Consider the following 71,893-nt stretch of genomic DNA (forward strand, 5'->3'; position numbering starts at 1 on the left):
CCCTCTCGTAAACAACCATCGAGGCCAAATACGAGGACAAACGGGAAGACGGAGGTAACTTGCCTGTTGAGTAGAAGTGGAGACACGTGGCTATTACAGCAAAGCTGATTTGCTCGAGGTTTGCCATGTGTCGTAGACAAAAAATTATCATCATCATGAACCGGGAGCCGCATCTTCGTCCTCTTCTACTTCTTCTGGTTCGCTCCCAGAACACGTGCGCCGATTTGTCCGGTGTGGGATGCAATAATTCTGATGGGCGAGAGAACGAATGCAGAAAGAGAAAGAAAGAGAGAGAGAAAGAGGAAGAGAGAAGTTCTTGACAAATAAATTTCTTTGCGAGGCGAGTAGCAAAGCCGCAATCCGAAGCCGAGTGACGTAATCACTCGGCTATCCAGGCACGCTAGCACAGCATAGCATAGCCTTGTATAATATAGTATAGCAAGGAATGGGAAAACGAAGTGAGTGTTAGGAGATATGTGAGGGTGAGGAGAAGGGGGAGGGGAGAACGAGTATATATATATAGAGAGAGAAATATAAAGAAAGGGAAGAAAGGGAGAAAAAGACAGAAAGACAAAGAAATAGAGAGAGACAGAGATGGAAATAGAAACATACACAAAATAAAAGATAGAAAAAAAGAGAGCAAACGTATCCATGTATAGTATGGTATAGCAAGGGGTGGGAAAGAGAGGATAGAAGCCGAGCCAAGCCAAGATCAGCTAGGTGCCCACCAACTTTGCTGTGACCCAGCCTGTCGCGACTTAGTGCAAGCTGCGCTATTTTTTTTTTTAACACGAAAGTGTTTTATGCCGGGATCCACCAAGTACATCCGTCACGGATATGACGTTGATAAAATGGACGCCAACGGGTGAGAAAGAAAAAAACCAAGAAAAAGATACCCCGTTGGGAGTCGAACCCACGACGTTGCGGCCGCGACGGCAAGCTCGGGAGATGCTAGACACGGCGCGAACGCGCCTTATATCTTTCACACATTCTCTTTCGCGGCGGGCGGAGCGGGGCGGTGCCGCCGTCTGTGAGATGTGAAAAGAAGTAATGCTTCACGATCGACACTTACTAGCGCCTACTCCGAGATTGCATGCGATATCGGAGGTCATGGTTAAAGCGTCTCGATACCAGCGAGGTAGACTGGCCGCGCTGGCGTCGCCGAGGCACCCATGACGCAGTTACGTTCTTTGCCTTTGACTTCGTGTTAGCGTGCATCGGCTCATCGGAGTAGTGCAGCTTCCACGTGCACCAACGGGATTTCTCCGCCGCCGACTGCTACAATTGCGAGAGCACCGACTAACAAAACTGGTGCAATATGCGTTGCAGAAAGGACGCGATTTCGACGGGCGAATGTCGTGCCTTGGTGGAGCGAGAGCAGCGCCTGCGAGACAGAGGCCAGCGGGACGCACGCGTTTGCGGCTCAGGCTACGAACCTCTACCTCCCGTGTTGCTGAAGCGCAGTGTGTGTTATGTATGCATGAGCACAGGCGTCGGCTACCCATTACTAGAAAGCGCACACCATGCCGTTTCTCTCCTTAATTGACGACGTTTTAAAGAAGTGCATACCGGGTACCAGTGCTGATTATGAACTTGTTGATATCATCCTTACGCGGGATTCACGATTCGCTGTGTCTAAATATATGTTCACACCGTCAGCTGCCACAACGGTTTAATCATGATCATGGGCGTTAGTCGTCGCGATAGAGACATGCTGTCAACATGGGTGCATCCACGTCAAACGGTGCTATAGCTGCCAAACAGGAATATACATTGTACAAGCTCTCAGTATCACTACACAATAAGCACTACTTCTGTGAAGACACGTTTCACTTTCGTGTTATACCGATTCCTATGACGGAGGGATCAGCCATGTTTTTTTTTTTTCACCAGCGGGTTGCATAAAATTGTGCCACTTTTTGCGAGAACCATGCTTTTACCGAACCTTATTCAGTCTTGTGAACTTTAAATTTCTACTTCCAAGAGAATCGAACATTCTCTCGCTATATTATTAGCTACATTTTCCAAATAAAGATAGCGACCATGATGCTTCCCAGTGGCAGGCGTTTCATGAAACATCTCTCTTGACTGGTCTTTTTTTTTTTTTTCACTGCGTCTTTCACATTTTACACTAGATATTCAGACAGATCTCTAAAGGCAATAGCTCTCGCTTTGCAAAAGTTACCCCTGAATGCTACAAGAGTGGTTATGGTCACACATTAACTGTCCATATGCAGCATATATACTGAACGTGTCTACAAATTCGCCCGCTTTAAACGCATTTTATTCATTAGCTGGTCCTCCATTACGTTTCGTTCATTTAGTGCGGGTAACAAAAGATGGAGAGTTATAAGCATTGTAAAACATTGCACGCCATATGGGAGACATTTCAACAAGCCTTGGAGACATAGGAGGGATTTGAGGGGAAAAATAACAAGGACATACGATTAGGGTACGTCTGTAGGTACGTTTATAGATGTATCTACAAACGTTGCTTTATAGCAGTGACCTGCTCATTCAGGTAATCTGAGATCGTGTTAAAACGTAATGGTTATTCCTCTTTTTCTCACACGTCCACGTTTGTTCGCAAGCCCAGCGTGTTCCGCGCGCGACTCGAACCCGAGCTGCTGTTTATGTTCATGTCGATTCCTTCAAACGCGACTGCGCATGAACTGCTTGCATGGCGTGTACCTTCATCTTTATTCACCTGATTTGAACCTGCTATCAGCATCACGTCTGAATGCACGTGTGTTTCACTGTGCCGTAGCAGGTCGTTCGTCAGTGGTGTTTTACCGTCATGGCCACGGCACCAGCCACGTCCCCGTCGCGCGCCTCGTTAGCACCGACTGGGGATCCCTCGGGGCTCGCACCACCAAAGGCGGTAAGGAATACACAGGGGCCGGACATTGCGATTCGGCACCCGGTTAGAGTCGAGACTCGTAATCGCACGCACTGCTAGACCTTAATGCACGGGGGCCCCAATCTATTTATTTAAATTTATAAGTGTCCCGTTGTTTGGCGTTTATATGCGCATGCCGTTGCCTATGTGCTCTCAATGCATGGTTTAAGGTATCAGAACAACGTATACAGCGAATGTTTTCGAGATACGTCTACAGGTTTGGGCGGGTTTTGGTGGCGAACAAGCCGCAGCCCGAAGATGTAGGCAGCCTGACGGCGCTGCGTCATACCGAATTTTTGTTTCCCTACAAGCCTAGAAGTATCCATAGCTCCTGCTATCAAGCCGCTTCGATAAAATAGTAATAAGCTTATTGAGTCGCACTGTCCGTCGTGTACTACGTTTATCTATATTGTTGACGCTCAAAATAGTGCTACATTTATGTCATAAGTTGAAAATGGTTCTACATTTATGTCATAAGTTGAAAATAGTGCTACATTTATGTCATAAGCAGTTGAAAGATGCAATTGATGCGACACCATGCAATACTGGCTTTACGCTCGATTAGTCGGGGCCGGTAGCATCACCGGAGAAGTTTCGTCACGTTGAATAGGTGTGGTTATACGCTATTTACGGCGCATTTTGACGCCGCACACGCGCACATACATATACAGAGGCAAAAATACGATGCGTTCTTTACGTTCTTTACACCGCGACCATGCATGTGGCTCCTCTTAGACCTATACATATATCGACCACAACACGTGATGAGGCTACGACAAGACGCGTATAATTATTTTTCTCACTCCGTGCCTTTGTTTGCTTGATCGTCTCGCTTGTCTTATACTTCTTCAGGCAGACACCGCGGGAACAGATGCCCAGGAAGGCGGCGCGACCGACGTCAACGAGGTCCCGCAGCACATTGAAGTCAGTATACGCTACATCATGACAGCCCAAGGCATGCTTACGTGCTTCGAGACAGTAAGTGCAGTTTCGTGGCAGTGGACTGCTCGATGAGTGCGGTGCTATCTGAGTCGCCGGCGAACAAGGATTTTCGAAAGAAATGCGGCTCATAAGTACCAGCGGCACTCAATCGTTATTACTAATGAGGGGCCGAATAAAAAAAAACTTGGAGGACGCTTGAGCTTTGTCTTCAAGAGGCGAGCCCCCGTCGCATCGCCTTCTCAGGGCTAGTTCACACAGCCGTCAAACGCTCCGTCACGTCAACGTCACGGCGCCGATTTCCGTCAGGGGAGAGGGTTGCCGAGACGTTTTCTCCGGAAAAACGGTTGACGGCGTCCCACTACGCGTCCGTGAGGCAATACGCGCACCTACGGAGCTGCACACTCGGTTGATGCTGCTGCTGCTGCTGATGATTAATTATCTGCGTGCTTTGCAATTGGTGGGCCCTTAAACCACCCACTCGCTGCGCAACTCGAATGGTGTGACGCTTGGTGCGATTCTACGCTTCTGTCATCTAATATTACAGACGACTCCTCGCACTAAATGACGCCCGTATAGCTTTTCTTTTTTTTTTTTATTTTCGACGCTGTTTAAAGCACTGGTGTGGGTTTGTGGTAGAAAACCTGTTTGCCCCGCAGAAGGCCCAGGTTAGATTCCGGCTCGGACCCATATGGTTTGTATTAATTGCATCCATCGCGATTTTTCCCTTTCATAAACCAGTAAATGGGCCCGTAAGGCACGGAACTAGCCGTTCATGTTGACCAATGCGAGATTGGCTTCAGCAGCGAGGGCAGTAACGAACAGTATTGGGGAATAGCGAACTAAACGCTCCATATACTGCGTGAGGTTCGGTTGATGCCCTGTTTGTATGGAGGGGAGCGTTTCCTAAACGCGATCTCTGCTTTATCGGCTTCTGCAGTGCGTGTAAACCTGTGTGTCGTCGTTGTTATATTATTATTATTATTATTATTATTATTATTATTATTATTATTATTATTATTATTATTATTATTATTATTATTAGAGAACAACACGACAAATCCTGCCTCAACCAGTGCGTCCACTGAATCAACATGAACTGTTGGCCGAACGAAGACGTTAAACGTTTCTTTTATTTTTTTTCGTGTAAGCTTCCCTTATAACCATCTCTGCACAAATCACGTAACACCAAAAAAAAAAAGGCGGTACTCGGAATTACAACAGCTCGTCCGCTATATGGGTTCGTAAAAGCAAGTACCGATCAGTAATTACAACACATATACGTGGTTAGCGATCGAAGGCAACTGGCCATTGTGCTTTCACGTACGAAGAGCTTTCTGAATTCGCGACCGCCAAGGCCTCACATTCACAAGTATTCTACACAGTGCGTCGTTTCATCAGAGCAGGTACTCACCAATTGTGATAGAGATCGTCGATACCTGAGGCACCCAGCCAATGAAGAATATTTACCCCCCCCCCCCCCCAAAAAAAAAAAAAAAAAACCTCTTTGAATTGGGCTCGAGACAGTCACCAAGTGGTTTATTACACAAACTTAAAATTTGAAAAGCTTACGACCTGTTCGTCGTTGATCGGCTGCCGACGTTAATCATGACTGAGCGAGGCTTGTCGAATCGCTTTTCTGTAATTGTTTTGTGAGTACGCACGGCGTCGCACGCATAGCCCAAATTTGCGCAGCTTCTCCAGAAAGATTGATTTCCGTTAACCCGCTGCATTTCTTACTAATTCGTTTTATTTTGGTAATCTCGACTTAACCAGTACATCGGTGTACGGTAAATCGAGGAAGTCCAGAAAAAAAAAAACGCAGTCGCTCACAGACGAGATCCCCGCCTTCCCTTTAAAAAATATAAATAAGTATGACAATACCACTTGTGAAATTCGCAGGAAACAGTGACTCTCCAAAAAAATAGCTGCACAATGCATGACACCAAAACAGTAAAATAATACACGAAAAGCCTTGATGAACTCGCCATGGTGTGGCCCATATAAGAGAACTCATGTAAATAGAGGTCGCTAAAGTAGTGAAAGCTGGGTGAGTTGGTATCATTGCATTTATCTGTTTACCGCTAGAATATCTCAATATGATAACATATCATAAGTGACACGACATATATTTCATAACGTTTGTACCGCATTTACTCGTATAAAGCCAACACTGGTTTGCAGACTGTCGGCTAGTTATGTGTAGCAGTTTCTATTGTTGGTGAACTGTTCACTAGGATTGGCTAATGTTGGCTAAGTGCTGGCTATTCGCAAGTATGGAAAGCTCTGCACATGATATTGTATGAGTAGAAATGAGACGTCTAGCGTCCCATTCAAGTCCCACATGCGGTGATCCTGGTTCCTGGGACATCCTACGGATGAAGTATTTCGTCTCACTTGGGAGGTTCTTTTTTTTTTTGCATTAGTCACTGAGATCCTTAGGACATCCACGGAATCCCATAGAAAACACCCTTAGAACATCCCTTGCCACGGATGCATGTGTGGTGTTGGGGTGACACACTGATTTATCACTGTATATCTATAAGCACGCAATTTTAAAGACGTACATTATAACCGGAACAGACTGTTCATGTACTGAATATTGTCACATATGCATACATACAAGAGTGTGAGGCCAATCATTGTTAGTAGGAAGCTGCTGGAAACTCCAGAGGTTCCTTACATAACGTGATGAAAAGTTTACATCACCATAAGTTTAGAAGAAAATGTGGACGAATTACGGTACTATGCTCTGTACTATAGGTGAGCAGTAAGCCGTCACTTAGCTCTTGAGGCTTCATAGAACCCGTTAGTGCTGAGCACGTTGTACAGATATATGTGTGCACCTAGTTAAAAGCGAGCTTCCGAGTTAAACTTTTCTCAAGCAACAGTGTCGATGGTGTGCGAGTCATTTCCAGCGAACCGCCAGTGAGGTCATGCGCCTGCACGTGACAGGGCCACCTGTTCCATCATAGCGCAGCAAGTTGCACCCCATCAAAACTGTTGTTTGAGGAAATGCTGAAATGCCAGAGCAGGCCGCGCAGGCGGACACGATTTGTAAGAACCCATTGGGACAGCCTTCGGGTAGCGTTCGCCTACTCACGTCATGAAAATTACGGGGGATGCTTCTAACTTTTTAAGAATATCAAGGCGAAAGCATAGTTGGACCTTCTGTGGATCTCCTGTTGAACTTTCTGCTGATCTGCACGCCTGCGTCGCATTAGGGCCGAACGTTGCTCTCGTCGGGCCGCTGCCACAGCTTCATCCATGTCCGCTTCATCCTAACAGCGGTTACGACGAGCCGCATTTCGAGCAGCTATGGCCTTTTCCGCCGTGGCGTAATCACTCGGAGTTCTCCAAACACGTCTAAAGCCTATATTTGTGCTTCTTTAAGCCGGCACGGAAGAGAAACTGTTGTTACTGAAGTAGACGCTCTGCCCACGTTGCAGCTTGTCTCGCACATCTTCTCCGTCCGCGTCGAGGCCTGGTCACGTGATGTTTACGCTTTTTAAGCGAACCTTTTATATCTCGCAGATTTCGGCGTCGTACAGAAATGCGGCCCTCGAAGGTGCACCGGATGCGTATTCGTGTGCGCCGTTTCCCAATAACTGACGCTCGTGGGCGATCAGCCGTTTCTGATATGGCAATCTGATCTCTTATCGATGTGACTTGTCGTTTCACGTTGCCACATGAAGGCATGACCGTCGTTCTTGTCTGTAGCAACTGAAGTTTACACAAAGACGTCGATCCACCTAGCGTAACGCTCGTCTCAAAGCTAACAATTTGCGATGTATACGTGAAGCACAAGACGTCGATCCACCTCTCAACGCATGGGCTCAAAGCAAAAACACAAAAAAATGTGGTATAAGCCGCTACCTGCTTCCTGCTTCGCATGACATCGACTCCCACAATGCGTAAGATCTGCTTTTTTTTTTATCGAACTTCTTGCCTTTCTTCTTTTTTTTTTCACAGTGTAAATGACAGCCTATCAGTTCAGCGCTTATGTAGTGTCTTCTGTGTCGTTATTGATGTGTGCTGCCATATATTCTGTCACTTACGAATTAGCTTTGTGAATTTGACGTGCCTGACACCCATCGCTATAGCTGTTTATATAGACTATTCCATTCAGATATTGTTCGGGGAATAGCTGAACCACAAGTAATAAAGTTTACAAAAGTGTTGGGCGAATTGATATGAATTGATATTGTACACTGAGTTGCGAGTCAGCGCTTGTCTGTTTCCTTTGCCTTTTGTGCTCGCTTCCTTTTCTTTTCTTTTTTTTCTCTTTCTTTTTAGACAGCCGTAAGCAATAGTATCCGTTCGTAGCCACACACAGTGCCCGGCGGCAGTATACATAGGAGTGGGCGCGTTGCTAGGGCGCAAATCATGTCTTGGCTATATTATTTCTCCGTTGTGTTACTTATATATACCTCTGTACGCACGATTCACTTGTCACGCATATCTGAGCTCAACAAATTCGCTATGTAACGATTCTCTAAAACGATTCGCAGTTAGGTGCAGCAACCATCATGGTGATGTACCTGATAATGGCGCCCACCATCACGTATCAGTGGTACGCGCGCGTGGCGTTCCTGCTCGCCTTCACCTACAGCCTCAACAATGTACTCATCATCATCTCTGGTGTGGCATCGCCCTTCACACAGCTATATCTTCCGGAAACGCTTTTCGTGAGTGTTGTCTGCAGTCGCACGCTATCATAGCAAATCCATGCTATTCCGGCACGCGGACTCCCGTAAAGCCTAGATTTCTTTTCTCTCTTTTTTTTTCTTTTTTAAGTTGACAGTGTTTATCAAATGTCAAAGCTTTCAAATTAATCTTCGCATTTTATAATCTCTAACACGGCTTAACAAATAGGTGATGTCTAGATACGTCCTCGAACGACCTCTTCCAGTATCCACAGAACGCCGTAAGCTATAGAGTTGTTGTGATCAACCCTGATGCTGCGTGCATTATTATTAGCGGGGCGACTGGCCAATGGCAAAGAGCACTTACAAAGAGCTTTATAAATTCGGGCCCAGACATTGGAGGCTATGCTTTTGCGAACTGTGCGCGTCAGAGGCGATGGGGGTGCCAAGTCTGCCCCACAACTTTGCTCAGTTTGACCTGTTCCGTCATTGTTTAATGTTTAGCATTATGACCATGCAGGTTTTTGACTATAATGGCGGCCGAGCATAGGCGTGCGCACGAGGGGGGAGGGGGGGTCGCAAAGTGTGCCCCCATACTCGTTTATGGCCACGCAGATTTTTGACGATAATGGCAGCCGAAGGCCCCTGATGCTGCATTCCATGAACAGTTTACTTCCCACATTTACTTCAGGAAAGCCGGGGTCCAAAGGCAGGCCATCGTGAGAAGCACGTCATCGCCTCATTTTCATTTTTTTTTTTATCCACGGTGAAGCATGTTGTCCCTTGGATAGGGAGGGGGCGCAGCGATGAAACTTTGCCTCTGTATCTCACAGTCTCATGTGGTCATAATGTCTATCTTATGAGATTGTACGTGTTGTTTATGGAATTACTGGCATGAAGGTCGTTACATGTAGGTTTTCTACAAAACACTACGAGCGCTGAACTTTCGAGGCCGTGATCGGGTGACCATAATTTACTTTTGTCATACAAGTAAGCACTCTATAGGTAATCTGCAAATCGTGGAGCAGAACAAAAAGCACCGGAATACGAGCAAGCTTTAAGGTCACAAATTGTGAAAACTCATTTATGTTTCGGCGATTGTGATGAGTGCACCTCCGGCTATAGGAGCGCGAAGATCGACAGGCGAAATAAGAGAAGTTACATTTCTAATTTTTTATGTCGATCATTGCTCTGCTAACCAAAAATGCAGCGTTCTCAGCATACCCGTTTATTCACTTGCATATAATGAGTGAACTTTATGCGTTATGTGATGACTATGTAGAGCACGCGTGACCTATTTCCTATATAGCTATAGTATACTGCCACTGATTCAAGCTGCGGCAAGCCTAGCCATATAATTTCGCTAAGGGTGTACGAATAGTGAAATTTCATCTCGAATCGAATAGCGCCGAATAGTGGCCAAATATATCGAATATCGAATACAAAAGAATTTATTGAAAATTGAAAGAAAGAACAAGAAGATGAAATCTGTTTATGTCCTCGAGCACATAACGTGGTGAGCGACTGCTACCGAAAGAGTACAAATTGTCATGCAGAAACACAAGCTGTTCCACATGACCTGGCTTCACTACGATGGAGGCGAAAATGCTTGAGGCCCGTGTACTTAGATTAGGTGCACGTTAAAGAACCCCAGGTGGTCGAAATTTCCGGAGCCCTCCACTACAGCGTCCCTCATAATCATATCATGCTTTTGGGACGTGAAACCTCAACAATTATTATTATTATTACCTGGCTTTAGGCTTTCTCAGTGTGATGTACGATGTTTGCGGCATACGCGACCGAAATACACAAGTCCGTTCATTTATTTCGGAAACAAAGTTGTGAAGGGCTAGACAGTTTTCTCATGTAATTTTTTCACGTGCGGAAATGACATAATCTGCACTAAAAGAAACATGCGCTCGCTCTTGAACCAGGATATCGGTGAAAGTTTTAACTTTTACCGAAAGGCCTACTGCAACGATGTTAGCGTTAGTTTTAGCCATCCCACCCTATATAACCAAGTTGCAGCATTGGTCTTTGTCGCGTTTTAGATAGTCGTCCTGTCGAATTATTCGAAACTTCGAATACTAGCTACTCGAAGTCGAATCGAATTATTTGATTAGGTAATATGTGATTCGAATTAGCAACTCGAATATTCGCACACCCCTAAATTTCGCTGTTTCCTCTCTTCTATCCACGTGACTTTAATATATATACGTTTGTGCTAGCGCAAACACCTTTGGCAAAGTTAACGTCGTGTCCCTGCATTCAAGTAGGCCTCACAATGTGACCGTGCTGATCCACTATCTGCAGATGAGACAGGACAAGATGCTGAGAAATCAAGAGCGAACCACCTTGCCCCACCAGCACACCCATTACGATATATGCTTTGCTTCGCAGTACTCGCTGTACCACTGCATGGCCGGCCTTCTGTACGTGGTCGGAGGCGCCATACTCCATAATGTGCACAAGCACGACGGCCTAGCTCTCAGGTTCCCTGCCGGGGTAAGCGATCGAGCTCACAGCTGTACGAGATTTCGATGTCAGCGAGCAGGAAAAGCTCTCGCACACGGTCTACGTCACTCAGGGCCGGTATAATGTAAGGATTCCTTTATCTTGATCCTTTATCGTATAGGGCCTCAGTGGAAATGGGCGGGTCGGGAAGAGGGGGGATGGTGGGCACTGCGTTGAGCCCCCCCCCCCCCCCTTAATAACTCTGCGCACGCCTATGATGGGAACAGGATTGTTACATTATGCCGACTCATATGCACACAATCAAGGCCGTCTTAGATAAAAGGAGGCCTGTGTATGCACGCCTTCTGTGACGTCATCTATAAATACCAAGGCTGTCATTGCACAGTAATCATTGGAATAAGACTGATTGCGTTATATATGCAATGCCTTACGTGCGTTTTATTGAAATGGGTGGTCCTGAATTACCGCATAACGTGGCTGAAAATGTGCTTGTCTTTTGCTATATAGGAGATATAGTCGCGTGGCCGGCCGTCCTATCTATTACATTATATTCAATGCTTTATTAAATTTATGTGAAAGAAAGGAGCAGTCACAATAGCTACCACATCGTTCGAGCGACTTGACTAGGTGGCCTGCTCCACCAAATGACAGCAACGGACAGTTCGCATAACAAAAACAGAGCACATAACGACCGTTGAAGTTTGTTGAACACAGGACTGGAAAGTAACCTTTAGGTTTAGCAAAATTTTTAGACGAGATGAAGCAAATTCTATCGAACTAACGCAACGATACGTGGTAATATATGAAGCAGAGTTCGACATTTAGGTGGATGAGTGAAAGATAAATCGAAAGTTCGGTAAAATCAAAGAAAATTAAAGATTTGTTGCAAGAACATGTCATGAACTTCTTGCGATGATATGTTTGTAAGTTCGTAATTTTTTATGCAAGTGAATGAACGTGCAAGTGACTGCAAGTGATTGAATAATTTGTTTTGCATAGTTTTTAAGACAACGTATTACTGAATTACTATTATCAGAAGCGGTTAAGGTTCCTTTAAGATTGGCAAGGTTTCGCGGAGCAGTGTCTTTCTTTCTTTTTTTATACATTACTCATACTAGTGAAAAAGCTTAAGTTCATAAAGTGAAGGAAGTTTAGGTACGTGTAATTTCATGAATAATCCAGCTGTGTGAGACCAATAGGGCACCTTGCACACTAGTGGAATCATTCGCTTTTGTAATATTGCTCGGCGCTGGCGCAGCCAGGGAGGGGGGGGGGGGGTGATTGAGCCCCTTCCCGAAAATTTTCACAAGCGTACATGTGCATATATACACGCACACATACAAATGCAAGCACGTACATGAAGTATGGTTGACCCCCCACACACACACACCGAACAAAAACGGTACAACATGCGAATCACTTTATGCACGACTAAAGTCGTGTGAACAAATACAACCATGTTTCCAACAGCTTTCAACAGTCGGAGATTCGCCAGGACCGATATAACCTACGAATTCCTTTCGCTCGATTCAGTGGCCGGTGTCACAAAATTTTTGGTTCGTAAGACCGATACTAGCCATTGATTAGCCGGATTAATGATATACGCGACATTATTATTGGATAAGCAAGTCTTACGAATAGTTAAAGTGAAATTTTTTTGTGTGATCACGGGGGGTATATTTCATATCAGCCGCTAATGGACAGCCGTGATTCCGGCGATGACGTAGGCTGAGTGTCGTTCGAACCACTTGCTAAGTGCGAAAAGAATTGGGGTTATTATCTTATTATCCACGACAGGTTATTATATCGTTACGTAAACACGACCAATTCCTTGGCTCTACCGCGTGGAAAGGAGAAGGTCTTTGCTGACAGAGGTTCTCGCATCCTGGCAGCATGACATTAGGACAGTTCAATTTCTTCAAAAGTCTCCAGTAACGAGCCGATATCAAAACATATTTCGGCAAGACTCTTCACAAAATACTTTGTGAATTCGAGCTCTAAAGTCCTGAAAGTGCTTTCTCTGTACACTGTAAAATTAAATGTTGGCCTTTCTCTTTTGTTCTTTTTTTTTTCAGGTTGTTCTGACTGGCGTTGGAGTGATTCATTGCTTCCACAGTCTTGTCAACTTCATCAAATGAACGCGATATCATGAATTTAAGTTTATTAGCGCATCGCTTGCTTTTATGAAACGCAGTCAGCTACTGCGGACTCTTCTAATATATAGCACATAGACGCCCTCTCTTTCGTGAAAATAATATCCGACAAAATGAATAAAATGTGCATCTTCAACGAATTTTTTTTTTACTTGTCTTCGAATCTTCTACTTGTCTTTTGACTGGTTTTGCGATGGCGCACGAAAACGTAAATATACAGTGGTGACACTTAACGAGTAAAAAAAAAAAAAACATATGTCGACATATGCTACGCGTCATTCACACCGCCGGGCACGTGCCTCTCCGAAACACGGGCGCGAGCAATTCAATGCGACCGATTCCGGCGCTCAAGAAATGCAAAAAAAAAATTAAAATGATAGGAATACACTTGTTACATTATCTCATCTCAATCGTAGTCTTGTTTTGGTCCTGATTTAGTTATCCCAGAGGCGTAACCATTGGGGAGGGAAGGATTCAGGGGGTTGGGTGTGGGTCTTGGTCACGTGGTCGCCGGACGGACCCATAGGCGGAGAGTACAGGGGGGCTGGGGGGCCTGCCCCCCCCCCCCCCCCCCCGAACTGCCTCATGGGGGGGCAGAGCCCCCCCTGGCGCCGGCCCAGGGTATTTTTTAAGAGCTTGGCTTAGGTCCCCGGGTCCTCCTGTCTGGCAGCTATTTCACAGGAGGCTGTTTATGCCCGCTTCTTTTTCATTTCAGCCATTTAAAGTGAGGCACATGGGCCGGTGACAAGTCAAACATTCAACGGAAAAATGCCCCTCAAACGGATTTTTGCGTGCAGAATATGTTGTGCTGATGAACAACGGAAGCGACGACTTAAGCATGAGAAATTTAAAAAATTCACAGGCGATTACGATACTGCCTAATTCGCTGAGCGCAGCCTCGTGTTCGGGCAACACCAGCTGTGTTTTGACTATCCGCAGTTGTAGCAATGTAACATTCGTTACATATTGCCACAGAAACTGCCAGCGCTCGAGTGCTACGCACACTATATACTCTGTGCATTGCAGCTGTCGCGAACCAAGAGAAACGCCCACAGCCCCGTTACGACAAGCGAAGCCAGCCGCAGTGCACGTGCCAGCCCTGCATGCGCACGAGCGACAGAGGAAGAAAGCGAGGTTAGAGGCCAGTATCTCGTGATATCGACAGGCTCCGCGTTCGCTCTCTTTCGTCCTCGTTCGCGCTATCGGTTACGCCGCCGACGCCAACGGCGATGCCGCTCAACGCAGGAACGAACGCCTAAGAGCTGCGCTCTAATTGTCTTGAACCCCGTAGTGAATGGTTTTTGAGAACACAAAAATGATACTGAGAATACAAAGCAATCCCGACACAGTCAGTCAGTCAACGCTTTCGCACAAACTTACTCGCCAATAAAAAAACGGGTAATTTCTTGGTTGCCTACATATTGGTACCCTTCGACATGCCTGCTTATAAAAGTGCCGAGAAAAAGCTTGTACGCAGATTTGATTTATCAGTAAAGGGTTTTACTAAAAGTTCGGCCACCAATGAGCAACTCGATTACTCGTCCAGATTCATAACCGCAGCTTCGCACATGGTGTAGTGGTAGCAAATGGTATTTGCTACCATCTCAGAATTACTTTCGGCCACCTTGAATTGAACTCACTGGCATATAATTAAAGCTTCCCTTGATAGCGTTAGCCTACTCTCTCCTGTGTGGCGCATGTTCTAACAAAGTAAAGCCTAAGCCCACGCATTGCGTGAATCGATCTACGCGACGCAGTCAACAAGTCAACGAAAAAGGTCGCCTACGCGACCTTTTTCGCTTCGAGCCAAGAGTTACGAGGTGGATCGATGTCTTTGTGTAAACTGAAAAATAAATCTAGGGTCTTCCACTTACATCTTCATTATGATATCGCAGGCACCTAAGAGACTAAAGTTACATTAAATTCTTTAATTTGGAAGTTGGACTCCTCTCTCACTCTCTCTCTCTGTCTGTCTCTCTCTCTCTCTCTATATATATATATATATATATATATATATATATATATATATATATATATATATATAATGAGAGTGAGAGAGAAATGTGGAAGAGTAAGTCGGGCCCCCGCCCCCTCCGGTAAAATGAAAACTCTCCGGCTATGGACGGACCAGCACCAGATCGACGAACTTTCCGCTTCATGGGGCATACAACGGTGGTGGTGGTAACAACTTTATTAAAATTCCGCTCAGGTAATGCCTGGCAGGCCCGAGAATGGCCGCTCACGAGGAGCGACCCTTTCGACCCAGGTGACGAGCGCTTGCTGTATTCTCCCATCGCGGCCGCTCTGAGGAGCCTTTCCCACGTCTGTTTTGCGGGAGCTGGCAGGAGGGGCAAACCCTAGCCAATGTTTGATTTGTGCAGTTTTGACATACTGAGCTCTACTGCCCGTTGGTAATTATGGCCAGCCTATGTGGGCGAGGGAACGAATCAGTTTGGATTTGACGAAAGATCGACGCTTGCGCTCTCGTGAGGCTTGCGTGCGCAGGCGGATAAATTCGCCTTTTGTACCTGTAGTAGTGTGCGACTTCGTGGTATATCGTCGGTGCCTCATCCACGGGACCCGAGTCTGAGGGGCAACCTACCGGTTGATCAGACCTCGGGCTACCCAGTGCGCCTCGTCCCTTAATTCCCAGAATGGCCGGGGACCCATACCCTAGGTCAACACTTGTGAAGTCACGCGTAAGACTCGCGGGGCACAATGACGCTTATGCTACCTCGAGAAAAGTTAGCGATGACACTTTTGGAGTCCCACATAGGGCGACTTGTACGGGGGGATCGTGATGGCCAGTGCAATAATTGCAGAATATAATGCTTTATTCGCATAAATAACACAGGGTGAGGCGCTAGCCTTTTTGTCTCGTGCAGTTTTTTTAGATGCGAAGCAGCTCTTTGACTCACGTGTGTAACGCCGTACGTTATGTGCGTCCGTACGAATGCGCCGCAACGCGTTCCCCTCGCCGTAGGTGTTGGAGCGTTGCCAAGTAGGTCACGCCACAGCTGGGCGTTGACGACACGCTCCCCTCGCACGCTTCCCTCGCAGGTGCGCGCTGACGTCACTCTCTCTCTCACCCGCAACATGCTCGCCGCAGCGCCCGCAGCTTCCGGCTGCTCCGCCCGCTCGCAACACCCCTGAACGTGTCACTTCTCTCTCGCTTCGCCCTCTCCACCGCCCGCAACGCTCGACCGCACGTCGAGTGGAAACACTCTTTCGGCTCGTTTATTTGCGATGGAGAGGACGCCGGAAGACGCGGTAGCGTCACCCTCGACCGACACTACACCGAGTTTCGCTTCAAACCGTTCTTCCAGCACCCGCGTCGACGCCCGTTTCAACCGGGTCAACGCCGTGCGCACCGCTGCTGCTTCGCGTCCCATCAGGGTTCCCTTGGGAGATGGTCCAAGTTTATTTTTTCAGCTTTTCTTTTTTTTTTCGTGGTTTTGTGAAGAAAGGCGATTGCGCATGCGCGGCTCTGGTGTCTTTGTCTAACATCACATATCTATCTCGATCGCGTGCATTTCCTTACGATATAGCCGCGCGCTCGGCACTTCCGAGTCACACACAACGTGCGTGCTGGTGCGAGGACATACCGTGGCGCGGCCATGCGGAGGCGTCCGTGTGACGTGCAAGGTTGGATTGCTGCGTCAGCCCTCTCCCGCTCAGCCCGCAACCGCTTTCGCGTCTTCTTTTTTATTATTATTGCTGTACTTCACTTTGAGGAAGTTAGTAAAATACTGCTGTGGCTTCGTCAGTGACATTACGAAATGCGAAAGAACTGCTCCGAAAAAAAAAAAAGATATTACGTTCCTCAAACTGACTGACGTCATGCACCTTGACTGCCGGCGTCGTCTGCTACGGCCGTCGATATGGAAGCCGCGGGGGCCGAGCGCGCTGCTTTTGTAAAAGGTGAAGAAGCATTTTGTGTCTAAACTAAGCATCTAATGGGTTTTAGCGTGTGCTTGTGGCAAAGAAACATATTTTCGCTGCAAGAAATGCCTGAAACGTGAACACCGTGTAACTTCATTAATTGTGGGTTCGCATCTAAAACCGGGTCGCGGTTGACAGGAGAAAGAAATGGCATGGGCAAATTTGCATTCCTGTTTAGTACACATAGTCCCATAGTATAAAGAACAACGCAAGCGGTTTGTCCGCTTTGTGGGAAACAACCCAACATGCTTACTGCTGCATGCAGCCGCAACCTTTCTCAAATTATTGGAGGCAAACGCACAAGAGCTATATGCACGCGCGTGCCTCATACAGGGTTGTAGCTAGATAACATTTTACATAAGCACATGTTTGTCTGCGGCACGATTTTATATTTATCTGTTGCTCGTGATTGCGCGAATTTTCTGCGGTTTTCACACGGTGCATTTTTTATCGCTATCGAGCCACATCGGGACACAACCTTTCTACGATTTACTCTGTTCTGCAGTTGGCACAGAGGGGCCAATCGCGATCGAAAAATACGGTCCCGATAGGGCTCAACTGCGAAGGTAAATGCACCGTGTACCACCGGGCCGCATTACTTTGCGCATTTGAATGCACTAGCATGCTGCAAGGGGTGGCTTACTAAGGTCTACATGTCAACTTTATGCTTATGAAGCGCGAAAAACACGGGATGAAGCAGATACACACAGGACAAGCATTTGTCCTGTGTGTGTCTCTGCTTCGTCCCCGCTTTCTTTTTTTTTTTTGCGCTTCATAAGCATGAACCGATTCCAACTAAATAAGTTAGCTGTGTTCGCAACTTTATGTTTCAGTAAAAGTACCAGTGTCCAGCATTCACAACTTCATTGATAAGCAGTATGACACTACGCGGCTGCTGTTACAAGCTGAATCACTGCTTGGGGCCCGAGTACTTGAATTTAAGCTTGAGGGCCGTACGGGCCTCAAGCTTAATTTCGACCCCATGGAGGTGTTCGAAATTTCTGGAGCTCTCCACTACGGCGCCCCTCATAATCATATCGCGGTTTTGGGACGTGCAACCCCAACAATTATAAAACGTGAAACAATTATAAACGTGGCCATGAATTGTCGCCTGTAGCGCAACATAAAAAAGAAGTCACACTGGATGGTCTCATTCTACAGACATCCTCACGGAACTCCACGAGCTGGAAATAATAATAAAGGAATGCCAGGTGACGGTGGTATCTCGTTCTTACAAAGTAGGGTAGCAGTGAGACTCGCACTGTGGCATGGAGCAGTGTAAAGTACCATGCCGCCGATAACTTTGACTGCACTTTCTCACATTGTGTAGTCTCTATAGGTGTCCGCAAACATGAAGCGGGAGCAAAACAACGCTGTACAAAGCGGAAAACGCCAGAAATCGCGGTTAAAAGCAACGCCTTCAGCCGTCCGCTTCCCTTCGCCGGAGCAACGTGAGATCACGTGATCCAACCATGCACGTCACAGCGATCGCAGCGCCCGCGTCTCCAGTGGTGGGCCTCGCGCCCATATTCGACATAGGAAAGTTGCAGCCAAGTTTTCAAGGAAACGCAAGCAAGCCAGATGACCATTAACGCAGCCGCAGGAAGGGTCGGGCTCCAAACCCGCGACCCCTCCTCTGGCGCCCGAAATATTTGTTTATATATATATATATATATATATATATATATATATATATATATATATATATATATATATATATATATATATATATATATATTGTGAGGCAACATTCAGAACCCGCAAGGCACTTCTTTATTGTTTCGAGTATGAGCCTCCCAGCCCAATAACCCAAGCGGTGATGAAGAGTATGTACATATGAGAAGCTCACACTAGACAGTGCCGGGGCCCCAAAGCGGCTTGCGTACGTAAGCCCTTGCGTTCTTTTGTATTCTCCGTGCATGCGGCTGCGAGTACAAAGGAACGCAAGAGCGTGCGTACGCAGGCGGCTTGGGGTCCCCGCCCCAGCCGCGATTTAGGCGGGAAATGTACGCCGAACGAATGGCTTGAGACGCGAAACGTGAGCTATCTCAGAAGCACGGTAACGACGGTCCCAAGAAACCTCGACGGGGGTGACAAGATAGTTCATTGGGAGTGTTTGTTCACGAACAATGTAAGGTCCAAGGAAGTGCGATTGAAACTTCTCACACAATCCGGGAGTACGAACAGACGTCCAAATACGTATAGTCCTTATATAATAATATCTGGGGTTTAACGTCCCTAAACCACGATTTGATTATGAGAGACGCCGTAGTGGAGGTTCGACCACCTGGGGTTTTTTAACGTGCAGTCGTATAGTCCTATCATCTCCAGGATGCAAGGTGACGTCGCGACGAAAGTTGTCATAACGCATGCTTGCCGTCTTGTAGACTGGCCTCTGTGTTGAGGTGAGTACGTTGTCGACATTCATCAAGCCTAGAGGCGAAATGCTCTGGTGTTGTTGTAGAGGTCTTCGTTGAAAAAAGAGGCGTCCATGGCGAATGTCGGCACACGACCGTAGACGAGGTAGAAACGTGAATATCCGGTAGTTCGTTGGACAGCGATGTTGTGCGCAAACGTCACGAACGGTAAGATTGTGTCATAGTCATCGTGGTTTGGTCCGATGTACACCGATATCATGTCGGTTAGTTCATATATGTCAAGTTCTGAATTTTGGGGGCAGCGTGTACGGGAAAGGTGTCTGTGATTGAGGTCAGTAAAAGGCACTTGGGAGATAGATGGCGAAAAAGCAGGGGCAGGGCCTTCTTGATTTTTCCACTCTCGGGGCCGCGATAATGCGAGACGTCCTTCAGAGGTGTGCAGGGGCGCTTTCTGGCGCACAGGCGGGGCAGGTTATTTGAGCGGAGCAGCTGGCCGGGGCGATGTTATCGATTTGCACCTTTCACGGAACACGACGGCGACGGCAAAAATGCGCCTCGAGTGCCCATATAATTGCTACCGCAATAAAAGCTTCAACAATTAAGCGGACTACATGACCAGCCGCGCGCGAGCTGCGAGTTCACTTCGTCGTTGCCGTGTTCGCGTGATTGAAAAATAATAAAGCGGCGTTCGCGTGATAAAAAGGGCACGGCAAAATAGACAGACCCGATGGCTTTCAGTAGCTTTCACCTTCGAGTCGTCTTAAGCGAATTCGAACTGTGATTTTTTGCTCAAGTCAGACGAGACGACGGCATGCGCAGCCATTGACATCTACGCGTTGAAAAGCAGAACCAGGCAGAACTACGGCGCCAAATAGAGCAGAAATTTAATAATACTGCAATGTCTCGAAGTGGAAAAGTGAATCGAACCAAGGAACTCGTCGCATGAGCGCAATGCGAAACGAATAACGACGAACGGAGCCGAAACTTTTCTCTATCGTACCCATATTTCCTCGCGCATACGTGGACAAAGTACGCTTGAGCCATCACTATTTGACATTTTGGTCATATTTACAGTGAAAACTACAACTTCCCCAAGCAGCCAGAGGCGTTTGGCGTTCCCAGGATTCCATTTGGGGAAAGGGGGGGGGGGTGCACGTCTTTCTACACTACACCTCCGCGCGTGCGTGTGGGTGTGTGTGCGTGTCTGTGCACGGTTTTTTTGAGACCTGGTGTTTCTGCAGTTTATTACCTATGTTTTGGCTGGGCAGCGGCCTTCATCCTGGCGCACAGAGCGTACAGGGTGTTTCAAGAAATGTGTCTGAAAATCCTCAAGTAGAAAAGTGCCCCGCAGCCAATATTTGACCGCTACCGCAGCCATTACTTTATATGTGGCGCTGGGCATCTTCAGATGAATAGAGACGTTAATTACAGCAGTAATAATAGAAATGAAAATAATTAAGATTTTATCAAATGGAGATAAGCGGTTGGGTCAAATGGGAGAATTGAAGTGCTTACTGCGAATACCCAATTGTGGCTTTCAGATTTCCGAAAAGTGGCCGCTGGTAATTATTGCGTAGTGATGAAATCGGAGACGTTTTCACCGGCGACACCGAAACCGAAGCGCCAAAGAGCGCAAGTGCCACGCCCTTCCGTGACACCCAGAATGACATTATGCCCCTCACGTTGCGCTGCCACGAAGCGAAGCAAATCGGTGGTTGATAACAGCGCTCGCTCATCCCCTGCAAGGGAAACAGTGTCGTCATTCTGGGGCGCCACGAAAGGAGGTAGCACTTGCGCACTTTGGTGCTCCGGTTTCAGTGTCGCCGGTGAAATGTCTCCGATTTCATCACTACGTAATAATTACAGCGGCCACTTTTCAGAAATCTGAAAGCGGCAATTGGTTATTCGCAGTAAGCACTTCATTCTTCCATTTGACCCGACCGTGTATCTCCACTTGGTAAAAAGTTATTTTAATTTCTACAATTAATGCCGTAATTAATGTCTCCAGTCATCTGAAGGTGTCTGCCACCACATATAAAGTAATGCCTAAGGTAGCGAACAAATATCGCGCTTCTCTAATGTTTAGGGATTTTCGGACACATTTTTTGAAATGTGTACGAAAATCCTCTAAAATAAGGAAAATATATTGGCTCGCTGTCTTCATAATTACATTTTATGCGTAAATTAATTGACTTTTTAATGAGTGGACTGGATACAGATGGTCGGGTCAAATGGGAGTATTGGAGCCCGTCCTGCGAAAAGCCCATTGCCGCTTTGAGGTTTCCTAAAAGCGGCCGCTGGTAATTTTAGCAGCGTGATGAAATCTGACCGATTTCGCCCGCCAAACCGAGACCGAAACGTGGAAGAGCGCAAATGCCGTACTCCTCCGAGACTTCCAGAATGAGCGAGCATCGTTAAATCAACCATCGATCAACTTCGCTTCGTCGGTGTGCGGGCTATGCTTGCGATTATAGCACTTATGGCGCACGTACGTTAAGGAATTTGGAATAAACCAACACCACGGCAATCGTTCTTGAGAACAGTGACGTCATTCTGGTAATCTGCGTTCTTCGGCGCTTCGTTTTCTACAGCGAATTTGGCCGAACTTGATTACTCCGCAATTATTACCAGATGCAAGCCTCTTTTTCGAAATCTCAAAGTGCCAATGGCCTCTTCGCAGAAAGGACTTCAATTGACCCATTTGATCCGGTTGCCTGTCTCCACTAATTAAAAAGTTAATTTTCTTTAATTACTGTCGTAACTGATGCCTTTAGTCATGTTAAGTTTAGTCATGTGGTGTCTGCCACTAGAGAAAAAGTAATTATAAAGGCAGCGAATGAAATACTTAGATTCCATTATTTTTGAGGATCCTCGGAAACATTTCGTGAAGTACCCTGTATACAGCACACTTATACACAAACACACACGCACAGAATGAATAAAATATTCGGAGGGGGTAAGGCGTGGGTTGAATATCTTAATGCAAGCAACCTTGCATGCTGTGCAACCTCCAAGCCTACGCTCGAAGGCAGCTTCACCACAACCTCAATGCACTGACAAATGTACTTTGTTACATGATGCTAACAATTCATGGAGGTCGATGGCCATCAGCTTACGAAAAGCAAGACAATTATTTAAATTGAGAATATTATTACATTGAAGTTCGCTACATCAATGTTTATCAGGCGTATCCGATGTCAGTGCTCCAATAATTTCACAGCACAATGCACATTACTTGATAGTTATTGCTATTAACTGTACAGCATAACAATGTGCATAATATTTCTTGTTATAAACAAGTAAATCCACTTCAGTATAATATACATATCACTGCACGATTCATTCTATCACCAAGTACTGCAATTCGAATGATAGAATCTGCATTGCAAGTGCAGCCTCTCAGAACGGTATTTGTATTCCAACACTATCATTAATCATGGTGAATACCAATACGAAATACGGCTGCACACAAAAAAACAAGCAATGCTAGCATGTATGTACATATATATATATATATATATATATATATATATATATATATATATATATATATATATATATATATATATATATATATATATATATATATCGTCGCGACTTCAAGACAGAGGTCGTAATGCACAGGTCGAGAGAACAGCAGCAGGTCGGTCTTTTTAATACCACGCACCAGCGAGTTATTCTTTCTCCTTTCTACCTTTTGTACACAGCATATGCACATTTATGTTGTCATCTTTCTTGCAGCACGCACGTGGCAATATTATATATATATATATATATATTACACTTTTATACACTATATGTCAATACAACACACACGTATTACCAGTGGTATTACTATAAAGGAGTGCCAAGAATGAGCATACACACAGTAAAACAAAAACAATGTCACCAAGATATTTAAAGGTGCCCTGCAACACTTTTCCAAGTAATTTTCTAATGACTTCACTAAAAGAGCTTATTGCCTCACGAATTGACTGCCGAAAAAATTTTTAGAATCCGTCAAGTACGGGCGGAGTAACAGGGATTTGCCGCATGCTTTAAGCACTTTCTCTTTTCGTACCAGCGAGATGCGTCCCTTCGTGAGCGCGCATCATGACCTTGAACACTTTTAATGTTTTCTTCGCACATGCGGCTTGCTTTCAGTGTGATCGCCGTGCAGCCACGTGGCGGCATTCCTCGGCGGCCACGGTAACTATGCACCTCGCCATGCCAAAATCAGCCAATGGCCGTGGACTTGGGTATATGGCGCAGTGATTTGGGTATATGGCATCATTTGTAGAGAGAAGAGGGAACGATTTCTAGCTGACTTTGAGAATTATTTGTATATTCCAGGCCGCGTGCTGCGCTGTAATGTTTGGCTCGCGTGTTCTCAGCAGCCTCAACTATCGATCGGCAGTGTTTTCTGACCATGCTGAACAAGTGTTGCAGGCTCCCTTTAAGAAAATCAATAAAGCTGTTAAATACATAAACTATTCCTTTAAGAAATCTGTGTGCTCTAGCAGCATGAGCAGACATTATATGAGACATTAATACTGAGTTGCGCTCACAGGCACTAATTTGCAAGCCAAAATTAAACCATACGAACTGCTAGGCCTACAAACGAATCCGGGCGTCGATCCCAATAATGCTTCACGTTAAGTATTTCAGTGGTGCAGTGTCGCCATGTTAATCATTATCCTTTGCTGCAGCAGAAGAGCAAATCACTTGCACACTGTCTGACATTATGTGTTACACAGACAGCCTCAGTCGACGACCATTAAAGGAACGAACATTGTCACGAGGCTAGTCAGTCATGCTCTCGTGTAGGTTCACATAGAAGGCAATGATGCAACAGTTATTAAGAAAGGAGACACCATATGTGCACCACACAACCAAACACTCAACATATTTAAACAACAGAAAGAAACATAGCAAGTGACAGAAAAAGGAACAGAGCACGCAAACGAAAAACAAGTTAGCGATGGCTGAAGATATGGTAGGGATGCTCACGTGGTAGACTCTAAGCAAGGCGCTGTTCGAAAGGAAGAGCGTCGTGCTAATTCCCGTTTTTAGCAAGTTCTATATATGCAGGTTCAACTGTATTTGACCTTGGCTTCAAGAAAGCTTAATGAAAGATAAAAACAGTGGCTTGCACTAAGCATACCAATCAATATACCAGCTATAGAATGGATTCCCTGCGAACAGCACACAATACAGTGCAACACCACTTGTAAGCATTTAAACATGTGGCTATTACTCGTGCACACTGTACACTGAAGCTGTATCTTAATGTAGTATTTTCAGTCTCTTCAATACAGCCCCCTCCCCCCCCAACATCACCTATTTACACAGTCCACTCAGTGAAGGTGCAAATTCAAACAAGTCACTGGGGACGCTTGGCTAAATGTGGGTTGTACTGGGAGTTGTAGCCACGTCGCCTATCATCCAAGATGACATCGTGCGACTTGTCCTGAACTGGCAGCTCTCCCCGAGCTCTTCGAAGGACTTCCTCTGCTCTTGCCCGCTCTGCCTTTTCACGAGCCAACCTCTCAGCGCGCAGCTGTTCCAGTGGCTTATCCAGGCGCTTCACTTTCTTCGAATGTAATTCTGTTTGCTGTGCAATTTGCTAAAATGATTGAGAGAGAAAAACTGTTAGTTTAATTCTACTTTCAAACAAAGTGCACTTCTCATGCACTGTGCACAACAACCTCTTATCTCTGCAGCCAATATCAGCAAAAACATACGTCTTTCCATACACTTTGCAAGGCACATGAACCTCTTTTTGATGTTCATGTGGCTGCATTATACTTCACTATGAATACCAACACTATGAACATAAAAGATGTTCACAGACCGAGATAGATTCAACTGAATAAAGATAAAAAACAGCCCAATCCACAAGAAGTTACCAAACAAGAAACATTGCTAGAGTCAGCGTTATGACAGTGGGACTTGTATTCAACAGTTCATGTCCCAACAATACAGCAATATTGCCTATACACCAGCCCAGTAAGTCCCCTTGTCCAAAAGTTGGCTTCAGTGGCATTCCTTGTTTGACTATTTCCCATCACTTCAAGCCTCCATGTTCCCTTGAATGCCAGTATTGTTTGAATACATAGTATTTCATCTTTTGTGACACTGTGAATATAGCACTACAAACATCAAAGATCCTGCACCAGTATGCCCACATTTACACCATTCTGAAGCACGTAAGAAAATCTCTTTCACTCCTTACACCTCAGAACAAAGGTAAACACACGACTGAAACCGCAATACAGCAGATATTACTAGTTAGCTGCTAACACTGAAGGTGGCCTTTGTTAAGTGTGGCAAAAGTTGATATACGTACTGCCCTTTATATGAACAGCCACAGATGTCAAGCTGCTTTCAGGCTATAAACCAGTACTATTGCATGAGTATGTTTTAAATGATGCTCTTGGTGTTAGAATGGTATGACTTATGAATGACATGTAGCACCTTTCATTGACCAACTCCTGTGATGCAATCCAAATTTTTTGTTATGCTATTTGAAACTCCCAGGTGCTTATTACAACTCGTGATAATATAACCTTACTCAAGAACAGATATGATAACAAATAGAAAAAAAATGTTGATGCTATTTTTACAGCTGTTTCTATTAGGTCTGTCATGTAGCTAAATAGGTATGAGTAAAGGAAGCGACAATCACATTTAGTTTCTTGATCTTCTGACCGTTTTCCTTCAAGCCATACTTCAAGGAGACGTAGCGCTTCATGAGATGCAGTGGGTCCATGTGGTCTTTGATTTTGACATCCTTTGTTTCTCTGACAAGGAAAGCAACAACATTATAAAAAAAAAAGAACATCAATCTGACAAGCACAACTTAATAAAAAGTAAACAAGCATGGGATGCTTTATATGCGAAACTTTTCTGCCTGGTTCTCTCCTCGAGTGTCCATGTATGCACACTTTACTTTCATGATGAATCCCCAAGAGCTAGCTCAACTTTCTTTCATTCTCAGTAACTCTGTTTTTGTTTCTTTCTTATTTATTAGTATTTTTGTTTGTTCATGCCTAAGTTTGTTCAAATGCATACTAATGCGGAGTATGGCCACTCTGAATATAAAAGAGCTTTGTCCACGAGGACTTATACATCAGGTGGGTATTCACTAGTTTACTGTTGAATGCTACAGTAATTGTATCCAAGTTCAAGCAGTGAAGCACCTAAAAATTAATTTTACAGCAGTTAGCCAGGAACATTCTGCCACATCCATAATTTGCATCCAGGATATTCTGCTGTATCCTATACTTTTTTACACGAAACTTATTATTTCAAGCAGTGTACCTATTGAACAGCTTTACCTCTGCATCTTAGGCTGTAAGAGAAGCGCTCGTATGGCATGTGCTAACTAACCAAAAGAAGGTAGGACACAGATTATTTAGGACTTTAGCTCAGCTGTGATATCTGTGGCTTATCAATTAAGCCAAAATATCAGTTTCCCCATCGTACAGATGACAAGTTATGTTGTGGTATAAGATCCCATTGTAACGCCGTTCATTATTCACAGATTAAAAAGGCATGCATTGCAACTTTGGTCTTGCAACTTTAACAATTGCAAGACAAATGAAGGCAAAGGCTCAATTTTGCACACAGACATGGTATTAGGCACATAATCAGGGATGCAACAGCTGCGCCCATTGCGCTAATTTGATACAATTCCTTATTTTTGCGCCAAGCTGAGCCAACATTGTGAAATTTGTTACTATTACGCCACACTGCAACTAAATGACTGACCAGCTTAAAATTTTCTCAGTTGAGCGAATTTGTGTGAGAAATAGAGGCTGCGTTGGTCATGTGCAGTGTGGGCATCGTCATCCAATACAGACGCGCAGGCCCTAACCCTAACCCCTCCCCTCCCTCCCTCCCTCCTCCCCCTCCACCCCCCCCCCTTGAAAGAAAAGAAAAAAGTCAGTTTCACCGCACGGACGAAGCAATGCATGCGAGCAGCAACAAATTGTAATGTTATACGAAGTGAGGCTGGCAGCAAACTCTTTTGTATCCAACCTCGCGTAACTCTACAAAACGTTGGTGTAAGAGAACACGGTTTCTCCAGGGAAAGATGCTCTTTCTGCACACTGTCTTAGCATTGAGAGCGCAGCACGTAGCAGGATATACGAGCCACCCGCTGATGGCTGCTGAGATGGCTACCGCGCCCTTAGAATCTATGTTCAAAGTTGCTGCTCAAGCGACAGCCTTGGTCATTGTTCACACTGTGGGGTGGCTCAACACACTGCTTTTATTGAAATAGCAGTGTTCACGTGCACTGTGCACGAATTAGCTGATGTTGAATGGTTTTTACATTTTTGTTTTCTTTTCTAAAAGTAAGCCATCTTTGTTATACTGCTCCAAATTTGAGATTTTGGGCTAAAAAATTCAGGTATCTTCATTTCGTAACCTGCTCCAAATTTGGATTTTTGTGCTCTAAGAGCAACATTTTGCTGCACCAAAAAATTGCTCCAAATCCTATTTCGGCTGTTGCACCCCTGCGTAATGCCTGCAGTAAAACTACATTTCGTAGACTGATCTACTCTAATCCCAGCTCTAATAATACATGCAAGCTCACCGCTCCCTGATGCCATTACCAAAAACAGCTGACTTCAACCTTTCAACGTTACCAGGGCACATAAACAGCTCATGAATTAGTATACGAGCTGTGAGCCTGAAACTATTTCTGAGCACAGTGCAGTAGAGATCCCACAAGGGCCCTTTCAACAGAATTATTTATGGCACCAGTGGCCATCACGAGTTCTGCGATAAAAAAATTGACCATATCGAATAAAAATGCTTAAATAATTTTTTAATAACCTTATGCCACTAGTGAACAGTAAACTTAGGTGACATGAAATCTGAAAACTAGCACTATTCAAAACGTCCACCCTTAATAGGTTACAGTTACGTGTAACACACACATATGAAGCTGTTACATAAATTATGTGAAACACCATAGTACACGGTGAGGCACAATTTTACATGACACACAAACTGCTAGAACAAAGGAGCAGCCGGTGAAGGTGCAGCATAAGCACAAACACTATAGTAAGTATAGCAGAAAACTAACTTTTCTGACTTTTCATGGAGCTGCAAGCGGTCTTCGTGCGACTTTGCAAACCATGGTTTGCTCCCTAAGAAAGAAAAACACAAAATGAGCGTTATTAATCAGTGACACAAACCATCTGAAGAAAAGTGCAACTCTCACTCAAAGGCAGTTATCAGAAAAGCAGCTATACAGAAATGTTCAAACATGCTCATATGTCATGGTGTAAAAGAAGACAAGAAGTGTTATACTGAAGCAAAGGATTTACTTTACTGCTGTTTAGAAAAGGGCAAACAAAAAAATTTAAACAGTCATTATAGATGCTACAAACTAAAATGACAAAGATCTATGAAAGTACAGAACACTAAAAGTTATTTTAGATATTCCCTTATCAAAGTGCAAAACTTGTGTATTGACCAGCAAAGCTAAGAGTGCATAACAATGCTAATTACGTCTTGGCAAGTCTAATTATAATTTCTTTTATGAAAGCTAGAACAAAGATGATGTCAAATTTCACTGTGTCAAGGTCAGTTCATTTGACTATTGAACAATCTTGGGCCCCTGAATACTGGACGGCTCCCAAATGGAAGAAACCACCACCAGTCATGTTCGAATGACAAGCAGTTGCAAAAAAATCACTGCTGCCAAGCCAAAAAGAACTGTGCACTTCAACAAACACAGTACACACAATAGTGACAACGTAAAAGAAGCCAAGTTGAGTAAATGGAGCTGGTTACAGGCATATTTGACACAAAATTAAAATTTGAAACTAACACCAATGTAGAAGTATGGAAATCGCGCTAGAGGTTGGGTCTGATGACAAGAACAACAGTGACAGACAGAAGTTCAGTAGCTGCAACTTTCACAGAGTGAATACTGTGGCTTTGGGACCTATGCCAGAGGCCATGCCAGCTTTTTTGAAATTTTGCAGGACTTTCTTTTGAAAAGTGTGAAAAATAGCTACTACACACTGTAAACAAGTAAACCGATGCCTCAAACCCAGTCAAGTGCAATAGTTTCAAAGCAGTGAATTTGTGAAAAATTGAATTTTCCAAGTGACCTGGCAATGCAGCTTCAAATTTATGAAAGGATTTGATGGTCATATGTGAAAGTACTCCTTGCATGTTTTGGTCTGAGGATAAATGAACTGCCAGCAAAAATATTTTGTTTTCTTTTAGATACCATGCTCTGAAATCTTCTATGGTTACAGGGATACTAGCCACAATTTTAATAAAAAATTATTAAGTACCTTAACTTGGTCAATGAAAGAAAAAAATATTGGACATTTTTCAGGAGGCCTAACAATATATGGCTGGTTTCATCTCCATAGAAGCCTTTACCTTGAAAAAAAAAAGAGCTTTTATTTTAAAAGCTTTTCAAGAACGTGCATATGTGCATGTGCGTGTCACTCTTTCCTTTTTTGTTTTCAACATAACTTAAAGCAGAACTCGCACTAAAATTTCGTCTTGCTTTTTCCTCTGTTAGGTGGCTGCCAGCTCTATAATCGTGGTATGACACCTCCATTACTTTATCATGCAACAAATTATGAATTACTAAGATTTTTTAACATGATAAATTCAAAATGCGCACCAAATTTCTTGGAGTACAGTTTGTTAGTAAGTTGTCTCAGCACCACACAAAGATCAGGGATGGAAGGTCACATGGACTCACTGAAGCATGGGTCAGAGCTGTAGTCTCAGGCACATTGTGATTGCCTTGTGGAAACATTTACACAATGGGATAATAGGGGAGAAGTCAAGAAGGATGAAGGGAGCTGTGCATTTTAACAGAAGCAGCAGCACAGTCTACACAGTGGCCGAGCCATGGGTTCAGAGGCCAACAACAGCAGCAGCGGGGGACCCAGCTTATTATCCCAAGAGGAATGTGGGGAAGAACAATATAAAAGAGGACGGAATGGTTGTTGTGGTGTACGTCCAGCTTTCAGGGAGACATGACCACCACGTGGCTAGCAAACTCTGAACCAGGCTAATCAATGCATGCATCCACAGTTTGTGATAACTACCAAAGATTTTCATGAGAGACTAAGATGACTTGGTAAGTAAGCCCAGAGCAGGAAGGCCTCACTCCATTTGGTTTGCATATAACCAGCGATTTCTTGTATATTCTAGGAATTCTGGCACGACACTGTAGCTGCAGGTACAACAGCTATCTTATTAAAAAAAAGTAGAATAGAAGGTGTATGTGCAGAGCTGACAAAAAGAAAAGAATATGAGAGGCAGACAGCATAGTGAAGGTGATAAAGCTCGCATATGTTGTATCGGAGACATGAGAGGAGTTTGGTGGTTGGGCTTCCTGGCCAAACTATGAGCATCAGCAATGCACAGAAACCCTCGCATGCATTCTTCTGTATCAATGCATTGAAATAGGAAAATACCTTCTCTACTCATCAGCAGATTCATGTTTTTTTTAATAACATATGACAGTCAGCAGTGCCCTGAAATAATGCTTTCTTTCTGCATTCGCACCCCTTGTTTGTTGTACCCAGCTCTTAAAAAATAGGCATACATGTAAATGAGGACAAAATAGGCATACACGTACCAGAGGCTTCACTTGAGCTCTGTCCCAAATATGTGAGAAGCCCTATTTTTTTCTCATAGTCTTCCTGCTCAGCCTTCTTTTCTTTCTCACGATCTTCATTTTTAGAATGCAGGTTTCGCTGAAGCATATGGAAGAGAACAAAGCAAATAGGTGGGGGAAGAGCACACTTTTAATGAAGAAAGCTACTTGCATAGTCACATAGTACATACAACGTTCAATATGACTCGCAACACGGAAACATATGGCCTCACGAGCTCTAAGGTTGCACATGGCTTCAACGCTTGTCCTCATTTCCACAACTGAAGAATATTTTCATATTCGGGATCATCCCCAAGTGAGAGAACAGCATTTAGTAGTGGAAATAAGAAATAATAATTGTTGAGGTTTTATGATCCAAAACCACGATATGATTATGAGAGATGCCGTAGTGGAGGGCTCCAGAAATTTTGACCAGCTGGGGTTCTTTAATGTGCAACTAAATCTAAGTACACAGGTGTTCTTTGCATTCCATCCCCTTCGAAATGCAGCTGCCGGGGCCAGGAATTGAACCCGTGCCCTCAAGCTTAGCAGCAGAACACCCTACGTGCTAAGCTATCATAGTGGGTTTTGTGGAAACAAGGGCTAGTGAAAACCATGGGTGATCTTGGAGCTTGTGAGGCCATGTGCTCCCATGTTGCAAGTCATGATGAGTGCCACAATACATATATCCTGAAGGAAAGAAGATGGCTTTTAAGGGCTCGTTTTTCTTTGTTAGGCACAATATTAATGAGAACTAACGTATTATTAGTTCTCATTAATATTGTACATATACCTTGACATTGGCACAAATCACAACGATAAAATGTATGCTGCTTTAGCTTCCTCAAGCTGAGCAAGCGTATAAAACAAAGACAAACAGTTTACCTCTTTTACATTCTGCAAACAGAAGCTTGTCTATGTATAAGGCTGCCTGCCTCATTACATGCCAAACCTTCTCTGGTCAGCTACTGGTAGCATTCAAACATGCAGTTTATCAGCCCAGTTGTTGCAAAACAACATATACATACCAGCAGACTTACAACATGAGGATACAAAGACAAGAAAGAAGATGACACACTGCACTGTCTTACAACATAGTTCATTGCTGCAGCTGTTTCATGTGCTTATATACATGAGGGTGTGTGCTGTTATGCCATCGCCTTGTCGGCTGCGACGACCGACACGAGTTGCCATTCTCCCACGCTTCTCAGCAACTGAGAACATCCCCGAGTGAAATAGAGAAGAGAAACACAGCGCTCCGCGCACCTGCGGTGTAGCCTCTTCGTGGCCATGAGGATCATCTCTGGTCTGGCTTATCCCATCCAGGTGATGACAATGTAGGGTCAATGAGCCAGCTAATCCCCAAAGTGGCCATCAGAGCTATCAGCCTTGAACCTCTAAGCCCCACATCGTCAAGTGGGCATTGACTTTTCAGGTGCAGGTGAGCCCTTCATTATTACCCTGCCAGGACTCCAGGATTGGTGGAATCCTGGCCACCGCGTGGAGAGAGGGAAGCGAGGGTGGACCCCAACCTTGTTATTTAATCCGGCGCACCAAAGAGCGCCAGCACCTGTCCACTGAGATCTCCGAGATGTGAACCATGTAAATACTTGTACATAAAGTCTTTCTTTCGTCAACTTGTCTTGATGACTGCTCCGGCCCCCGACACCCACTCATGTTCACACCAGCTGTGCAAACCAAGTCACAACAGTGTGCAGAAGAATAAGGGAAAGAACTGATAAAAGGATATAAGGAATAAAATAAGGTCTTTGTACAGTACCCATTTCAGAAGTAAGTACTATCAAACTGTTTTGGTGAGAAATAGATTTCAGCTCACATGCAAAATCACTGAAGCTGATCACATCAGAAAACTGGGTAGTGCTTGCATCAGCTCGCCCTCCGTAGCTCTCATTCCTAGTGAAATTATCTTTCTGAACGGGACACGACAGTCTGTGCAGTTCAATAGTACTTGCTTTTGACATACGTGCTGTATGAATGCCTTCTTTGATTCCTTTTATCATTTTTTCCCCTGAGTCTTCTACACACGCACCCTCACGTACATAAGCACATGAAACAGCTGCAGCAATAAACTATGTTTTAAGACAGCGCAGTGTGTCATCTTCTTCTTTGTCTTTGTGTCCTCATGCTGCAAGTCTACTGTTACGGATTTCCAACAAGCCCAAGCCACTACCCTTGTCAAAACATACGTGGCTAATGATGCACCGGGATGATGGCTATTTTGAACATGAGAAGTAACGCATTCGTGAGATGTGAATATTGTACACCCTTTGCCAAATGTTTTACAGCCCTAGAATGGACATGCTTTGTACATATTAAACTACAACTTAAAGAATAAGAGCATGCAATACATTAAAAAATAGTTTATAGCTATAGATCCAAAAGGTACCTCAGCCTTTTCCACATCTTTGAAGAAATTGAAATGGCCACCTGACGTCAAATCTGTCACAACCTCAGCAGTTGCTGCTTTCCCAAGGTCTAACTGTTCTTGGCTGTCCCCCTTCAATTTTCCACGCAAAAAGTTGATCCGGGCTTCTGACTCCTGCATCAAGTAAGAAAAGATGAAAGATGTACATAAGTAATTTAAATTTCAACTGTAATTCAATGTGGCATGCCATTGAAATCCAGCACTATAAATGAACAAAAACATAAAAATAAACAGCAAGATGTGCATTCCTTCCCATTACTAACCTCGCTGCGCAAGTTTAATATTGGTTACATCAAGTCAAAGGACCTAAAACTATACAAAGGCAGTTTCTAATAAGCCAGCACCAACCAAAGCTTTCCAAAATTTATGTGTCATCAAATAAGACCTAAAAAGTAGTTTTAGGAATTCTTTGGAGCAGCAAGAACTGCCCTACTTAGATGCAGACAACATAATTCACACAGGAAATATCTGTACAACTTAGAAGCAGAGTATAATGCTCAATGCTACGGCAAGAAAAAAAGCAGCTGAAAAGCTAAATTGAAAAAAAAAAGTGAAATGCTTTCTTGTAACATGTCTATAAACACAGCAGTTCACTGAAGAAATTAACACTGCTGACAACAAATTGGATCAATTGGAATAAGTTATTCTGTGTTTCCATGCCACAGTTATGCCAGTAGCACACGGGCTAATTCAGTGAGAAATTACATTCTTCTCCTCTGTATGATTCTACACAGTTCACCCTAACTTTATTCCTCAATGTTGGTATTCTGTTCCAGGCTAAGATGATTTAAGATTGACATGTAACAAATTTGTTTTGACTCTTTGCATGCAAGAAGTTACCAGTTATTTCCAGCCTGACCCACAAAGCTGCAGTCAGCCATTCTGTTTTAACTACTACTTTAGAGTTTACAGCAGTCCACAAGCATGCTTCTGAACATACATGCATGCAAAAAAAAAAAGCAAGAAAAACTCCGCTTCAGATATGTGAAGGTTGTGGATTCAGTCCTAACCGAAGACAAGTTTTTTTTTCGTCCACTTTAACTCATTTTCCCCTTTATCTTTTTCCCTAATTACTGCACTCGAATGAAAAACTACAAATAATGCTCTCTATGCTTTCCCTGGCTTCATATAATCGTGTCCAAGAAAAGACTGACCCCTCAATCCATTCCCCTTCTTTCATTTAACATTTAGTGACACTACAGCTTCGGCGAATAAATGGCATTCACTTTTGAAAATTGCGACTCCAAGCTAATGTACTGGCAAAGTTTGCTTGGCCACATTGGTAATATATAAATACAGTTATGGTTTACCATAACAGAAAAGAATTGAATTTTCCAAATGCACCAACATGGGTTATCCGAAGTGATACATTGTCAAGCCTTATATCAGAAAATTTGTTTTCAGTGTAACGCATCGAGTTGCTCAGATTGTATTGATGGCAACTGCACAAAAAGTGGCAAGAGGATCTCAAAAATAATTTATGAGCGAATTGCGCTGGTCCTGTGTACTTCCTAGTCTATGTCTACGTCGCGCTGTTTTTTCACTATGGATCAAATATAGTATCTTTGGAAGTATGTGCCTTTTTCATCCATGTCTGGTTCACGCTTTTTAAACATAATAATGTACTGCATTCACTGCATAAGGGCAATCCGTGGCTTTAAAATAAGTACAAGTGTCGCATTGGGTTATATTGTCGCACGACAATAGTGAACTTTGGACCTACATATTTATTGTCATTACCAGTGTTTGGTGGTTGGGTAACATGAATTTGAGTTTAATAACTATATAACAGCACCAACATAAAAGGTGCCTTTAAACCACTTCTAGGAAAATTCAAAACTGTCAGCATTTTCTGACAAAAGATGGCCCTTGTGCCATAAAAAATCTATATATCATCCTCATCATACAAGACTGTCTTACCAAGTAGACTCCCCCAGGTAATTTTTCCAAATCACTGCCGCAGCAGTACACTCTGAATGTGCTGCAAGTTCGTTTTCCACTTCCCTCTGCCTATAATTCTGGAAGCTACAGTTTTACGCTTGTGAGAGCATGTTTTTGCCTATGACAACTCACTAAAGGACAACTGCTGCTTCTCACATTAATATATTAGTGTACACAATAGACACAGTGAAATAGTCAAACAAATGCTGAAATCTCACATGTTTATTTTGGGGAATGACAGATAATACAAACACCAGCAATCTGGTGCAGCTGTTGTTGCGATAGCTCTAGTTTGGCCCACAAACACCCTGCTAACACAGTGTTTATTTTTTCTTGCTACACTGCCCTTTTTTTCCTTCTTTGCTTTTATCTTTTCCTGCTTGTTAATGACATCTGAAAGGATCCAGTGAATAACCAGGAGGTTCTATTTATTGAAACAAAGCATCTTTTAAAATAATAATTGTTGGGGTTTTACGTCCCAAAGCCACAATATGATTATGAGGGAGGCCGTAATAGAGGGCTCCGGAAATTTTGACCATCTGGTGTTGTTTAACGTGCACCAATATCTAAGTACACAGGCATCTAGCATTTCGCCTCCATCGAAATGCGGCTACCACAGCCGGGATGTGATCCTGCGACCTTCAGCTCAACAGTTAAGCACCATCATAGGCGTGCGCAGAGTTCCCCTTCAGGGGGGGGCGAAGGTTCGTCGCAGCACCCCCTCCCAATTATGTCCATGTATGGCGTTGACATTGCGTGCCCCCCCGGGTCGCAGCGCCCCCCCTCCCTATTATGTCATTGTGTGGGGCTGACTTTGTGCCCCCCTCTTAAGTGAATAGGGTCAAGCACAAAGGACGCAGGAAAAGAAAACACACCAGGCAAGTGCGAACTAACAACTGTCACAGCTCGACGCTTGCAGCACGCTGCTCAAACACAAAGAAGGATGAGAAGAACGCACAGGTATACACACGAAACTGTGACACGAAATGTCACAGTTGATACTTCAACTGGCCCCTACTTGGCTCTTCTAGCTAATAGCTCACTCCTTTCGCAAACGCGGCAGCTGCAGCGAGAAAATTGACCTTTGTGCGGTCTATAGCTTCAACGCAATCTTAGCGGTGAAAGCTCAAGACGTACAAAACTGCCCCTCAAGAGATAAGCACACAAGCACGGTAGACCACACCCTGTATGTCAAAGTACAAGTCGGAAGCACACATCCCAACTCTGGCGAAACACTAGAGAGTTTTAGAATTGGGGACCCAAGAAATTTGCGAGCCGCCAGGGCGCATGTGCAGAACACAAGCCACTCTCAGACTCTTGCACTCACGTTGTCTCAAGGCCGTGTAGTGCCCTCCTCTGGGGGGCGAACAAAACCTGAGAGCACGCGACCTCAAGAGAAGAAAAGGACTGCGCTTGGCAGTGGCACGAGAAGCCACGGCTCGCGTTTCCTGCTGGCGTCTGATTATGGTAACTAAAATATAACTTCATTTGAGTCGGCACGTATTCTTGAGGCTAAAATTACAAGGCCAAATGCACTTCTTTGTCCCTGCACTCATCTGAATATGATTTCATGTCTTCGTGTATCTAATACACTATCATCCTGGTAACATGTTTTGGTTTAGAGCATGTGCGGTAAGCTTTCCTTGGCCGTATATATGCATTGGCATATGAAAAAATAAAGCAGTTGTTAGTCAACGCTTATGTCGTACATTTCTTTTTTTCGTGGGTGTCTTGTGCATTTTTGCTGTAATTTTAGCTTCAAGATTCTGGTCACGGTGTAAGATATATGGTGTGATTCTGGATGAGCCGTCTCATTTTTTCCCTCCTGTGGCAAAAGCCTACAAGGGCCAAAGCATTCCCACTAGCTCGCGCCACCACAAGCCATGGGACGCTCTCCTTTTTTCCCAGGCCGACTGGCCACGAGTGGTGCGGCGCTACAACCCCAAAATGTAAAACCAGCATAGGTCACCAGTGATACGATGCACACGCAGCGCGGGCAACAATGCAGAATGGCCCGCGTCTCGCATAACTTTAACTTCGCCACGTTTGGCGTCTCATGCGCTTCACTCAACGCCACATGTGGTTTGTATTCTGCCATTAGTATCCTGGAGAACGAATGACGCATGGCGTAATTGTTTAAGGCAGTGTGCTGCGGAGAGAGGGGTCGCAGGTTCGAATCCCCGGTCGCAGTCTTCGGAAATTTTTTCGATTGAATTATTTTCATTTGTGGCTTTTATGTATATATACATACATATACATATCCGGGACATGACGGTGACGGCAAAAATCCGCCGACAGTGTACATATAATTGCTATCGCAATAAGGAAACGCGCACTGTACACAAACATGAAATAGGCACATATGACGCATACACATACATGCAGATCTAGGGAAACTAGCATGCATGTGAGTCTCTTGTAAGTATTTTTTCTTGTGTTTGTGTCAAGTTCATGCTTTCACAGCCGACAAAGACAACTTCCATGAGCTAAAAGAAGGAGAAAAAAAAAAAAAAGAACGCCCGTGGCAGTGCCACTCACCGCAAGTTGAATCCTCCTTTGGAGTTCTTTCTCCTCTTGAGCTGCAAGCGCTTCATCCTTGCGTACACGGTCAATGTTTCGCTTCGTGCGAACATGCCAGCTGTAAAGTTACATGTCAACAAAAAGCAGCATTTATATTTAATCAAACGTTAGAAGGATCACACTTTCACTTTTTGCCCCATACACCCCAGATCTCAGGCCAACATTTAAATTAACCTTAATGTCAATCGAATACGAGAAATAGCTGTTCACCCCAGCCTGGCAGGACCTGTGCCCCTTTCAACGCAGCAGATGTTGGCAATAAACAAACATCGATTCAAGGTTACACTGTGTAAAATGGTGTACTTGACGAATGGATACTAAACAAAATAGACATTCTGTTCAGTGTTGCAACAATGCACAACGAAAAAAAAATAAAGTTTATATTACCAGAATACCTTTTTTTCTAGCCGCTTCAATGATATAAGGAAGGCTGCTGCGTAGCTTTTTTATATAACACAACCCTGTAGTACACATGAAACTACAGATGATTTGAACGGTGATTGTGCAAGCTGCGGCAGGCAATTTAACAAAGACTACAAAGTGACAATTTCATCTGAATACGACGTACCTTTTTTTCGGCAAGATATTCATTTTGTCACGCTGCTGCAAAGGAACACAAAACTACAGGCGTTACAAGTTCACCAGAGCTGCAATCTTCCCGTCGTGTCGGTCGTATCAGCCATCAGCGTCGTCGTAGTATTTGCGCACGGCTTTGGCTTAGCTTTGCCTTGACTCGATGTAAATTGTTGCGCACAAAATTCGGGTAAAATTAAATATTCAACAAAACTACGCTAATAAACTCAACTAACTGTTCTAGTTGAAATTTAGTTAATTAAATTTTATTTTCAATAGTTGTCTTTCAGCATTTATACGATTTTCTCTAAATTTAGCTTAGTATCGAAGGCAGTGCAACGCGCCATTTTGAAAAGACCGGCGTTCGCGTAAACAAAACGTTAGTGTTGGTAGCTTGGGCGGATTTGTAATCCATCGCAATCATGAAGTTAGTCAGGTAATGTGTGATCTGTATTGTTGGTTACATAACGTGTGTGTCAAACCTTTGATAATTATGTTGTTAGTTTCGTCTTCTACGCCATGTATCTCTCGGAAGATGTCATCGCAACTTTCGGTGTCACTGCCGAAGATACAGAAGTTTTGTTTATTGGTTCGCTTTTAGACGGATATTGTTGCGCATACCTGCTTATGTAGCTCGTGCAGTGCTTGACGATTGATGCTAATATCATTCGGGCTTCAGAATGACGCCTCTCACTCTTTCTGCAGATTTTTGATGAAACTAAGTCACGAAACAGTGACGATAGAGCTGAAGAATGGTACTCAAGTCCACGGCACGATAACTGGTGTGTATGATACTTTTTTTTAATAATAGGCTGTGCTGTTGCCCGTGTTATGTTTGTTGCCGCTCCTTTCTCGCGTGCATTTGCAGGACTGGAGTGTTCGTCGTGTTCAAACTTTGTAGAAAGAGTCGTCGAATACATCGTGTTGAAAGAAGGATCACTTCTTTATATTTTGTTGACTCTGTAGTGGAAACTGCGATTCTTTGTGCGGTCTTAGTGATCGTTATCAGTCTCCAGCGCTTTAAGAGTTCCAAATGTTGTTGCGAACACTTAACATGCCTATTGAAGAAGTCATATCTATTGTTTTGATGATATAGTAATGTAGGCGTCACCTTGCACTTAGTTTTGCTCCAGTGTCCTGCTTTCTTGATCGCGTTTTGCAGAATGTATGGTGCCTTTTTGCTTTTACCCGCTAACAGTTGTTTACATGTTAATTTGGCTGCTTCATGTAGCCAAATGGACATGTATGCTTTGCTCAGTGTAGCTCGGCTGAGCATTGACTGCAAGTTATCGCTGTTATGGGTAAGATGTACCCCTGTGTTTTCATGTGTGTGTATGTGTGTGTGTGTGTGTGTGTGTGTGTGTGTGTGTGTTCAACTTGTGTGTGAAAAATGATGCCATATTTAATGCATCTGCATATAATAGCACAAAAGAGTCCATGATTTGATTGTTGGGTGGCTGTTATACTGCCACCCTACTTTTACACTTATACATTGTTTTCGTGTGATGTCATGGTCGGTAGTGCCTGCTCAGACAGACATGTTGGTTCAGTCAGTGCACAATCTGCAAAGTGCCATATGTGTTGGTAGCAGGTCAAGCGATCTGAGGGTATTTCGTGCGAGTTGTTGCTGCTTCTCGGCAAGGTAACCTCAGTACCCATCAGGGTGGTTACTTGGGCTGGTTGGTACTGCATTCTAAAAGGAAAAATACATTATTTGTACGTAGGACAGAGCGCGAAGAGAGTGCGCTCTGTCCTATCTGACTTCTTTTCTGAAACGTTTTGCACACAAAGAACATATTTTTCCTTTTAGAACTCAGTACCCATGCCACATGGGCACAAGAAGTTGCATTCAGTAGATAAGGCCTTAAGTTCCTGAATGGCCTTTGACGTGATGTTGATAGGAGCGTCTTCTGAAGGGAGAAATTTTAGGCTAATAATCAAAATTAACACACATATTTTAAGAGTCTAATCTGCAATCAAGGCTGGTGGAATGCAGAAATGTACTGGCATGCTATGGGTGTTGTTAGCTTGTCCTTGTTGCTGTCTTTACATTGCAACCAACCACGCCCCTCTATAACTTACGAATGCTCACGGCGCCATCCCTACGAGGTGCGGACTAAAAATTGGCGTGTAAAAAATGGACCGATGGTACCGCAGGTGCCGCACAACTTCCCCCATGCAGACGACGCAGACGTTGGTGGTTGCACCGTGGTGTGCGCGTTCCCTCTCATTGTTTTCTAGTCTCAACGCGTGGATCGAGCAATCCACGATTAACTTCTCGAAGCAACATCTGGCTGAAACGCACCGGGGTGGATGGCTCCTGGAATTCGTTACTGGATCTCAATCTCTGCGTGAGCGCTTTTGCGTCCCCATCTAAGTGCAGGCAAACGAAAGCAATATGCGGCACATAACCCAGACAACGTTAGCCTTATTTCCTCACTTTATTTTGTGCAGCGGCGCCTTACCTAAGCGCTGTCTAGCAGCCACAAAAATAATTCGTTCGTGGGCGAGGCGGTGCGATCTTGTAACAAGTTGAAACCGAAGTTTCTACGACGCAAATGAAGACGACATACGTACGGTACGAACGATGCATGGGATGACTCGTGTAAGTTTTCATGACCTGCCCGTCGCCCTTCAAATATATCGTTGTCATACTGTGCACGGATGACGACAGAAGGGCGCAGTTGTGCTATCGTCTGGGTGCTTTGGGTTTAGCGAACGTCTAACGATGGAGCATGCGACAAAACCGGCTGATTATCATAACGTTGTTACAGCAATTTCTCGCACATACAAATATTATCAAACACAGTTTATTGCAGTTATGGCCTCTGTTCGAGTGTCGCTGGCATTGCCGCGTCTCACACCGGCGATGCGACCACGCTTTTACTGCTGGAGCATTCACATACAAAGCGTTACGAGATAACAGCTCTTGCGTGCTCTATTTCCATCATAGGAATAACGATGTATAGAAACGCGAGTTTCATTTATAATCTAAAGCATGCTTTTTAACTGGCTAAATCACTTTGCACTGTCCCTAGTTATATTCCACGAACTTTTAGCATTAACCCACATGGTATTTCCCACCAATAATGTACTATTCCTGATGCTGCCTAAGGCTTCAGCTGCCAATTGTTTCCTTCACATCATCATAGGCGTGCGCAGAGGGAAGGCAGGGAGCCCCCCTCCCCCTCCTAGTCACCTAAGAAGAGGGGACGCAAAGTCTGCCGCGATACATTGACTTAATAGGGAGGGGGAGCACCGCGATGAGCCTTTGCCCCCACCCCCCCCCCCCCCCCCCCCCCCCCCCCCCCCCAGGGAACCCTGTGCACGCCAATGCAATCATGCGTGTGATGCACCGACACACATCAAAAGCCTCTGTGGCATGAGATTGAAGAACGATATTTTATTTCACCTGATGCCTTCACCCTTACAATAAAATGCTTAGCAGACAAGTCCCTTATGACCGCTATAAACATGGGCGTCAGCAGGATTTTGTCTTGGGGGGTGCAAAACCGTGTTGCATAGCGGCTGGGGGAGGGGGGGGGGAGCGCTTTTGTGGCTTGGGTGGAAGACAGTGCTGATGTGGCTTGAGGGGGGCAAGTGCCCCTTTTGCACCCCCCCTGCCGACGCCCATGGCTATAAATGTGCATAAATTGCTTGCTCAGCGCTAAAAATTGGAATTTTCCTACAAGTTTAAAGCTCAGAAACATTTGTAAGTGGCTGCATTCACAGTTTACAATGGCAAGAAACAGATAAGTAAGCTTATGGTTCAAACGAATGTCTTATTCCCAGAATCAATGGCACACTGCAGCACCAGTAGTAAATAATAATCTAGTCCAAACATTGCTTTTGAAGCATGAAATACCAATACAGGAAAATCTAATTTGCAACGAAAATGTTGATACCTGCAAAATGCAATTTATTAGTGCAGAAAAACATTAACAGTGCAATCAACATTACCTCTAGTAAAAAAAGTGAACAGTACAACCAAGGACATAAAGGAATATATATGCACATTCTACCTAGCACCCCACGCTTTTCCTACAGTCCATCAGCATTCCATCTGCAATAACTACCGGCAGAATTAAAATTCAGCCCTGCTCAAAGCAAAATACTTCCCGAGGATCCAGTAAACACTGCTTTTGGGACCACACAAAATCTCCCAGATATCCAACAACTTTCAAATATCTCAATGCAGGGATGAAATATTCGATGTCATTATCATGACCCGACTATTCTGTGTCCACTGCAGGGTAAAGACCTCTCGCAATGATCTCTTGCCCCGTCTTGCACACGCCAATTCCGTTTTTCCCTCAATTAGCAATTCTTGAATTTCATCAAGCCACCTAACTCGGCTGTTTACCTCGGCTGCGCTAGCCATCCCTCGATATCCACTCAGTCGCTCTCGCTACACGTTGGTTATAGGTCCCGTGCACTACGTTGCTTGCCCAGCTCTACCTTTTTTCTATTAAAGATAGGTGTGACAAGCGATAGCCTTCGAGTGCCACAACGTCAAGCGAACGCACGCACGCACCAAGCAGAACAGCGGCTTGGCGGCTGCAGCGATGGGGGTAAGTTGTGGTGCCAAGGCGTGCTGCGGCACTTTGGAGAACTAAAAAAAAGCAAACAAGCAAAAGCAAATCTGGCGACATGGGGAGCGGCGGCATGAGCAGGTCGTAAGTTTATAGAGGAGGTCGTGAACCAACCATAGCTACTGTGGCCATTGCATGTTGAATCAGAAGCGAAGAAGCAACACGGCTCCTGTAATGTCAAAGCCATTGCTTGAATTTAGCTCAATGCAACTAGATAATAACATGTTATTTGTTAAAAGTTGTGTGTGAAATAGTTCTTACATTATAGGAGCTATTTGAAATGTTTCATGTGTACTGCACTGAGCAAGCTTTGACGTCGAGAGTACACATTTCTCAGTTGAAGGAGTTTTGGCGAAGGTGTTAGCTGGCAAATGGCATTAAGGTGAATGTCACTTCATTTGCCCTTGTGGTGTCACACAAGTGTAATTAAATGTTAAAGCTTCCGAAGTTATAGCCAATTTCTGTGCTCATGGGGCATGGGTATTTGTTACGAATAGCATTACGGCAAATGACATTGGGTTTGCCTGTGTGGTACCATGCAGATTGCGTCAATCTTAAGGCATTAGGGAGATAATGTCATTTTCTGGGCCCATGTGCCATGGGTATTGGACATGACCTACCACTTGCGCCTTATGGAGTCTGAATGTGTTTGTTAAGCAGGAAAAAATTTGTCTTTATGCTTCCACCAGAAATGGACACAGGAAGCGATGTGTGAACATATTCCAGGAGATTACATTGACATTGTTAATTACCTTGTTTTTGCCAGACACTTTTTGGTCTTACTTTTAGTTACTTTACTAGCGGTTTTGCTGACTTCGTCTTCCACTTGCACTCCACTTCAGCTGCATATACCTCAGTCTGTCTTGCCATGCGAGCATGCCTTCCAGGATCTCCGTGTTCTGCGCTATAGCCGATCAAAAGTGTAGAAGTGCAGTCCAAGTTCGCTTCCCATAATATTTTTGATGGTCTGCCCTGTTTAAAAATGAAATGTTTTGCTGTGTTTGTACGTCCTGTAGCTGCACATATGCCATGGGTTTGTCTTTTATGAAGTGGGAACCACAAACGCGTATCTCCATCCTTTCCGTATTACACCAGTATGTTTTATCCAAGCCAGCCACAGACCTCTGATGATCGCATGATTGTCTTGTATGTCGCCTTGACTTTCAGTGATCTTTGGGTGATAAAAAAAAAAAGGTTGCTGTTGATTTCTCTCAATGAGTGCACTTGGGGCATCCGACAAAGCACTGCTGTTCTGTTAACCACGTGTTCAGGCACCTGCCCTTCTTACTAATGTAAACCTCAATGCATTGAAGGCTCTACCATACGCTCAAGTTTTACCACTTGCACAGAGGCCTCTACGACTGGCCATTGTGTCAGTGCAAGCCATGCACAGTTTCCTTTGGTTTTTGCAATGGTTAAGTCCCCATGCTAAAACTCCGCTGAATCTTGTTTTTACTATGGCCATTCCTATGAAATTCTTTCAGCGGTTGCCCCCTGGCAACTGCAGAGTGGTGCGGCCAATCCAATCAGATCAATTTTAGCACAGTCGGCCACCTCGCACAGTGCGTGTTTTTTGCTGCTTTATGTGCTGAACATTACAGATGGCAACTGAGACCTAATTGCTTTCTGGTGTCAGCGAGCACTGAAAGACACTGACAGTTTCTGCACATTGTGTAATTTTAACTCTGTGTTGTTCTTGGCATGGTAGCACAGCTATATTATATGCCATCCAAACCAGAAGCACACTGAGAGTGCAAAGAAAGCAGCACAACGGTGAAGGGGTGCTTACCCATAGTCCTATGCTTCAGAGCGCTATAGATTTTTCAAAACAGGCAGCATCAGTGTCTTTGCGAATTGATGTTTGAAATGCAACAATGATTATGTTCTTGCTTTGTTTGATTGGTTTTTTTTTTTTTTTCATTATCAGTGCTAAAATTAAAGGAGTACTGACACTATTTTGAGACATCACACAAGGAACAATTTTCGTTTCCTTGGTATGCTGCAGTGTCAGTGCTCTCCACACACCGGAGTCTGAGAAATGTATAAAAATATTTTAATTTGACTTTGAAGTTTTCGCCGCTGGGCATCTGCAAACCAGCCCCACTGCAATGGAAATTGTCCCGACGAGTCAACGCAGTTCCCCCAAGTTTGTGAGCTCTGTGTCATGCATGCAGCCTAAATTGCAGAAATCACTGTCAGGGTCACTGGAGGACAATTCATGCATCATTTTTTATGTGCACCACGAGCAGGTGATGGATTTGTCGCTAGTATGGTGTGAGTTTCTGTATCTCCATGACGTCACACTGGTATGAAACGTCTCTGAGAAGCCACCCCCTCAATATCGAAACCGAAAGTGTCTTTTAAAGTAGCGATAATTAAAATGTATTCTATGTATTTCCAGGCACCACAATACTCGTTTGAAATTTCTCGACACCGGTATTTTTATTTAGAGCAGTAACCCAAGAAATTTTAAAATTCGTATCAGTACTCCTTTAAGGCTTAAATTTAACTTGGTAGTGTCGAAGACCTTTCATTATCAAGAAATACAAGATATTTTGATACTTCAGTGTAGGTATATTTTGCTTTGGTTGCTACTACAGTTCTGTGCTGTTCAATTGAGAACAATTTTTTGTTTATTTGTTGTGTTGCGCATGTATTTTGATAATGCCATGCTTTACTAAGTTGCTCCAAAGCATGCCAGGTCTCTTCCATGCCTGTGTACAGAACACGCCATGCCCAATGACTCTTGTTTCACCTGTGTGATTTAGCATACTCCAGTGATCATGGATAAATTGTTTTGTTGTTGTTGTTGTTGTTGTTGTTTTTTTTTGTCATGGTTTTTTACCAACCAATAGCATTTACCAGTGTTGACACATGATTTGATTTGCAGGTGTTGATGTGGCCATGAACACTCACCTTAAAGCTGTCAAGATGACAATGAAAAACCGTGAACCAGTGCAGCTCGATAGTTTGAGCATCCGAGGCAACAACATTCGATATTACCTCTTGCCAGACAGCCTGCCGTTGGAAACACTCCTCATCGATGACACACCCAAAGCCAAAGCTAAGAAGAAGGAGGCTGGTAAGGCTTTTTTGCAAAATTGTTGTGAAAACTTTTTTGTGTGAAATAGCTTGATCTTTCTCATATGAAGTGTTACTAGCATGCCTACTTCTGTGGTACAAAGTGTCCTGAACCACCCCTCAAGCTTGGTGAAAAAACACCTTTTGCGAACAGCAAACACTGCTATGAAGTCCATGGCACAGAGGAGTTTACAAGCAGTGCATGAAATTGCCACTTTCTCAAGCATCCTCTGTTCAATGCCAGTGTTCAACTTCTATGAGGAAGCTGCCATATGAGCAAATGGGCTAATAGCCATCTTTGGGGAACTTCAAATTTTTTTTCTTCCTTACAACAAAAAATGTAATGATAAAACTTGTCATATAAGAACTATTTGCTTGTCATATGAAAATTATTTGCTTTCGATTGGGGTATAAAGCTGATTTATAATTGGAGCACCATGTGGTGTAAATTGCGTCTCACTGTGGACCAAAATGATTATTTCCTTAAATTCGTGATTATTACTTGTAAGATTTGCTAACTTCAGTGGTGTGAAAATATTTTACAAGCAGAGCTGTTATGGTCGAGGTTTGCCGTGTGTCGATAAAATATTATCATCATCATGAACCGGCACACACTCAATCACCGCCCAAGCATTCTGTAGAGATGTTTAACAAGAGAAGCTGAAACATGCGGCCCTGGTGTTTGCGACGGTTTGTTTAGGACTCGCTCAATTATTGATTACCTCTGTACAGAAATCTTAACTGGTGTTCGCCGCCTGTGTGTTCCCTTGTTAATTTTAGTGGACCAGTGTGGTGAGTAGTGGTATTTGCCCAATTTCTGTGGCACATATACGTTACAGATGTTTTACAGCAGAGCTGTTATGGTTGAGGTTTGGTGTGTCGTGGATAGAAAATTATCATCATGGACCGGCACGCACTCAATGACCGCCCGAGAATTCTGTACAGATGGTTAACAAGAGAAGCTGATACGTTCCCAGAAGCTCTGCTGTGACCCAGCCTTGTGAGACCTTGTGCAAGCTGCACTAATTTTATGAATACGTACCAACTAGCTCAACTCATTAACACAAAATATGCCTTCCGTAGAGTAAGTATTGATTACTCAGATATACGTAGCACAGTATTGCAAGAGAAAAATGCAAACATAGAAGATTTTGGCGTGGTTTCTGGAGACATATATGGCAGAAAAACTGCAGTAATATTATTGTGCTTTGAATGCGTTGCACAAATGCCTTTACCAGTGATGTGATAGCTGCGCCAAACTGCGCCAAGACGTGAAAGCTGCTACATCCTGCTACATCTCCGCTGTTTTGCACCAAAACTGCGCCAAACTATAAGCACACTAGCGGGAAAACGTGCGCAGCGCGCCGCCGGCGGCAAAACGCGACACTCCAAAGCTGCCGCGCGGCAAAATTTTCATGCCGCGAGAGGAATGTGTTCGTGCATCATTTTTCTCGGCATACTGCCCGACGCTTTCTGGGGACATAACCATAACCGACATAACCCTCTCCAGACTGCTGCAAATTGGCGTGACCCCCCAAAAATGCACCTTGGAAGGAGCGGCTCGCCGCGAGCTGGTGTGACCGCACCGCCGCAGCAACATAGAAGTAAAATTACAGTTGTTAGTATTTAGTACAGCGACGTCCACGCCTGCCTTATTTTTGCACCCTCGAACGAGTGTTATACCCCTGTCACACGGACAACCTTAACCGTGGTTAAGCTGACTACGGTTACGGCTGACAACGGTTAGGGGTAGCTACACAGCAGAAATAACAGCATGGTTTTGCAGCGATAAAGCGACATGCTACACAAGAGGCACATTGAGGCCACGAAGAGGCATCGGAATTCAGCAGGTGTACTGAAAACTCCAAAGACCTGCATATCAGACGTATTTGGACATGACAAAAATTGCAACCCAATCCGATCCAGGCTCTTTGCGAGCCCAAGTAAACCAATTTAGGAGGCGTTGATGTAAACGTAACCGGCTGATACGAATTCGTGAAATTTCCCAGCCGAATTCCACTGTGTCGAATGGGCCGAAATTTGGATGTTCCGAACACTTTTCCGCGTCGCGGCGGGTGATACGAATTTTGGTACTGAATCCGTCGAGCGACGGCCGAGAGCAGAATGCTGTTAGCTTCGGAAGTACGCATGCGGCCAGTGCGCACACAGTCAGAACTGTGGTTATCGTTGCCATAACCGCTGTGGGCGAAACCGCAGTCGCCTGCTTAATGTTCTTCAAACATCTTGGCTTCGCAGCCTTTCCTATCCCAGCAGCGGCAACTACTCTGTGCCGGTCCATGCTCGTAGCCAGAAGAACCGTCACCCGCTCTTTTTCTCCATTTCCCGCCGACGCACGGGTCCCCCCTTAAACACGATCGTCTTGTCAGGCGCTGTCTCGTCAGTGTTGAAAATGTTGCACGGCTCGTACGTAGAAAGGAGTGCGGAAAGTCCGGAACGCCAGGCCCTGCACAACGCTTCACCGCGCACGTTGCGGAACACAGGGGTGCTATCGCGGAACGATGCCTTATGCCATATTCTATGCTATTCTTATCATCCACCACTCATGGCTGGCTGATCGCGTTGATACGTGGCAGTACGGTCCGATATTCTAGGGACCGTAACTGTAGCGTTGGATAACGCGGACGGACCGTCGCCATGTTGCCTGTTGCCTGATGACAGTAGCGATGCACTGCCTTTCATTGTGTATGTGCCTCCGAGATGCAAAGCACTACATGTATGGCGATGACGAAACTGACAGGACTCCGAAAGTGCACGTGCGTCCAACGCCCACCCAGTCCAAGTGGTGCTGCTTCCCGCAAACGCCGCGGACAAAACAGCGGCAGATGCGATTATAGATAGCAATACAGGCGACGCAGAACGTAGTTTTGAAGGCACGTGCGCAGCCAGTGCAGGCGGATTGAAAACGGAACTACCGTTTGCTGCAACCGCCGCGCACGAAACCACGGTCGCTATCAACGCGATCATCGATAGCGTACGAGCTCCGAAGGTACGCGGCTAACGCAGCGCTAGATTAAAGGCTATATAGTCGTAGAAAAAGGCACGAAGCAGTGGTGTAGCCAGGAGGGGCGCGCGCACCCCCCCCCCCTTTCTGCCTACGCTCCTGGCACGAAGCCTTTCGGCTTTCGTGTCGATCTTCGCTTGTCACTATGGTGGAGCGGACTTCACTTAGTTTTCAGTTGGCCTCATGTGAAGCTCTGACGCGCGCTTTCGCGGCAGCCAGTTGCGCCTTCCCTTATTTGTCCGTTCACGTGTGTCCCAGAAAGGCATACACGAGTTCTTTTGACAGAAATTAATGTTTTGTGCGTATATCGTGGTTTGAAAACAGGTCTTGCTAGTCTTTTGATGATACCAAATTTTGGGCGATACGAATATTGTCATTCCCCCTTCAGATTCGTATCACCGAGATTCTACTGTAGTTGGGAAACCCTACCTGCATTGTTAGTTTGGCCGCTCTAAGCCATTATAAGACCACAACGCCAATGGCAGCCTGCATTGACACCCTTGTCCAATGTTTATGCTTACGGGGCTGTTATGTGATCCAATGGTGTTATGCAAACAGCCATTATTGGACAGAACTTTTTATTTCAGAACAGTTCCTCCTTATTTGACTGTTTTGCTTGACACGGTTCATTTTTCCCTTTGGCAGTGAGCTTTTAGCTGATCCAAAAGCTGTTTTCCCTGCTCCCAAATGCGTTTTTGGCTGCTCCAAAAGCCCTTTTACCTGCTCCAAAACGCACTTTTTGCTGCTCCAAAAACCTGCTCCAAAACAGCTTCAGTCAATCACATCACTGCTTTACTTAATATGTAAACTAAATTTGGTAATGAAATAAAAAACAATACTCTCAGAATAAATTTTCTCACAAACATCATTCAGATGACATCATGCGAAATTCGGAAGGGTCCCATGTGACCAAAAACATTTTTTCTCTCTGAGATATTCCAGCAATTCACTCTTTTCAATGCAGTAAATCATCACAATTTTTTGGGACTACGTTTGAGATGGTTGCCAGAATGGCTGGGACGTTTGGCGTGGAATTTACATATATACTGACTATACTTGAAGCAACAGGGAGAAGCAGTTGGGCAATGCAGAGTAATGAGGTAGACATTACATACTGTATGTTGCATGATGGTAATCTTAAAAGGGTCCTGAAACACTTTTCTGAGTGATCATTGAATGACCTCAGTAGAGGGTCATTCCACGCCAAATGTCCCAGCCATTTTGCGACCATATCAAGTGTAGTCGAAAAAATAAATATTTTTTTTATTTGTTCATTTATATATGAAAGAATACCTGACATGCCTGAAGCCATTGAGTAAAGGGGTTACAGTGAAATCACAACTAAACTTGTAAAAAACAGGCTTACAATATAAGTGAATGATAGCCAAGAAAAATACAGTACAACAAAATAACAATGCAGTTCATTAGAGAATACATCTCAAGTGCCCGGTTCTCAAATAAGCAAAGTCGCTGTCCTGTCTTTTGAAGGGGCCTTGCAACACATCCTTCAAATTGCTATACAGTGGAATATATGAAATGAGAATTGCTTGAACGTAATTACTACCTAAATGAAACAATTGCCTCTGATTTGGTTGGTTAAGTTATTTGTGTTCTGTATCCCTAAACATCTTTCTCAGTAAAAGAACTCCTGTTGAATGGGGCATATTTTTCTGTTCCCTTCAGGTTTGGTTTAATGAGATTCTACTTATGCTTTCAGTCTCAAAGGGTGAAGAGCAAAGCAAGAAGGATTCATGAGAATTAGCGCGTGCAGACCCAGCTTATCAGTCTAAGATGTTTCAAATACAACCAAAATTAGTTACCCTCTACTCAAATTTTCACGCCGTAGGTGGTACAATGCACCCTTCCGTGACATCATGGGGTGCTGCCATTAGAAGTAAGGCATTAGTAAAAGTCAGCGTGCGATGATTGCCGTGCTTGCTCAATCTGATTTGGTATTCCCATGGCTTATGTGATCGAGTGGTGCACACTCCAATCTCGAAGTCTACGGTGTCACATGGTTACGACGACTTCCGGAAGGCAGTCATTGGTTTGCCAGAGTGCACGGTATGTTGATGCGTCATTTCCGTGGCTGCAACACCTTGCCCGTGTAATAGTACTTAAAGTGATTGTAGAACATAATGCCTCAGCTTTTTTTCCCCTTGAGGAACTAGCACTTTCATGTGGGCATAATAATACCAACTACAATGATCAACCCAGTAATGCCACCGTTGATACTGCCCAACAAGATTTCTCGGAAGCAAGTAAATGAGCAATTCGTGGAGCATGACTTTTCTTAATAAAGTGCAGATTTGAAGATTCCTAAAGAGATCCACTTTAGAACGAAATACAGCATGGACTAACTGCATGAAACAGTGATGAGGTGATATTGCACATACGGCATTTTAAGGCAATTTGTCACCATTTCATTAGTGTATAGTGAGATATCTTAAATACATGAACACATTCCTCCAAGTTTTTCTTATTCTCCTGTCTAAACCACCTGTTTGCTTCCTTGTGGTGCATACCATCAGTCAAGACCATTGCAGCATGTCTTGGGAGCCTGCAGTCAGTTCCAACTGGTCTTCAACATATGTTTAAAGGGAGACGCGGCTCTTTTTTTTTTATTTCTTTTATTAGCTGGGTGAACTGAACGAAATTTAACAAACTTATCCCATTTTTTCTGCAGATTCCAAATCTCTAATTAGATTTTTGGTAGCTGCATTAGTACAAAAGATGTGCAATCTCTAAAAGCATATTTCTTACGGGAATTTTTGGCAACTTTGCTTTGTCAAACACAGAAACAAAGTATGTGGCAAGGCTGCCAGAGAGCTGGTTTAGCCGGTGATGCTAATCCAATTGTCTTCAACAAACTGTGAATGCAAAATAAATAGACGTAAATGTGAGTGAAATTTTTTTGTTGCATACTATTTCTGATAATCGAGAATTATAATTTAGTGAACAACATTATAAGAAAATAAATAGCATCACCGGCTAGACCAGCACCCTGGCAATCTTGCCACATACTTTGTTTTTGCATTTGACAAAGCAAAGTTGCCAAAAATCCCCGTAAGAAGTATGCTTAAATATGTGTTAGAAATTGCATATCTTTTGTTCTAATGCAGCTATTAAAAATGTACTTAAAGATTTTGAATCTGCAGAAAAAGCTGAATAAGTGTATTAAATTTCATGCCATTTACCCAACTTTTAAAAAACCATTTTTTAAGACCCACGTCTCCCCTTAACTGCAACACATTTGCCAATGTGTATTTATTGGTGTTCATCCTATGCAGCCACTATGGGCCGTGGCCGTGGAAGGGGCAGAGGCCGTGGTCGAGGACGAGGTGGTGCCAGGGGTCGAGGACGACGGTAGACATTATGGCAGCCATGCAGGTAGCACGTCTTCTTTAATTAAGCTTCTGCACCACCTGCACGATTTGTAAGCTGTGATTATAAATGAAGCTGTTTGCTTGCCAATAATATGAATGACTTGTTTGCAAGAGCAAGGAATTGAGCAAGTTGGTGAAGATTCATACTAGTTGAGAGAAATATTTTCAAGAGTTTGACACGCCAATTAAAATGAGGCATTTTGGTTCATTAGTTACATTTATGAGCATAGGTGTGCTATGCCCATTTGCTACATCGTGATGGACAGACTATCAGTTGCCAGCCATTTTACCTGCAGAAGAACTATTGTCACATGCGTGTGGTGGTGGTGGGGGTCAGGCCCGTAGCCGGAGGGGGGGGGGGGGCGGCTAGCCGCCCCCACTCCTGGAAATTTTGATGGAGGGTGGTGTTTTACCGAAAATAAATAATAAAAAAAGGTGTTTTCCTCAAAAAGTCGTGGTTTTCAGCAAGTGGGCCCCACCCCCGAAAAAAATTCCTGGCTACGGGCCTGGTGGGGGTACGTATTAAGGAAGGGCTGCAGAGCACATTTTGGCCTAATTAAACACAGGAGTTTGGTGCCATTGGTTGCATGAGAACGAAGTCGCAGTATGGCGAAAATTGAGGCTTTTGTTCTGCTCTTATGCAAAGTAAGTACTGAATTTACGTATTCATCAATAAAATGAAAGCATATTCATGTCAAAGAAATTTGTTCATTTTTTTCCTGATACTTTCGATAATTCAGCATTCGGTTACTTCGGATATTTTTTTCCTGGTACTTTTACTGTATGTTGAAAAAAAAGTAAAAAGTGGTAGCATAAAGTGCTTGGTGGTTGTGGCTTAACTGCATGCTGAAATCTAACCCGACCCCTCACTTTCATACATTAATTCTTATTGGAAAAAGTATTTGATTAGATTTCAGTAAGTATAGTAATGATAAATTTTAATTTTCTTAAATGCAAACTTCTTTTTCTCCTCCCAGGTGGGCAAGCAGACGTCATTCGAAGAGTGCGGCATCAGTTGTGGGAGCTTTTTGGGAAGTTATTGCAATTAGGAAGAGCAACAAGTTCCTTTTTTTTTTTCCTCGCTCATTCTACTGGCCTCATCATTACTGTTCTTTTGATTCAACCATCATTCATGCCAACTTTTGCCATTAGCCCTAGCTATCAAATGTTTAAACATTGTGACTCTAGCAAGAAATCATATGTTTTCATACACGGAAGCTGAACCCTAAGATAAACTTACTTCCTGTAGCTGCATATTGCATACATAATCCAACTAAAATAGTTGCTCTTCCTGAAAGCATTGGCATGTGGCTTCCTTTTGCTGGGTGTGCACCCATATCATAACATCAATTTAATAATGCTGCACTGGACTCTGAAAGATTTGTTTTCAATTTTTACATTTGGGACATCATACACTCACATTGTGTATATATATGCAAACTGTCGTATTTTGTCATCTGACAGATGTTTGTTTAGTTTTTGTTCATTAGCTGTGAAATAAAATGTACGGCTAGCAAAGTTCCAGTGTGGTCACTTGATCAGTTTGAGCGTAAGGCTTACACCTTGTTATGTTCTTGTGGATGTTAAGACATTTTGTGCGGCTAGTTGTGCCTGGGCATGGTGCTAAATTAAAGGATTTTAGTATAATCAGTCACGGGTACTAATTCAATTCATGCTAATAATTGTAGTACAGATGTGTGGGCATTGGCTTCAGCATACCTCAGATTGGTCGGCCTCATACTGCTGTTTCGAGAACTGAATATTGTCACAACTAAAAGATGGCATTGATATCAATATTGTCGTGTTGCAACAATATTTAATGTTGCAACAAATTTAATGCACAAACCATTTTACCCATTAGTAAACTTGACAAGACTTTGCACAATACATTTAGTGGTGATAGTCATTCTATACATCACAAGCACTTACTGCTTGTCTTTGATCAGTGAATATCATTGTGGAATGCAATCAAAACGAACAAAGTAGACTGACCCCGAACAGGTTTTCAGCTTGCTACTTTTGGTTGTGCTCATCAAGAAAACTGTCGCGGTTCCCTTGAATAGGTGACCTGTAGGAGTATTGTCGTGCCTGGGTATTTGGATCCATCCCACCGCTGCAACCAGTTGTTGCGAACGGTATTTAGATCCGTCCCTTCTCGGCAACCAGGTTGTTGCTACGATAGGGCAGTGTCGGACTCCATTTGGTAGCGTAGTCGAGTCTCCGGGTTGAGGAAATGCTGCTAGCAAGTTGGGAAAACAATAACAAGTTTACTGGCACTTTTTAAGAAGTTGAAATACCTCCAGCCACAAATTCTTGGAGGAAACCCGACGTTTCGAGACCGGCTTGGTCTCTTCTTCAGGGGTGACTGTGCTGATCAGGGAGGCTTCGTCGCAGCTTGTTTTTGGCTCCGCCTTTCTCTTTCCCTCACGTTCCGGAGGCCGTGCACGTAGATCGGAGGCATTGTTCCGAGGGACCGGTTCACATTCGCAGGTATGTCCTGGATGTGCCACGACTCGAGTAAGAACCTCCTTCCCAGAATCCTTTCCGTTTCTATGATGGAAGCGCCCTCGAAGTCAATTTTGTGGTCGTGCTTCTCACAATGCTCGCAATTTACATCGTGACAAGGTCAGCGTTCAGCGACGAGCGAATTGGATGAGCTTGTTACCGAGGGCTCAGAGCCCCATTTCTCACTTAGCACCGTCGTTTTAACCCCTCAGGCTGGCTCCTCCTTCTTGATGACCACCAATCACACACACGACCCCACCCACCATGGCACAGTCCATTTCACTGTCGCTGAGGGGTCGTTGCACTCTTGAAACAGCAAGGGTCAGGTGGTCGACGGCACGCTTGTGGGGGAAGCAAAGGCGACAGGTTCCTCGGGCTCGTTCCTCGTACTCTTCTTTTCCCCGAAGGCAGAAAAGGGTCTGCGGCGACTCCTGTCCAAATATACAGGTCATGTCGTTTCGGCAGCATACCAAGTCAAGCCCAGGTGGCCCATTGTCTCCGGCTTTGCCGTCCCGGGAACGCCGTTTCCAGGAAAGATGCAGGTGTTCTAGCAGTGTGAGAACGCCTCGCCCGCCGATTCTGATGGCCAGCGCGTCGGCACCGACTGCCAGTCATAACAGCCTCCCTAGTAGCACGCATTGTTGCCACAACGTTGCTGCAATGTTACCTTCCAACATTGCCACAACGTGGCTAATGTCCGCTTTTGGTAGCATTCGCGCAACATTCAAAGCAACATTGCCACAATGTTGACGAAACATCTTCGCAATGCTGCTTAAAAGTTGCTACAACATTTAGACAACCTTTCGTAACTTACCAACGTGCAGCAATGTTGATGAAACGTTTTCGCAATGCTGCTTGAAAGTTGCTACAACATTCAGGCAACTTTTAGTAACTTAGCAACTTGCAGCAATGTTGATGAAACGTTTTCGCAATGCTGCTTGAAAGTTGCCACAACATTTCGGCAGCCTTCAAGCAACTGAAGTGCGACATACAGAAACGTTGATGCAACATTCTTGCAACGTTACTTCAATGTTTCAACAACATAACGGCAACCTTTGAGTAACGTAATTGCTACATACAGCAACATTCTCGCCGTGCTGCTTGGATGTTACTGCAACATTTGGGCAACTTTTGTGTAACTGCAACATATGCCAACCTTCGCTTCAAGGCACTGGTGTGGTGTTCACGGCTCCTTTTTCATGCACGTCCCTCAACCATAGGTATCTCGATTTCGTCATGCCTATAGAAACAGCAAGTGACAGTGCAACCGCCAATGGCAGAGAGGACAATAAATTCTTGCATTTACATGATATGTAATGATGCTCAACATTAGTGGTCATGAAGCCAGTCTCAATTGAACAGCTGTGTTACATGCACATCTACTTGTTGCCAGTCAATGGTTACTATAGCAGTAATATTTGCCAAAAGGTGTAAACAGGACAATTTATATTAGCCTAACATATATCACTGTGCAAAAGGAAGAATTATTCCTCCATGTTTCTTATGCAATACATGCATCTCGGTGCTTGCAGTATGTTGTCGGCAATATAGTTTAAGGGCAGCAGTGAATTAATCCACGATAGCAGTGATTACAGTGAACTTCCTAGTGGCATGGAAGTTCCTAGACATGAGTTCATCACTCAGTATTAACAACATGAAAAGTAATGCAAAGATTTATTACACAGAAGAGAAAAGACGCATAAGCTTGGTTTGAATTTTCCAGAATCAAATAACACTACAACTTTTTCTAAGAAAATATATGCTTATATATTCTTCAAAACAAATGCACCTGTCCAGAATAGCAATACAGCAGAAACATTTTCATTCATCAATGCTGATCACAATCTTTGATGAGGGGCCTATTGCGGCTAGCTGTGCGACATTTGCAGTGAAAATGGCCACCAATATTGATGAATAAATGACCCTAAATTCTTGCAATGAAAAAGGTAAACAAACAGAATAAAAAACCAGAATATTGGCACCAATGCTGGTCTTACAGTGAAACTAGCAATATTAAGAAAAAGAAAATACTGCGTACAGTAACATTACAAAATAGTGTCAACAAACTTGGCCTCTTCAAGACATTCCAGCAGTTCTGACAAGACAAAATGTGACACAGGAATAAGTGAGCAATAATCTTGGAAGTCTGGTACCTGCGTGGTCATTCATGAAGTGTTCTTAACATTAACAAAGCTGCAAAGTTAGGCTTGACTATATACTGTAATATTACAAAAAAGAAAGTGAGCAAACCTAAGAGCACTTGCACTTTCCTTTTTGAAATCTCCTAAAGAAAATGTGGCACAGGAGAAACTAAGCATCAGTCCTGCAGCACTGGTACCCATAATTGTGTGGCCCCTTATAGTTTTAACATCGACAAAGCTGTGAAGGCAGGCTTGACCAGATACTGTAGTACTACAACATGGCAAGACAAACATAGGTGCAAGTTGCCCTTATAAAGATAGCCCAGACAGACAAAATGTGACACAGGAGAAAGTAAGAAATAATTCTGGAGGAATAGTACCGATAACTGTGTGGTCACTTATCAAATTTTTAACATGAACAGACCTGTGAAGGCATGCTTGACTAGACTGCAATATTGCAAAATAGCATGAACAAACATAAGTGCAGCTTGCCCCTTTTGAGGTAACCAAGAAAGGCAAAATGTGATGCAGGAGAAAGTAAGAAATAATCTTGCAAGGCTGGCAGCCGTAACAATGTGGCCCCACATCAACATCACTTTGATATCAACAAAGCTGTGAAGGCACGCATCACTAGATAAGGTAATATTACAAAATAGTCTGACAAAATGTGAGTGCAGCTTTGCCCCTTTTAAAGTAACCTAGAAAGACAAAATGTGACAGATGAGAATTTAAGACATAACCTTGCAAGGCTGGTACTATAACTATGTGGCCATTCATCAAGTGTTCTTAAAATTAACAAAGCTGCAAAGGCAGGCTTGACTAGATGCTGTAATATTACAAAATAGTGTGAATAAACCAAAGAACAACTTTTCCTTTTGAAATATCCCAAACAAAAAGTAGCACAGGTGAAATTAAGCAATAGTTCTGCGGGATTGGCACCCACAACTACAAAGCATCAAGTGTCTTAACATCAATTCTGTAACGGCACGCTCAATTGATACAACACTGAGGTATTATATTTACATGGAACGAACAAACATCAGTGCAAGTTGCCCTTTGGAAGCTATCTTAACTCTACAAAAAAATAGAAAGAACTGAAAGTTGAAAGAATTTAAACAACACGGGGTTTGAGATCACGTTGGCGCAGTAAGTCCTTTCTGGTGCACATTTGTAGTAGTGTGCGCACTGTACATGGTGCTGTAATGCAAACAAGGCGACAAGACGAACAGTCAGAGAACCGAGGTCGAATACAGGCTGGCACTGCCTCTCTGGAGAAAAAAGAAAAGGGCACAAACTAAACTGGCAGAATAAAGCAACAGACTTAAGTAACTTGAAGCACTTAGGTCCTGCTAATTTGCCTACAAATCTACAACACCAATTTGGCTCAACCTGCAATTGTGTTCAAGGCCTTACGAAAACAAAAATAAAATTAATACATCCTGAAACTCACGCTTATTTCTTTCCTATTGGTGGTTCTGAATAAATCACCACAGCACCGTTAACAGTTTCAGTGGTCAAAAATGAATGCATTGCCATGCATGAGTACCGGCAAAACTTATCTTTATATTCAACGTACAAAACTAAGGGTGTCCGGCGTTAGGCAAGGTGGAAGCGGCTGATTCAGTGCCAGACGAATAATAAACGCCACTAACATCACGTTCGCCTGTGATTGATGCGCGCGGTAAACTGAGCGCGCCGTGCAACTGCGGGGCGCCGAGCATGCAGTTGGGTCAGAAAACGGAACTTCATTCCCGCGCTCTGCTGACTCGTTCACCGAGTGATCGTCGCTGCGACAGTCGTCACTTGTATCGAAACAGCTAACGAGCTCATGACGAACATCTTCAGCTATTCTTCAACGCTTTTGCCTGTCGCCTACTTCACTCAATGCGCACTTCACCCGCTGCATTTTTCGCCCGCGAACTCCGTATAAAGCAAAGAGCCAAGGCAGGAAAAGTCCTCGCAAACCACGGAATATTCTGCGAGTGACCATATAACCGGACAATGATTGATGTTATAATATATAAATCCACAAAAGACTTACCGTTCTCTTTCCAACGCAGTATTCTCGTAGTCTTCAGCTGAGCGCCACGAAGAGCTCAAACATCGCGCACAACTTTCCACGGAAAACTGCGCGAGGCGGTAAATGCAGAACAAATGGTAGTGTAAGCAGTGTAAGTGTTCTGTGGGAGAACGATCCTCAGGTCACGTGGGCATAAAGTCACGTGATCAAAGCGATAGCTTCACCTAGGAGCAGAGAGTGTGTCTAGGGACGGTTTAGGTACAACCACCGAACACGCGGAACACGTAGTGCAATGGGTGTTCTCTGGTACAATCGCGTGGTGCGTGATGGGTGTGTGTGAGAGGAATGAACGGGGTGGGCGTGTGTCCACAGCTTCCGAGCTAGTAAAGTTGCGTTAATTCGTTACCACTTAAAAACGTTTCCGTGAATGGTTTGAGAAGTGTTTTGCGTTTTTTTTCCTTCATGGGGGTATTGCATGAAGCTGCACACTTTTCAAGTGTCCCGTAGAAATGCTTGTACGCAAGAAGAGTAGCTGGGCTTGTTCGTGTACATACATAACGCAAGCGGAATAGCTCACACCGAGGCAGGAACGGTGTAAGCAAGTCGACACGAGAGTATGTGTTGTCTTGCTTGCTCCGACTTCTTCTTTAAATCCATGTTCGCGAACATGGTGCTGACGAAGATCTAGAAGCTTCAAAAAGTACTTTGGACACAAGTCGCACGCGATAGTCCTTCCTTCACCGCACTCCTTTGTTTTTGCTGTTGCCAAGGCCTCTTCTCCATGGACATTTTTTATGTGCCTTTTTAAATTGCTCGCATTTGAAAAAGCCTTGTCGCAGAAAGTGCAGATCTTGTCAAGTCTCGTGGAGGTGCTAGCGCGCGCCCCGGCGCTTTCGCTGCCGTCCATCGAGAGCGTCCGACAGGAGAAAAGAATCGCTCTCCGCTAACTCGGGAGACGGGAACGCGAGGCTCACTTGTTGCGGGATCGGCAGGAACTGTAGGTAAACTGGGAAAACTTGGCATCGCCTCATAGGGAATAATCGAGCTCTTGATTTCTCTCGTGGTTGACACTGCACCGTCCCTGACGGTGACGCTGCACTGTCCCTTGACGCTGCACCGTCCCCAGAAAGCGATGTTATACGGAGCGGTGACGCCTGCATCGAACTAGCCAATGAGAGCGAGGATCACCCTCCTGGAGGTTACCCATAGAGTTTCCTACAATAGAGTTACCGCTTCGCGAAAACTGCTCTCGGCCATTAACGATGTCACTAACCGTAGGACTGCCGCTGATAAGCAAAGGCTCCGCTTTTTGTTTCGGTTTCACTTTTATATGCGGCTTGCCCCTGCGGCACCACTGCGCCAGAATCAATGCGTCAGTGGGATAATTTATGAAGGTGCATATTTATCACGAGATACATATCGTATAAATCTATTTTGAATATGCGATGTGCACGTGTACGCGCACGTTTTCATTTCAGGCAGCAGTGCAGCAATGGCATCTTTATTTTGGGCAAGCAGCTGAGAAATCTTTTAAATTTAACTGTGCATGCCACGGAAATAACACCGGTTTTGCAGTTACAGTTGTTTTGCAGTTGCGGCGGCGATGTTCCAGCCGTGTGGTCAAATATGGGCCAACGTCTGTCAACATTTGACAACATTGTATTAACATAGTAAATGCAACGTTACTAAAACATTGCTGAACGTTGTTGAATGTTGAGCAACATCTGACAACATTGACGCAATGTTGTGAAATGTTGCACAACATTCAACAACATTCGCAACATTGTGACAACATTGCAGCAAAAATTCGTGCTACTAGGGCTGTTGTTTGACACAATGTGGTGAGAAGTTAATTACAAATCTATTTACCTTTGATGAGAAATCTTCCAATATTTTATCACTGAAACAGGAAATTGTAGTAACGATACAAGTTGAAGCTCAAATATATATTTCTGCAGATGAAATAGTTTATCAACATCAAAATAAAAATTCGGCAACTAATAAAATGGTCACTGACAAAATGGCTGTGGCTTAAAGGGCCCCAAAACCACCCACAAATCGAAATTTAGTTGTGTTGCTGTTGTGCACGAGTCGGCAAACACTGCAGCCGCGAGAATTTTTATAAACAGTGCCATAATGGCGGAACTACACGCGTTTAATGATCCAAAAGCGGTCGCCGCTCGCTTCGCTGCTTTCAGCTAAGCTCCGTTCATCGTCTCGTCTCTTCCTCCTGGCCGAGTGCTCTTCGCCGTGCCAGGAGGAAGAGCGGCGAGCGTGCGTACCTGCGAGCAGACAAACGGATTCTGTTTGTGGCAGGGTGTCGGAACGGGACGAAATGTTTTTCGTTTCGGTTTTAGTTTCGTTTCACCGCAAAAAGTTCAGTTTCGTTTCTGTTCCGGAACGAAAAAAAAAAAACATTCCGTAACGGTTTTGTTTCATAGTTGGTCAGCTTTCCCAGCTTTCAATTCTACTTGGTTTTGTTTCTTTGTATAAAAAAAGAAAGTATGAAAAAGGTGAGGCAATCATTAAAAAAAAACATTGGACTTGTGATGTAGTTGCTTGCCCTCCTCTTTAAAAAGTGGGACAAGGGTACAACACGTTCTTCGGAGGAGCGGAAGTAACTGTACCACGTATTCCTACCAACTAGCACGAACCAGTATTTATTTCAAAGTCATAGTATTTATTTTCTCACAAGACAAATACGAATTTTCTTAGTGGACTCAGTCCTTTGTGTCAAGGGAGTGAGAACGATCTCAGAAGCAGCACGTCATTGAGTGTACTCTGATGTGCGAGACCGTTGTTCTGATAAAAAGATCGCCAGGCCTGCGTAGAACACGCAGCACAGTCACAGCAAAAGCTGGAAGAGCGGATTTTGTAGAGCCCGTTTTGTCTGTTGGGGCAACTAATACAAGTACACATGCAAGGTACCCACGACATCATAAATCATCGCAATTTTTCTGAAGTAGCGAAGTTCCCACTATGCCATTTTGCGTCATTCTTCGGAGAATCGCGGTACCCGCTACACATCTGTAAGGCATTATCTGCACTTTGTGCTGTGGCTGATGATGATGGAGAATTATGGCTGAGCACTTTGCAGTAAGTGGGAAGGAGTGTTGCGGAATGGGCGCCTCTATTCCATTCCAATTCCATCCGGGGAATTAGAACTTGCCGCAGTTCCATTTCTTTTAATTCCTCGGAATGAAAAAGCTTAGCCCATTCGCACTCTGGGAATGGCCCGGCAGTTCGATTCCATTCCTGCAATTCCTCAGCCTAGGAAAGGCATCTTGATAGTTTTATCGAGCTTTGTATGTTACAAATGTCCGACCTATCCTTGAATATGACTGTCCAGTATGGGATCCTCATGGTCAAACTCTAATCTATAAACTTGAACGCACACAAAACCGCGCTGCACGCTTTGTCAGCGACAATTATAACTTTAACTCCAGTGTTACCTGTATTAAAGGCAACTTAGGATGGATTAAACTTCTTGAGCAGCGCAGAAAATTCTTGCGATTAAAGTTTTTCCATTCGATCTTTTGTAATGAAATTCGCATCAACAAGAGTTTATACATGATGAGACTGTACTACGTGTCACATAGAAATGATCATTCAAAAAAGAATCCGCGAGATCAGCTGTCGTACCGGTGTCTTCGCTAATTCTTTTTTTCCTTTCACTACTCGTGAATGGAATAAGTTGGATGCGTGTGTTGTTGATCTTCCAGCCGATATGTGCCATTTTTTTACTGTAAAACTGTGTTTTTCCTTTCTAACCCCCTACAATAGTGCCCACTTGGGCGATGTAGGTTTCACTAATAAATAAATAAATAAATAAATAAATAAATAAATAAATAAATAAATAAATAAATAAATAAATAAATAAATAAATAAATCGAGATAAGAATAAACGCCCCATAAAGCTTATGTCATCAGATGCATTAAGAACTACGAAAGTACGCAAAACACGTTACCAAGGTGGAGGGATAGTAGCTTGGTGACATATCCCGTGCAGTAAAACCACCCTACTAATTCCCATAGGGGCAGTTCTCCCGCTACCTATAGTATTTGCATGGTCAATGCATCTATGAAAGAATGGTGGTGTTTCAACATTGTTTAAGCTTAAATCTGTTAACGCTAAAGTGACGAGATGGCATATTTTTATGCTGACAAAAGTGCCTTTGCATCAAATACGGAACACTGGCCCGCACTGCTCGTCAGCACTCACGCTTGTCAAGCGCGCCTCGCAAGCATCGATGGGGTGTGGAGAACTTTGTGTTCGCCTGCACGCATGTATGCAATGTCTTCCTTGTCGCAAAGGTTATTTACGTGGGTCAGGTACGATCAAGCTGTGCATAGAGTATTCGGCATTTTCGTGTGGGCGTATCAATGGAAACTAACACGCAGGGGTCATTTGTAATCATTGTAATCGCAGAGGCTTGTAATCAACCAAGCCATTTTAAAAATACTGCTGTATTGTTAATTTGCGAGGCTCTGACTTACTAACGTTTGAAGTTTGAAAAACAGCACATAGACGAAAACGTGCTCTATTTTCGGAAAAACACATAATTCCATTTCCATTCCATTCAGTGCAAAATGCGCTTAATTCCATTCCCATTCCGTTCCTCCGAGCATTGTCCCCATTCCATTCCAGGGTCGCGAAAATGTGGAATGATTTCGGAGCCTTTCCCGTTCAGGAGTGGCAACTCCGCAACACTGGTGGGAAGCATTAAACCACACACTCTTTGCGCTATTAGCATTGTGTGATGACTGGTTGGTATTTTACTCTTCTGCCGCGCTATATTACATATTTTAACGCGATTCCTTGCCCGACATGACGCCTGTATAGAGTATTTTTGCGATGAAGTTAAAAGCACCAACTGTGGTGGTGGAAGACTCGACTGCCACGCAGAGGGCGCAGATTAAAATCCCATCCGATCCTAGAAATGTGTTTCTCATTTAATTTTTTCTTATATCGCGCGATAGCGCTCACGTACACCGGCGGCGGCTGACAACTATATGGCGCCAAACTCGGCTGTTGTGATCTCATAACAGCTTTCACTGTAACAAACTTCAGCGTCGACAACGCTCTCTCCACTTTGGCCTGCTTGACAGGCGCGCCAAAGTCCACTCGTCCATTAATATAAACATCTCTTGTTGCCACTGTTTTCGTTTTTCGCACAATTTTAACATATCATTTGCTTTGGAATTCCTGCCTGAGGTACGCGCTAATACTGTACCCTGAAATATGTTCACATTGCATGAGTTCAGTTGTTCCGGATTGCGAAATTTTCTCATGAACCGAAAAACGATTGAAAAAATTTCGGTTTCACTCCGGAACGAAATAATAAATAAAGTTTCGGTTACGTTTTCGTTCCGGTCAAAAATATCGTTTTTTTCGTTTTTCGTTTTCGGTTTTCGTTCCGTTCCGACACTCTGGTTTGTGGATGACATGACCAGAGGTAAATCCCCAGTGTTCGCGTCACGGCGAACACTGGGGATTACTGAAAGGCCCGTGAAGGAGAAGGGATTGTTTCTTGGAATTTGTGGTGCACCCGCGGCCCGTAGCGCTGCCGCATTTGGCATTTTGTTCATCGTGACGGCATTGTGAACTCGATGCGCGCGTTTACTTGAAATGTTAAATTATCAAGGAGGGACGTTCCCTTTAAGCAGGATACTGGCTTTAGCTGGTAGGTGATTCATACTTCACGAAAAATTTTTGGCGGTGGTGCCCGTCCTGTTCATTGTGTTCCGTTGTGTCCGTGTTTTAGTTTCGAAGGTAAACATTCGGCAGATATCTGCCTGGTTGGGGAATTTGTGGAAAAGAGAAAACTCCAACCAAGATTTGTTTTAAGATATTCGACATTTTAAAGCCTGACCGGCTTCTTCAGAAGTGAGAAGGCCTGATAGGCACAGCGCTTATATCTTGCCGTACGTGCGAGGTCTGGCGCCCGTGATGTAGGGACACGCGGCGTCATTTCGGCGCCGCGGATGTCCTGTTTCCCCAGCCTTTTCTCCTGTGGAGGGCTCTGCGGATAAACGCCGTTGTGTAGCCGTTAGTACCGAAGTCTCGGATTACTTTCTTCCTGATCCGCCGCCCTGTTGATGAGCATATCCTTTCGAGCCTGTTGACAAGGCTTCGAACCAACAGGCGTGCGCATGGGGGGGGGGGGGGGGGGGGCAAAGTCTGCCAAATACGTTATCTTAGTAGGAATGGGTCCGCTGCTACGAACCTTTGCCCTGTGCACGCCTGTGCTTCGAACCACGGAAACCAGGTTCGCAAGGAAAGTACGCGAGGTAGATTATACATATAGTAACGTTGGTGGGGGCTGCGGTTTCTGTATCGTCATTTTGCGCTCCGTAGCTGTCAAAAAAAGTTTGAATTTCCGCCCCGCCACGGTGGTCTACACTCACAGAAAAGATCGAGTAAAAAGGGCGTCTTTTTGTCCCACAATAATAATTGTCAGGCTTGCTTGCGTTTCCTTTCTTGAAAACAGTTCTCGTCTCTTTTCTATCAAGAATGCTATGTCACGCTGATAATGCGCGCGCCGTTCGTGACCGGGAACGCGGTGACAACGCGAGGTGGATGACGATTATCCTTCTGTGGCAGAAATAATCCCCAAATACTCGATTTTTTCTTGGTGTATACCTCGTGTTATTACCGCGTTCCCGGCACTTCCCGGTCACGAACGGCGCGCGCGTTATCAGCGTGACAGCATTCTTGATAGAAAAGTGACAAGAGCCGGGTTTTCAAGAAAGGAAACGCGAGCAAGCCAGATGACGATTATTGTTGTGTAGCAGAAATACTCCCCAAATACTCGATTTTTTAGTCTACGCCACGGTGTAAGAATATTCAGGTGTTGACACTGCGCGCGCCTAAGCGGCCAGAAAATGTTCGGTCGTCGGTCCGTAGGGACTTTAGTCGGTCCGTTGAGCGCTGCGCCATCTAATGGCTTGAGGCGGAGAGCGCCCGCGAGTAGCCGAATTAGGGTGGCTAGTGTTGGCTAGCCACCCTAGCCGAATCACGGTGGTGCTGCGTCATCGCCGCCGCTCTCCGTGCCCTCTCCTGTTGCTCTCTCGATTTCGCCCCTCGACGCCGCTTGGCGGATGCACATTATCCAGCAAAATGGCAAAGAAAAATGCACGTTATCAGCAGCATGCGCGTTGCTATGGAGACGACTGCCCCGCTTTTCGTAGCGCCCTCTAAGGCGGCGCCGATGAAACTGCAAGTCATCTGATAAGAACCCGAACATTATCTGGACGCGCTGATTGCGGTTTCCCATGCGTTGGGGGAAGAGTGTCATCACCTGAGTATATTCTTACACCGTGTTCTGTATATATACGAACAATCAATTTCTCTTTCCATTCAGGATCGAGTGCTGTTTCTTGGGCTAGTTGGAATAACCTACTGCATTTTTGGACGCGCTTCATGAAGACAAGGACACAGTGAGGCACAAAGAAATACGTTTGTGGTTTTCTGTATACCTCGACGTGTCCTTGTCTTCATCAAGCGCGTCCAAAAATTCACAATTCCATTCTTTGCGATATGCTATAGGCTCGTGTACTTAGATTCAGGCGCACGTTCAAGTGTATACTTGAACGTGTGAGTGTATACTTACTTACAGTAAGTATACACTCACAGAATAGATCAAGTAAAAAGGGCGTCTTTTTGTCCCACAACAATAATCGTCATCTGACTTGCTTGCGTTTCTTTTTTTCAAAACTCGGCGCTGGCCACTTTCCTACCAAGAATGCTGTCACGCTGATGGAGCACATGTCTTTTGTGACCAGAAAGTGCCGGGCGCGTGGCGATCGCGCAAGGAAAGGGAGGCAAAATGAATGACGATTATCGTTGTGGGACAAAAAGACGCCCTTTTTACTCGATCTATTCTGTGAATGTACTCACAGAAAAGACCGAGTAAAAAGGGCGTATTTTTGTCCCACAGCAATAATCATCATCTGGCTTGCTTGCGTTTCCTTCCTTGAAAACTCGGCGCTGGCCACTTTCCTACCCAGAATGCTGTCACGCTGATAGCGCACATGCCGTTCGTGACTAGAAAGTGCCGGGCGCGCGGCGATAATGCAAGGAAACGAAGGCAAAATAAATGACGGTTATCGTTGTGGGACAAAAAGACGCCCTTTTTACTCGATTTATTCTGTGAGTGTATGTAAGAAAAAATGGAGTATTTGGGGAGTATTTCTGCTACACAGCAATAATCGTCATAGGGCTTGCTCGTGTTTCCTTTCTTGAAAACCCTGCTCTCGTGACTTTCCTATCAAGAATGCTATGTCACGCTGATAACGCGCGCGCCGTTCGTGACCGGGAAGTGCCGGGACCGCGGTGATAACGCGAGGAAAGTACGCGCTGTGGATGACGATTATCGTTGCGTCAGAAATACTTCTCGAATACTCGACTTTTTCTTACTCTCTAAGGAAAAATCAAGTATATCGGGAGTACTTCTGCCACGCAACGATAATCGTCATCCGGCTTGCTCGCGTTTCCTTTCTTGAAAACCCGGCTATGGACACTTTCCATTTAAGAATGATATGTCACGCTGATAACGCGCGCGCCGTTCGTGACCGGGAAGTGCCGGGACCGCGGTGATAATTCGAGGAAAGCACGCGAAGTGGATGACGCTTATTGTTGTGTGGCAGAAATACTCCCCAAATACTCGATTTTTTCTTAGAGTGTAGAGTGTAATACACTCACAGAATAGATCGAGTAAAAAGGGCGTCTTTTTGTCCCACAATGATAATCGTCATTTATTTTGCCTTCCTTTCCTTGCATTATCGCCGCGCGCCCGGCATGTGCGCTATCAGCGTGACGTAGCATTCTTGGTAGGAAAGTGGCCAGCGCCGAGTTTCCAAGAATTGAAACGCAAGCCAGATGACGATTATTGTTGTGGGACAAAAAGACGCCCTTTTTACTCGACCTTTTCTGTGAGTGTACACTCTAAGAAAAAGTCGAGTATTTGGGGAGTATTTCTGCTACACAACGATAATCGTCATCCACCGCGCGTACCTTCCTCGCGTGATCACCGCGGTTCCGCCACTTCCCGGTCACGAACGGCGCGCGCGTTATCAGCGTGACATAGCATTCTCGATCGAAAAGTGACGAGAGCCGGGTTTTCAAGAAAGGAAACGCGAGCAAGCCAGATGACGATTATTGTTGCGTGGTAGAAATACTCCCCAAATACTCGATTTTTTCTTAGGGGTGATTCCACGTAAGATCGAACAAACGATGGCTGGTCGACCTCTCAAATTTATTTCAAAATTTTATATATTATTGCCTGATGAGTGGAAAGAAGAGATCCGCAATTTGTTTTGCCGCCAAAAATTTTTTCGAACCACAGGAAATCAATAATGACGAAGAGGTGGAGTGGAGCGCTCATCCGCTCTGCTGTTTTGGCCAACTTTCGTTATGAATTGCACAAAATATATTAAAGTTAGGTAGCTGAAATTTATTTACCTAAATATATGCATGTTTTTGCTTCTGCTCAGGTATTTTTAGTTTTTATGTGTAGTGTAGATGTTTTTATAAAAAACCTCAAAAATGGCCCAATCGGCAAAATTTTCTTTACTTTGAAGGTCTTTATCTCAAAAAAGCCTTGTAGCAGAGCGACAAAAATTCCGCATTACTTTCTTCGCATGCGTATCTACAAAACTGCCAAATATTGTATTTATATAACTTTTAAGTAAAGAGATATGATCGGGCTAAGTTCAAGAAAACACCGAACAATGAAAACTTCTGACGACAATTAAAAAAAAACCCCATTTTTTAAATTTCTTAAACTTTGTCCACTTATTCTCCTCCACATCAGCTTTCACAATCTTTAAAAACATGTTGCATAATGTCGTTGCACTAATAGTTACGGCCCCTCCAATGAGACCCTTAGGCAAGGATGGGCAATTCCGACTTCTTGCCCAGCAAGTGTATAAAATGCAGGCAGGATTGAATTTCTTTTTATTAAAAGGTCAGCAGGTACCTAAAAAGGTGTCGCCGGCACTGAAGACGTTAATTTTGAAATTATTTGGTCACTGCAGCGGCCACGAGCGCGGAGCTACCGAGTAGGCGCGCGCACCCGAGATGCTCATTGTAATATGAGACGGCGCAGTGAGAGCTCGTTCTCGCGTCCTCAGACCGATTGAGTTCGAAACAGCAACACCTCTCGGGTGACTTGAACGCACGTCCACTGGAGCTTCGCTATTCTATCCGCCCTCTGTTTGCATCTCAGCTAGGCGCTGATAACCCGGCGGAGATGGAAGCAAGATGAAAAATCTATAAGGGAGCTATGAGCGCTCGCTTCACGCACGCTGCTGCCACAGAAACTGCGCTGCGCCAGTTGCGATTAGTGGAAAGCATGAACGTGGCGCTCCAGTGGCAAAGCAAAATATGGATTGTCAAAGGAAAGAAAAGCAAAACTATCGGTAACCGGATGCGCTTGTCTATATTAGATGTCGGCAGCAGACGGCGTGAACTGGCCGCGCGTTCGGTGCGCTGTTCACACTTCATTCGGCGCGGATAGTTCTTGTGCTTTGCTCTTACTCTACTCCTCCTGTGCGTTTCATGACGAGAAAGTATAGCTCTGAATGAGTCTATTGTGAAGACTACCTTTCGAAGCACAAGAAGCTTAAAGGAGTACTGACACGAATTTTAAAAAATTTCGGATTGTTGCTCTAAATAAAAATACTGGTGTCGAGAAACCTAACACGACTATTGTGGTGCCTGGGAATGCATCCTATATATTTTAATTAGCGCCACCTTAAAAAGACACTTTCGGTTTCGATATCGAGGGGGTGGCTTCTCAGTGTCGTTTCATAGCAGTGTGACGTCACGCAGATACAGAAATTCGTACGTACTAGCGGGAAATCCGTCATCTGCTCGTGGTGCAATAGACAACGATGAGTGAATTGTCGTCCAGTGAACCTGACAGTGATTTTTACCATTTAGGCTGCATGCAGGACGCAGAACTCGCGAACTCGGAGGAACTGTCTTGACTTGTTGGGATAATGTCTTTGCAGTGTGGCTGGCTTGCAAATGCTCAGCGACGAAAACTTCAAAGTCAAATTAAAATATTTTATACGTGTTCTCCGACTTCAGTGTGCGGACAGCGTGAACACTGCATACCAACGAAGCAAAAAATGTCCCTTTTGCGATGTCTCAAAATCGTGTCAGTACTCCTTTAATTATTGCAAAGAAGCCAAAATTTCGCAGAGTTACCGACCTAGACATAAATGCTTTGAAGGAACGTTTAACGCCCGAAAGATGAGTGACTGTCAGTGAGACGGACTACTTGTGCTACGCGTGCTTTTGCTGCCACTGCAATGAAAGATCTTCACGGAACGCACAGTTTAACGATGACATTCTTATGCCCCCTGAAAAAGAAATCGACGCAATTAACCAGATCACTGCGACTACCGGTGCACGTGCGTTCAAGTCACCCGAGAGGTGTTGCTGTTTCGAACTCAATCGGTCTGAGGGCGCGAAAACGAGCTCTCACTGCGCCGTCTCTTACAACGAGCATCTCGGGTGCGCGCGCGCCTGATCGGTAGCCCCGCGCTCGTGGCCGCTGCAGTGACCAAATATTTTCAAAATTAACGTCTTCAGTGCCGGCGACACCTTTTTAGGTACCTGCTGGCCTTTTAATAAAAAGAAATTCAATCCTGCCTGCATTTTATACACTTGCTGGGCAAGAAGTCGGAATTGCCCATCCTTGCCTAAGGGTCTCATTGGAGGGGCCGTAACTATTAGTGCAACGACATTATGCAACATGTTTTTAAAGATTGTGAAAGCTGATGTGGAGGAGAATAAGTGGACAAAGTTTAAGAAATTTAAAAAATGGGGTTTTTTTTTAATTGTCGTCAGAAGTTTCCATTGTTCGGTGTTTTCTCGAACTTAGCCCGATCATATCTCTTTACTGAAAAGTTATATAAATACAATGTTTGGCAGTTTTGTAGATAAGCATGCGAAGAACGTAATGCGGAATTTTTGTCGCTCTGCTACAAGGCTTTTTCGAGATAAAGACCTTCAAAGTAAAGAAAATTTTGCCGATTGGGCCATTTTTGAGGTTTTTTATAAAAACATCTGCACTACACATAAAAACTAAAAATACCTGAGCAGAAGCAAAACCATGCATATATTTAGGTAAATAAATTTCAGCTACCTAACTTTAATATATTTTCTGCAATTCATAACGAAAGTTGGCCAAAACAGCAGAGCGGATGAGCGATCCACTCCACCTCTTCGTCATTATTGATTTCCTGTGGTTCGAAAAAATTTTTGGCGGCAAAACAAATTGCGGATCTCTTCTTTCCACTCATCAGGCAATAATATATAAAATTTTGAAATAAATTTGAGAGGTCGACCAGCCATCGTTTGTTCGATCTTACGTGGAATCACCCTTAGATTGTATGCGTTGCACAGACTCCCCAAGTGCACCCATTCGGTTGGTTGGTTAGCGAAACTTTATTCGGTGAATGTTAAAAAAAAGGAAAATGAACCCCACGCTGCGGAATGAAGGCTTGCCCCGTTACTTGGCTGAATTTATACC

At 44.3% G+C, this 71,893-nt stretch overlaps 3 protein-coding genes across 3 annotated transcripts; 2 read left to right on the plus strand and 1 right to left on the minus strand.

Moving 5' to 3' along the window:
* Nucleotides 1-8,106: 8,106 nt before the first annotated feature.
* Nucleotides 8,107-13,097, plus strand: LOC125757196 (uncharacterized). The gene is made up of 3 exons (XM_049412545.1): nt 8,107-8,526; nt 10,885-10,989; nt 13,035-13,097. Exons 1-3 carry the CDS (start codon nt 8,368-8,370, stop codon nt 13,095-13,097), a joined length of 327 nt encoding a protein of 108 aa, XP_049268502.1. The 5' UTR covers nt 8,107-8,367.
* An 11,199-nt stretch (nt 13,098-24,296) lies between these two features.
* Nucleotides 24,297-38,747, minus strand: LOC119374129 (leukocyte receptor cluster member 1 homolog). The gene is made up of 7 exons (XM_037644196.2): nt 38,597-38,747; nt 37,987-38,086; nt 33,469-33,621; nt 31,044-31,161; nt 28,509-28,572; nt 26,100-26,214; nt 24,297-25,037 (listed from the first exon to the last, which is right to left on the minus strand). Exons 1-7 carry the CDS (start codon nt 38,617-38,619, stop codon nt 24,795-24,797), a joined length of 816 nt encoding a protein of 271 aa, XP_037500124.1. The 5' UTR covers nt 38,620-38,747; the 3' UTR covers nt 24,297-24,794.
* Nucleotides 38,748-38,921: 174 nt separating this feature from the next.
* Nucleotides 38,922-54,194, plus strand: LOC119374139 (small nuclear ribonucleoprotein Sm D1). The gene is made up of 5 exons (XM_037644205.1): nt 38,922-39,037; nt 39,307-39,383; nt 46,084-46,275; nt 52,587-52,686; nt 53,660-54,194. Exons 1-4 carry the CDS (start codon nt 39,024-39,026, stop codon nt 52,664-52,666), a joined length of 363 nt encoding a protein of 120 aa, XP_037500133.1. The 5' UTR covers nt 38,922-39,023; the 3' UTR covers nt 52,667-52,686; nt 53,660-54,194.
* Nucleotides 54,195-71,893: the final 17,699 nt, after the last annotated feature.

Source organism: Rhipicephalus sanguineus, chromosome 1 (genome assembly GCF_013339695.2).
Source record: "Rhipicephalus sanguineus isolate Rsan-2018 chromosome 1, BIME_Rsan_1.4, whole genome shotgun sequence".
NCBI classification, from domain to species: Eukaryota; Metazoa; Arthropoda; class Arachnida; order Ixodida; family Ixodidae; genus Rhipicephalus; species Rhipicephalus sanguineus.

Excerpts from the sequence above, each read along its gene's own strand:
- LOC125757196 (XM_049412545.1), top strand. The coding sequence starts at position 8,368 with ATGGTGATGTACCTGATAATGGCGCCCACCATCACGTATCAGTGGTAC. Across the intron at positions 8,527-10,884 it reads ATCTTCCGGAAACGCTTTTC|TACTCGCTGTACCACTGCAT; the intron begins GTGAGTGTTGTC and ends TTTGCTTCGCAG. Across the intron at positions 10,990-13,034 it reads CTCTCAGGTTCCCTGCCGGG|GTTGTTCTGACTGGCGTTGG; the intron begins GTAAGCGATCGA and ends TTTTTTTTTCAG.
- LOC119374129 (XM_037644196.2), bottom strand. The coding sequence starts at position 38,619 with ATGAATATCTTGCCGAAAAAAAG. Across the intron at positions 33,622-37,986 it reads AAAGGAGGATTCAACTTGCG|GAGTCAGAAGCCCGGATCAA; the intron begins GTGAGTGGCACT and ends TACTTGATGCAG. Across the intron at positions 25,038-26,099 it reads AGAAGATCAAGAAACTAAAT|CAAATTGCACAGCAAACAGA; the intron begins GTGATTGTCGCT and ends CAATCATTTTAG.
- LOC119374139 (XM_037644205.1), top strand. Across the intron at positions 39,384-46,083 it reads AGTCCACGGCACGATAACTG|GTGTTGATGTGGCCATGAAC; the intron begins GTGTGTATGATA and ends TTTGATTTGCAG. Across the intron at positions 46,276-52,586 it reads AGCTAAGAAGAAGGAGGCTG|CCACTATGGGCCGTGGCCGT; the intron begins GTAAGGCTTTTT and ends CATCCTATGCAG.